General features: G+C 43.3%; 1 protein-coding gene across 1 annotated transcript; it reads right to left on the reverse strand.

Moving 5' to 3' along the window:
* Positions 1-1,870: 1,870 nt before the first annotated feature.
* PRSS23 (serine protease 23) lies at positions 1,871-24,191 on the reverse strand. The gene is made up of 2 exons (XM_069969672.1): positions 23,922-24,191; positions 1,871-4,311 (listed from the first exon to the last, which is right to left on the reverse strand). The coding sequence occupies exon 2, from the start codon at positions 4,294-4,296 to the stop codon at positions 3,178-3,180; it is 1,119 nt and encodes a 372-aa protein (XP_069825773.1). The 5' UTR covers positions 4,297-4,311; positions 23,922-24,191; the 3' UTR covers positions 1,871-3,177.
* Between the last annotated feature and the right edge of the window lie 32,016 nt (positions 24,192-56,207).

Consider the following 56,207-nt stretch of genomic DNA (forward strand, 5'->3'; position numbering starts at 1 on the left):
GCACCTTTTACGACCACTGGGTGGTGACCTAGAATTAATACATTCAAAATGGGAATTCGATGAGCATTGAAGTTTGTAGACCACACTAGGGCTGGATTCGTATACATTATACTTTGAGAGGTGTGAGAACACTATAGATCTTGAAAGCCATAGAATAAAAGTATGCATTCACTGGCAATTTTGCTATGCTCCACTGTTACTTTGTAAGAAATTGCACAGGTTAGGATCCATCCCCATCATGTTAGGACTTTTGTGTGTCTGCAAAATGTCAAAAAGAGATGCCCAAACTTATGAACAAATTTTAGTCAATGGGCCCATAGACCTCAATGGGCTAAATATGGTCTAGTTGTGACTATGTTCCGTCCATTTCCTAAACACATGCACCTTCTGTGCTGTACAGGAAGTGGATACCTTTGAGAAATGGACTGAACATAGTCACAACTAGACTATATTTACCTCATTGAAGTCTATAGGCATTTTGGAAACGGGTCTATGAAGTCTATGGGCCTGACAGAAGCCCCAAAACATGAAATGAAAGAGGTCTTACTGGGGTTTGTAATACTTCATACATTGTATAATTAAAAAAAAATCCTTTTTAGAGTGGTTTCCCAGACAAAACAGATCATGGCCAGAAGCAGTAAGTTACATTTACTTTGTAGTGGTGGCAATGGGTAGCCGCAGCTTAGCTCCTGTTCAAGTGGACCATGCCAGGCTACTACATAGTGAGCGGAGACAACTGCTTTCGGGCCCTTTCACTGTGTACTGGGGGTGCTCGTGTTGGTACTCAGATGATCCAAGGGTCAGTAGATAGGCCATCAATCCATTTATCTTTTTAAATGTAGAAAATGTATGGACAAAAAAGTTTTTCTTCCGGCATACTGACAACTTCAATATAGTATTGTATCATAAATTGTCCTGTTAAAGCATTTGCCCAGTTTGAGGTCTCCCATACAAGGGGGCCATCTTATCATTGGGCCCTAACAGTAAACTATGTTTATGCTTGACAGCAGTGCAAATACTACCACTGGGCATCTATTCGACCTCTAAAAGCCTGAAGAACAGATGCCTCCAATGTTCTTGCCAGAAGGTATAAGGGGGACATCCTGGTTGTGTTTGGTACAGTAGAGTAGCCTCATTCCCATCAATGGAGGAAAGCAACATATGACAACATTTCCTCCCCAATTTGTAGACTAAAGGTCCCCAAACACCTTATACTTTTGTTGGCCATGCACATAGCTTGCAGCAGCTTCCACTGTCAGTATAAGGTATATGGGGCTCTCCCAACCAGCCATTGACAGATGATGTTGGTCGATGGTGGCCTTTGTTTTGGAAGAGATAAGCCCACACCAGAGCTCTCTGACTGCAGCTTAAAGCGAATGTACCATTTCCTAAGTGAATTTTTCGTTCCTCCACTTCTCAGTACTGGTGCGGAGATCCAGGTGGCGCAGTCCATTTTTAAAAACACCATCTGGCTCCCACGCTTGCTGCCGGTTTCTTCAAGTGCAGCGGGCCGCTCTTTGCACTGGAGGAGGGCCCACTGTCCCCAATGTAAAGCTATTCTCTCCCCTCCGTGACGCGGCCAGGCTTGATTCTAATGGTGATGCCTCACTGAGGGGAGGAGATATTGTTACACTGGGGACGCCAGGCCGGTGTGCATGAAGAAACTTGTACCAAGCATAAGAACTGGGTGGCATTTTGAAAATTGGCTTGCACCATCGGGATCACTGTGCCAGTGCCGACAAGGCAATGAAAAAACATTCACTTTAACCTTCCCCTCCACATAGAGAATGCAGGAATGCTCAGCCATGCTAAATGCTTCTGTGTAAGGTATAAACTTCTTGTGAAATACAAGAGAAGGGTTTAAAAAAAAAATAGCCAAAAACAGACAACACTTTAAACTAATGGTATAGTTGCTGACCAGTGTAAAGAATCCACTATTAGGCCATGTTCACAAGGCGTAAGATACGGGCCACTCTGTAACCTGGCCGTGTCACAGAAGGGCCGGTGTCAGAGAAGATCATCCCAGCTGGTACTGTAGTACTGGCTGGGTGAGCTTCATTCCTGATGAATTGGGATGCAGTCGCATTCCAATTGACATTTGCACACAATGTGCGGCTCTGGCGGCTCCATTGTGTGAACTGACATGCCTCTGCGGCCTCTATTTAATGAAAAGCGGCCGCAGAAAACTGACATGTCAGATTTTGGTGCGGCCAGATGGAATCCTGGCCGGAGCGCATACTGTACTATGTGTATACGCTCCGGCCGGGATTCCATTTATTCTAATGCAAATTGCAACAACGGCCGTGATTTATGTGAAACATACGTTATACGAACATGGCCTTAAAGTGTGTGTAGGGGGAGCTATATCCACAGCCTCTATGAAAACAAAGTTTTAAAAATTCTAATTCTTTCCAGTAAGGATTGAAAAATTGGTATTCTGTCCAAATAAACTTTTTGTCATAAGGTGTCAAAATATTTGAAGTCTTTTTTTTTTTAAATCCCGAAAAGGACTGATTAAATCCCATTTTAAAATTTGACTGACTCTTCTGAGTGGCAACAAGGAGAAAAAGTAGTAAGGAGAATGCTTTTCCCTTTCACAAATGTTGAACATGTTGGAATAGGAAATGAAGAATGAATCAATGACAAATGAAATCCTAATAATAACATTGAATAGTCTATCTGTGTACTTTGTACATCCTGAGATTAAAAGCTACTAACGGGAAAAATGGGTAGCAGACATTACAAAAAAATAACTTTTTCTCATCTACAGAAAAAAAAACATTCAGTAGGAAAATAGTAATTTATAAAACAGACACAAAAACAGTGCATATTATATATTATGAAGCAATTGGCAACCATCAAGAAAACCTTCTGATTCCCATTACAGAGAGTCTCCAATCGATTTGTGGCAGTAGTGACAGTCTTCACTAACTATGCCAAAGCTTCTATGGGAAAAACAAAAGGAAACCACTCCACTTGTCAATACGCATCTTGGAGACTTATTAGAAGCGTGAATGAAGCTAAAGTCGAAACGTCCCCATTGTCTTTCAATGTCACCAGACTCTCATTTCGTTTGACAAGGTTAAAAAGAAGAAAAAGTTGCATTGGCTGAACAATACATTCATACATTGGCCTTTCATGAAGTTAAAGTTCTTTGAAATTTTTGGAATCTTTGCATTATCCGTCCCTGCAATCTATGTAATTTCCTTTGATCCAAAAGCAGATTTGCGCATATTTAAGAGGGGTAATACGCACCGCTACGTTAAAGTCCTGCTTGTCACCATTTTTGTCCACCCATTGGTGCCCAGAAAAAATCCCAATAATCTTCCGTTCCCATCTCTGTTTGTCCCGTTTCCACATCCTGACGTAAACTCCAGAGCCGCTGGCGCCGGGCTGAGCATCACACTGCTGGTAAAGGAGGTCGTAGGTTTCTTCTTTGACATCACAGAATCGATATACCAGGTTCCCAGGTCTGTCGTTGTCGAAGCCGGAGAAGTGGATCCTTCCACCTGGCAGCTGTCGCCCGGTGGGGCTTACACCGATCGTCATGAATTTTCTCTTGTGGGGCTTCTTAAGTTCTAACAAGGCATAGTCGTAATCCATGCCGATATCATTGGCATTGCCTTTAATCCATCCTTTTGGGACATGGGTCCTTTTCACCCGAATCCATTGGAATTTCATTTTTTCAGCATTTGTTTGGTTGACGCCTTTACCTCCATCTTTGAATTTGGGTTTTAAGAATCCCACTCGGAGCTTCTGTGCCCCTTTGACGTAATTTTTGCCATCGTGAATGCAATGGGCGGCCGTAAGGACGTGTTTCTCCGCTACCAACGTGCCAGTGCAACCAGTGGACAACTTTACAGATGTTGAGAAGGGATAATTGAGTAAGAAGTTTTTGCCATATATACTAAACCTGCTGTCATATCCATAGATCTGTCTTTTACGTCGAGATTTTCCATGGCTCCTTCCAGTGTCTGCATTGTTGGCAACGACGTAAATTCCCACTTCCGTCAAGGTGCGGCTCCCGTTGGCATATAAGGTTTCATATGCCATGTTGTCTTTTAGTTGGTCCAAAGTGGGCATTGGGTAATGCTTGTGACAATCTGGGCCACATGCGCTTGGTACATCAAGCCTTGGTTCAGCATCAAAGTGCGGTTTCGCCAGACCAGTGGTCAACTGAGGAAGAACCACTGGAACTTTGTACGTTGGCCAAGTTGGTTTTGAACTAGAGCTGTCACAATCCACATAGGATATCAGGAACAGGAGGACACAAGCTGCGGATACCTTTCCCACCATGATTAGGTCTTCAATCTGCAAAAAAGGAAATTGATAATTAGTATAATTAAAAAACGATATCAGTATTATCATTAATAATAATCACTAGAGATGAGCACAACTCGAGCATGGCTGAAGAAGTTGCTATCTGTATGGTAAGATATCTCTGTGTGCATGATTTCTATCGTGGGACCACAGAGGTTATGTTTTCCCTTGGAGAGAGCGCCATAAAGATATGTGGAGAATAGTGTTGAGCGGAATAAGGGAAACTGCCCCGGTTCGGCAACTTCTCCAAACGCTCCTGGCGTCTAGAGTTGGGTGCCAACCGAGGGTGTCCATGTTTTCCAGGATTCCCTAGGGGGGCATAAAACTTCTCCAGATGCCGGGAATCAAATGCTGAGTGTTTAGGTTCGGAGACGTGCAGAGTCCGGACAGTTTCTTCAAGTCTGCTTAACACTAGTGGAGACTTTTAGGCCATTCATTCACCACTAGGAATTTAGGGAAGAAACATATGCAAAGCAGCTCTCTGGTACCAGCCTTTGGGGGTAGCTTTCTCTTTAGGTTATTGTTTGACTCCATTAAGAAGCTTAAAGGAACTCTGTCACTTCCAACCCACCCTCCTCAAAACCCTAAACTAAAGTCATCTGTAAGTAGGATAAATGACGCTGATTCCAAATCTGTAATTTGTAGCTTTCTACTCCTTTATATGTCACCGCTGTAAGCCTACACAATGGGCATGCTGATGCATAGAGAGGACTACTTAGATCAGGAATATAATGGAGAGGACGACTTATATTCCGTCACTTGTGGGCTAATAGCAAAGGAATAGCAGAACATAGAAAGGTAAAAAAAATTGCAGATATAGAATTAGCGTTGTATACTCTAATAATGTATAGTCTACTTATAACTTAAAGCGAATGTACCATCAAGTCTTGACCATGGATATAACGGTGCCGCGTAATGGAGCCGCGTCATAGAGGGGCTGGTTTTCTCCAATTGGGGGCAGACCAGCCCGCCTCCAGTGCTTCACCCCAACTGGTGCCCGTGAATAGAAGGGTGCTGTACACAGGAACCGGGCCATGGTTCAAAAAAAGGGCCGCGGCACCGGCTTCCCCGTGTTGGTGCCGTTCTATCCATTCGTTTTGGGTTCAGTGGATGTTTTGGAGGTGACTGAGTCCCTTTAAGGACATGAGTGAGGATGAGCCAAACCAGATACTCACCAGAAGGAGAAATTACCTGTTGTGGTGTTCTTGTCCCTCTTCAGCACAGAGCATGGTGCTGGTTAGCTGTAGAGAGGCCATAGGGGTAATGTGTCATGTCCTTAGGCTTCTTATTTAAATAAAAAACTGTCTTGCAAGGAAGGCTACCTCCATAAGGTGGTGTCAGAGAGCTGCATACTTTATCTCTATCAATGTGCGGGCATCACATTGTATATTTTATCTATGGTTTGACACCATAAGGGCCATCCTAACGTTTGTTATTAAGCCCTGTGGTTATACTTTTTGTACGTGCCATCTGTGGCATCAACCGCATCTGTTCATGGGAGTAAAAACACATTCTGGGAATTTTTTTTTTACAAAAATACATCTAGTCAGGGTCTGAGGACCTCGAGGCCATGGCCCTATATACAGCCCACCAACAGAGCACAAAGCCCATTAGACTTCATGTATCCGTAAGTGGAGAGGTTAATGGGTGCATCATATGGGGCAGCTACGCATGACACGGGCCAAGATTTATGACCGTATTATTGCTCCATTACATGGGAAAGTCAACACCAAGAACAGGAGGCAGCTAAGACTCCAGGATTTCTATCACTTGAAACTTATGGTCTCATCCTCACAGGCTCTATGGACAAGTAGTACACAGTGTTGGTATTGGAGCTCACCCCTATTTATTTGGATGGGGCTCAGCTGCAATGTAAAGCACAATGGTGGTATTTCTGGCAGAATAGCCTTAAAGGGGGTATTCCCATCTGACAATGTTATCCCAAATCCATAACAAGCTGATCATGGGGGAGTCTGACTGCTGTAGCCCCCTCATGTTATCGAAAATGGAGACCCAAGTTTCACATGCCCACCGCTGCTCCATTCATTCTCTAAGGGAGCCACGTAAACAACAGAGTACAGTGTTCGGCTGTTTCCGGCAGCTTCTACAGAGAATGAATGGAGTGGTGACACGCATTTGTGACCTTCCACTCCATTCTACCAGGATACTAGGGCCCCTATTCTTGAGACCCCAGCAGTCCAATCCCATCTCATATCCTAAGATAGGAATACCCCTTTAACTACACTAGCACTAATTACTCTTATAATACTGCCCCCTATAGACAGGAATTATAGAAAGTTGTAAATCAATTGTGAGCTGCTCTTTAAAGGGAATCTGTCACTAGGTTTATTCTGCCTTAAATGAGGGCAGCATAAACTAGTCACAGAAATGCTGAACAGATTAGTGTATAACTTACATTATTCTGTTCAGCCGTTCTCCTAATATGCAGGTGAATAGGATTCTTGCCACACCCCTCGCCCCGCCCTCCAGCTGCTGATTGACAGTTGACTGCCTATACACAGCATGAATAGATAACTGCCAATTAGCAGCTGGTGGGCAGAGTTTTCTGCTTCTCATGAATATACAGGACTACTGGGCTCATGCACATAATGGAGAGGACTACTTATTGTCCATGTTATTCAGGAGGAGATCTCTGGATCAGCTGCACAGAACAATGTAAGTGATACATCATTCTGTTCAGCTTCTCTGTCACTAGTTTATGCTACCCTGAGATAGGACACCATAAACCTACTGACAGAGTCTCTTTAAGGATCATTGGACAGAGGGCACAGCTGCATCCAATGAATCAACCAGTAAAGGGTCATGTGATCCCTCTCAGCCAATCAGTAAAGAGGGACCAGATGTATGTCCTTCTCCCTGGGCCCGCATGGTGAGCTACAGTACATAAACAGATCTCGTATTTATAGGAGTCCCTGTCCTGTCCATAAGGTTATAGGCCTGGATGACAATTACTTTCATGAGCCATCACCCTTATCCAGTGCCCGAATGAGTCACTCCAGTTCCCATGGGAGGAGGACAACGCACATGTGAAGTATCAATGGAAATTCCCTTTATATATATATCTTACATTTAAAAATAATTGCAGAATATTCTCTACACATCTTGAATTTCAGATATTGGACACACTAGTTCCAGCGTCCCAGGATTTTGTGCCGGCTCGGACTATACACACTCAACAATTATACCGTCATTCTGACTACTTCACTATGGCTGCTGACGCAGTATAAGTTATAAATAATAGTTATTTTCTCGCCCATAGGTGTTATTTTAAGCATTAGACTCATGGGGTACTATTATAGTAGATGGCGCTGCTCAAAGAGAAAGAATCATTTAGTTATAAAGAAGAATTTTAAGTTTTCCAGTACTTATTAGCTGCCATATGTCCTGCAGGAAGTGGTGTATTCTTTCCAGTCTAGAGAGCAGGAGAAGTTTTCTATGGGGATTTGCTACTGCTCTGGACAGTCCCTGACATGGACAGAGGTGGCAGCAGAGAGCACTGTGTCAGACTGGAGAGAATACACCACTTCCTGCAGGACGTACAGCAACTTTTACCTAACATCCTGCCACACTTTTTTTTTTTAAATGACCAAATTAGCTTAAAATGATTCCAGGCTAAATTCTGCAAAGAAAATGTAGATTTTTGCTAAATTTACAAGCGTTTTATGTGAGTCCATATAAGAAGTGGCTGGTCTCGGCATTGAACGTCAATACTAATTATAGTGCTAAATCACTGACAGTGACGGAAGTTTTTACTTTGGAAGGAGCATTGGCCATTCATACATTTATTGCTATAGACAAGCGGCTGGTAAATTCCATGAGGAGCGGTCCCCGCACGTTGTATAGGGTGTTGCTGAGTAGACTGCACGCCTATTACACACAACTATGGGATCTAAATAACCAATAAGCCAATAACCTGCTGTCAGGAATCTGACGGCCGCCAGGAATTTCCCTCGCCTCCGAGCGTATCGAATCCTTCCCCTGCCTTATTGCTTTTTCTGCTGGGCCCAATTGTATTGTCTTTCCCGTAGGGTAAAATATTTCACAAAGTCATTCGGCAGAACAGATAGTCTGACTAACATCAAGGATGGAATCTGGACATGTACAGGGCAGTGGTCAGCAACTTCAATCTGTTGCAGAACTACAACTCCCAGCAAGCCCAGAAAGAGCTGCCGCAACAGCCAATCCAGAGATTGTCATGACTGCGTACACTTTGATATAAGGAATTTGACTGTAGTGGGCATGCTCTGTGATGTCTCACTGCACAGGGAGGAGCTGAGATTTCTCTATAACCTATTGTTAATGGCAGGTCCTGTGTTATCTGTCTCCAGCTTTTGGGTAGGTTGAGACTATGGAATCAGCGCGGATAAGTTCCGGCGGATTCCGTGGCTCCATAGACACCATTCTATAGCCGGGCCGATTCCACGTTCCGCCAAAAAATTTGTGTGGATTCTCTAGTGTCAACCTACCCTCATAATAGAGGTATTTTCATTTATTGCTATTCCCATAGTTGATATCCATATGGAGGGGAGCTTAAAGGGGTTATCCAGCACTACAGAAACATGGCCACTTTCTTCCAGAGATAGCACCACTCTTGTCTCCAGTTTGGGTTCAGGTTTTGTAACTCAGTTCCATTGAAGTGAATGGAGCTTAATTACAAGCCACACCTGAACTAGAGACAAGAGTGGGGCTGTCTCTGGAAGAAAGAAGCCATGTTTTTATAGTGCTGGATAACCCCTTTAACCCACTAGAAGTAGGAGACCCGTGTTTTAATGGCGTATTCTTTTATATTATATGATTGGAAGTTCCGCTTTAGTCCCAATATAGATGCTGGGTCATCTGGAATATAGGATAAAAAGTTCTCAATTTTCCTGCGGTGCCTCCACAGGGGAAATAAGGTATTACACCATTTTCATTTGAACCAAATAGCTGTCTGTGATATGTGAGATGTGAGATATTTGTTAGTCCTCCAGAGAAAGCGAGGCACTGCTTGTACTGTTTTCTGCTCTAACTAGAAAATTACAGCCCCCTTTGACGCATTGTTCCATAATTTGTTATTTGATAAAGCAGACAATCCCTTTAAATAGGTTATCCAGGATTAGAAAAAACAAAGCCTTTCTTGCAAAAACAGCTCCACCCTTGTCCTAAGGTTATGTTTGGTATTACAATTCAGCTCCATTCACTTCAATGGAATTGATCTGCAAAGCCCACACCCAACCTGAGGGATGCTGTTTCTGGAAGAAAGCAGCTCATGTGTGTATTTATATATATATATATATATATATATATATATATATATATATATATAAATATATATATATATAAATATATATATATATAAATATATATATATATATATATATATATATAATATATATATATATATATATATATATATATATATATATATATATATATATATATATATGTATATAGTGACGCCTTAAAGTGGCCAGAAGGTATACAGCTGTATAATTCCACAGCCCAGGTATATGGAGAGGTTATATTTGTTCTGTTGTGAAGAATGTCGGATAAACAGGTAGAGTTGGACGGAAGTGGACAGGATCTAGATACGGTATCGTGAAGTAACGTTGTCAAGGTCGATCTGAATAGGTATTATGTAAGTTACTAGTAATGTGCATATAGCACAACATAAAGCCATGGACTCATTTACACTTTCAAGGATGTCCGTGGACGTGACTATAATACAATCCTATTCTATTCTGTATATAAAGCGCAGTGCCATGGACATGACAGTAATACAAATCTATTATAATTTATTCTCTATTATATTATATCCTGTCCTTGTGTATCTGGCATCAGTCACTGTAACATGAAGGACGTCACTGTGTAAATAGGTCAGTTATTTATTTTTATTTTTTTTTGCAAAAACAGCGCCATCCCTGTCCAGTGTAGCACTGGGGTATCTGGGGGCCCACCAATGAAGAACCAGTGAGATACAACAGGTCAGTCAGTGTTTGTGAAGGTTCTAAAGCTGGGGGCCCACCGGAGGATTCTCCGGTCCTCTGGTGGGCCTGTCCGGCACTGCCCCTGTCCTCAGGTTGTGTGTGGTATAACAATTCAGCTCCATTCACTTCAATGGGACTGAGCTGCAAAAGCCCACACCCAAACTGAGGACAAGAGTGGTGCTGTTTTTGAAAGTAAGCAACGCAATTTCATCTCTCTAGACAAACCCTTTAAGCAATTGAAAATCACATGAAAATCTACAAGTAACAGTGCATAGCATGTAGACTCAGCTTAGAAATAAAGTGAGGCATCTTCCTGCCCTACTCAACAACTCAGTCATATACTTCTCTGGCAGACTTCACAGGGAACCAGATGAGCAGCCAAGACGCTGAACAATACTCCAGTAGAGAACAAAGGTTTTGGAGGAGACAGGTTGAGCTGTTACCTAAGATGTGGAAATCCATCCCCGAGGCAGTAATGTGGAACAGCAGCGTATATATATACTCTAAGGTAATACATTCTGACTCCTTGCGATGAGTCACTCACCTTTCCCTAGCATGTAAACATATTGCATTTAAAGGGACGCTCCTCCTAATTCTTGTTCTTTCCATTTCCGGGGAAAAGGCCACAGCTGTCTGCCAGTAGTACACACCCAGGCAATTCCTCCCTTAAAGGGGTTATCCAGGCTTAGAAAAACATGTGGCTTTGTAATGAAGCTCCATTCACTTGAATCGAACTGAGTTACAAAATCACACCCAAACTGGCAACAAAATGGTGCTGTTTCTGGGGGGAAAGAGGCCATGTTTGTCTCAACCTGGATAACTCTTCTAATTCTCTGGTCACAGCACATACTCCTGACTGCTATACCATGACACAGTGCTGATAAAAGTGCACTGAACCGGCTGGCACTGCGGAGGGAGAAGGGGTTACTGACGCATTGGGTTTGCAAGGTGCTATGTGAGCAGAATCAAAGAAAAGGTTACATTAAGCACTGAACTGCAGCTGCTAAGAAGCTACAGCACTTTAGGTACACCTGCATTTACACAGGAAAACAGAACTTTATAGAAGATGAGATAAAAGCCTTGATTGACCTCAAATCAGTGTATCTCTTCTTCAGAAGGTAGACTGGCTCAGTTTGCATGCACACAGCCCAGGCTCTATCCCTCCTTCCTCTGCAAGGAGCACATTTTTAGCCCCCATCCCCAGTTCCTGTGTTCTGACCAGATCTAGCTGTTACTAGAGACAGATTTCTCTTAGTAATAAGCAGTGGACAGCAGATTGCAGAAAGTGACCAAAGTTGCAGAGAGTGGCCAAGACTGTAGAGGTATTTTTCATTTTTAGTAAATTTAGTGATTTACAGATATGTTAGGAATCACCCAGGCTACAGTTTCAAGCTACAGTGTTTTTTTTTAAATAAAAACATCTTTCTAAATGTAAAACTACTTAATATCTCTGATGCGACAAAAGCCTGTTAAATTCCAGGGTCAGGAGGGTTTTATTTTGGCACAAGATGGTTTCATAGAAGGAAGCGGAATATTTTATTAGCATCAAGAATTTCCAGCAGAGGCGCCTTTGTTTCCTTACCAGCCAAGGTATATTGGGCCATTTTCACACTTCTGACCTCTTTGAACTTGAAACGGATCCGTTTTTTTTTTTTTTACGGACCCAAAAACATAGCTGACACTACTTTTGTGTCCGTTAAAAAAAATGGATCTGTTTTGATCAGTTTTTTTTTTACAATGGAAGTCAATGGAAAAACGGATCAAAACAGATGCACACAAATGCATCCGTTTTTTCCATCCGTTTTTTGCAAAAACGCAAGGGAGTCTGGGATCTGGATGGAAAACAGGCAGTGTGAGCCCTAGGCCCCCAAGACTGTTCATGTCTGCTTTTCAGCCCGACCCTGGGTGGTCGGTGACAACAGGGAAACATTCCCTTCACTAGGTAAGTGAAACACAAGATGAGGCAGAACAAAGAAATGCAATAAAGAACAATCAGTCAGATACAGGCAGTATTGGACTGGGGTATCTGGGGCCCACCAAAGCAGTAGTGGATTATAATAGGGGCTTCCCGGTGGCAGCTCGGGGCCCTGAGCTCCTGGGGGGCCCATGACCACCCAAAAAGACTTATACTTTCAGTGGTGTACTGTCTCCTGGCTACACTTCCGCTATGATTTGCAAAAAAAAAATCAGTTTTTTTATGGCAATTTTGCACAAATCAGGGCATCATGACATTATCTATCCTGTACTATGAACGTCAGGCTGGTGCTGCCATAGTTACAGTGGGGGGGGGGGGGGGCCCAGGCTTGGTGAGCAGCCCGGGGCCTATGGTAAAGTTAATCCGCCCCTGCACCAAAGGAAATGATCCTGGCGGCCCACCAATAAAGAACCAATGAGAAACAACCAGTGAGTCAGTGTTAGTGCAGGTTCTAAAGCGGGAGGGCCCACCAGAGGATTCTCCGGTCCTCTGGTGGGCCAGTCCGACACTGGATACAGGTCAAACCAGAGATATCAGTTAAAAATATCCGTTAAAAAAAATGGATCCCTTTTTTTTACAATGGAAGTCAATGGAAAAACGGATCAAAACGGATGAACACAAATGCATTTGTTTTTTTGCAAAAAAACGGATTGCAAAAACGCAGTGTGAATCCAGTCTTACACAATGTATAGGGAGCTTCTGCATAGATCAAATGTAAGTACCTGCCATGTTAAAAAAATGTGTGCAATTTTTCTTAAAAGGGACAATAGGACCCACCCTTACATAGGCGATAAGGTGGTGAACTCCGTCTCCTGCAGCATCTGCCAGCAATGTGCACACTGTGTCAGTCAGTGAGTGCGGATGTGAGCAGGGTGTGTGCTCTCTAAGGACTTGTACGTTGGGTTTACACAGCAGATGATTTCGAGCTCAGATCGGCCTCTTCACAACTTTTCATCCTGCACCAGACTAGTGGGCAAGAAGGTCCTCCCGACCAATCCTACGTGCCAGGAGGACTCAGGTTTACGTACTGGAAACTGTGACTGCTCCTTGGGCACCTGATGGGCACAGTACCAGAGACAACCTGGTGCTTACCATGTCTGATAGACTGGGGAGAGATCATCCGTGCAGCACGATCAGCCGAGATCTCTCCTAGAATTCTCTTTTTGCGGCTCCACCTTAATGTATTCTGCAGGGTGTGTTAGTTCCTGTTGCCTAGCAACCAACTGTTTGAGTGACTACCAGTGGAATGGCTGTAGATACATTATGACTGAGCTCCAAGCACATCATTTACCTCTGGGGCTTTTAAGATGCATATAAAATACATACGTGCAACTTTAAAGGGGTACTCCGGTGTTGTTGTTTTTTTTTCTTTTTTTTTTTTTAGATCAACTGGTACCAGAAAGCTATATAGATGTGTAAATTACTTCTATTTAAAAATCTCAAGTCTTCCAGTACTTATCAGCTGCTGTATGTCCTGCAGGAAGTGGTGTATTCTGTCCAGTCTGACACAGTGCTCTCTACTGCCACCTCTGTCCATGTCAGGATCTGTCCAGAGTAGTAGCAAATCCCCATAGAAAACATTTTTGGGGTAGTGTAACCAACACATTGAGGGTACTGGAAAAAAAGCAAGTTACATGATGTTTGCTGATACGCTATATTGTCATATGTCATGAGACCCCCATTGATTGCTAAAAAGAAGAGGAAGAAGCGCTCAGTCTATAAGTTTTTTTATGACTCCAAGGAAAGTTGAGCAAAACTAAGCACATCTGCCTGTTTTATTTGCCAACTGCAACCCCACTAATCAAAATACATCACTGTGACATGTTAGAAGTTAGATTGGTTAGGGTCCAGGTCATGAGACCTCCATTGATTGCTAAAATGAAGAGGAAGAAGCGCTCAGTCTATAAGACTTTTTATGAGTACAAGAACAGAACAGAGGAACAGAGCTGAGCACGTCTGCCCCTTTGGGCCCTATTCCACCGGACGATTATCGTTCGCTTAATCGTTAACGATTAACGATCTCGAACGACCGCTATTGCGAAAGACCTGAAAACGTTCACTCATTTCCATGGAACGATAATCGTTACTTATGATCGTATTTGTGAAGCAAAACTAAGCACATCTGCCCCTTTATTTTAGCAAATGCACTTCCACCAATCAAAATACATCACTATGATATGTTAGATGTTGGATTGGTTGGGGTCCAAGTCATGAGACCCCCATTTATTGATAAAATAAAGAGGAAGAAGCGCTCAATATGACTTCCTATGAGTACAAGGAGAGCGGAGCAGAGCTGAGCACTTCTGCCCCTTTGTTTCTTCCCTCCACCAATCCAAAAGCATCACTATGCCATGTTAGAAGTTGGATTGGTTGGCGTCCAGGTCATAAAACCCCCATTTATTTATAAAATGAAGAGGAAGAAGCGCTCAGTCTATAAGACTTTGTATGAGTACAAGGAGAGCTGAGCACTTCTGCCCCTTTGTTTCAGCACTCGCACCTCCACCAATCCAAACACATCACTGCGACATAGATAGAAACCCTTTAAGGATTTGCTTGCTCAGCGACTCTTTGATGCATATAATAGTCGGTCTGATAAGTCTGCCGTCCCTTATTGATAAGAAGGTCTCCTTGATGTCCCCGCCTTTAGTAGGGGGCTTCTATTGTATTTTTCCCCAGCTGCTTTCCGCGCTGCTGTCCCCCAAGTTCTATCCGCTTGAAGAACAATCCAAATAGACTTGATAATGATATACACGGCCACAAAAGGCAAAAAAGTATAAAAGCTGCCGGGGAGATTGATTGACAGGGACCCAACTCCGCAAACAAGAAAACCACACAAAAGAGTCTTTTAAACACAAAAAGACAAATAACCAAAGCATTCGCCTTTGTCGGACGGACGACTACTGGAGCGGAGCAGAATGGCGCTCACAATGGCCGAACAATCGCCCATCTCCAGTCACCGGGCAAATAAAGTTTTAGTGCATTAGGTTGTGTGTGAATGACACGCACCCTGCACAAGGTATTTAGTAGCGTCGCCGCTACCGCGACATACCAGGCTGGGTGACAGACTGGCCCTTTAAGAACTTACAGGTAAACCAAGGCAGCCGCAGGGGGAAGGAGAGCGCTTAGCTCTGTGACAACCTATCAATGGGTAATTGAAGGAGACAGGGAGTGCGGGGTTCTCCTTTGAAACCTGACAAGGTGGAACTGATAGCTTTCAGGTCACACCTACAGACAAAGTCCTTGAACTAGGATTATTTCGGATGGAGGGAAAATACCTTTTCCTGGCGTTGGAGGTTTAGAGGAGAAAGGGGTTTTAACCTCTTAAAGGGGTTGTTCAACCAAAGATTTTTTTTCTTTCAAATCAACTGGTGCCAGAGATTTGTAATTGACTTCTAATAAAACTTACTTATCAGCTGCTGTATGTCCTGCATTAAGGAGTGTATTCTTCCCAGTCTGACACAGTGCTCTCTGCTGCCACCACTGTCCATGTCAGGAACTGTCCAGAGGAGTAGGGGTTTTCTATGGGGATTTGCTGCTGCTGGAGAGTTCCTGACATGGACAGAGGTGGCAGCATAGAGCGCTGTGTCAGACTGGAGAGAATACACCACTTCTTTCAGGACATACAGCAGCTGATAAGTACTGGAAGACTTGAGATGTTTTGTTAAAAGTAAAATACAAATGTCTGGCCCTTTCTGGAACCAGTTGAATTGAAGTATTTTTTTTATTATTATTTTTTTTATTTTTTTTCTGAACTACCCCTTTAAGGATCGGAAAAGTTGTCAAGCCTTAAAGAGTCTGTTTCCTCCAATCCTGGACAGCCCCTTTAAGGCTTGCAAACTTTTCCAATCCTTAAAGGGGTAGTTCAGCAAAAAATAAAAACCTGTTTATGGGTTGTGTCTAGTATTGCAGCTCAGCTACATTGAATCGACTGATGAACTGCAATACCGCGCACAGCCTGTGGGCCAGTGTGGCATTGCTTTTATAGTCCTAGGACAGAAGACATTTGTAACAGTGAAAAAAAAACTTCTTTCACATTTTTGTGACCATTACAGAATTTCAATATAAGTCTATGGAAGAGCAGGGAGAGTCTTAGCAATTAGTGGGGTCTAAATACTCAGACCCAGACAATCAAAAGTTTTTTTAAAGAGACAGTGTCATCTTAAATATCTTTATTTTTGGCACAATTCCATTTAGAGCAGGGGTAGGGAACCTTGGCTCTCCAGCTGTTGCAAAACTACAACTCCCATCATGCCTGGATTGTGAAAGCTTTAGCTGATGGGAGTTGTAGTTTTGCAACAGCTGGAGGGCCAAGGTTCCCTACCCCTGATTTAGGGAATGCAGTTTCTAACACCTACATAAGATTGTTCATCCTGAACTTCCTGGTGCACAAGTAGAATGACAGAACTACAGTATAGACTGACACCGATTCAGAAAGATTAGTAAAAGTGAAGCAGGCCAAAGAGTGCAGTTTATAAACGCTTTTGCAAGACTGTTCAGCCTGAGCTTCCTGGTTCATGAAGAGAATCATAAAACCTCAGTAGAGACTGACACCAATGCAAAAACATTTGTATAAAAAAATTTAAACAAGCGAAAGAGTGGAGATCAAAAACGCTTTTGCAAGACTGTTCAGCCTGAGCTTCCTGGTTCATGGATAGAATGATAGACCTTCAGTAGAGACTGACTACAATAATGGTGAAGGAAGGAAAAGAGTGGAGTTCTCCTTGCACATTGCCGCATAGCTAGACATATCTGCTGCCCAGGAGAGCTGCGTTCCACCTGTAATGGTGGCAGAATTAGTTATAATAACCCAACTTTCTCTGGGACTGATATAACGAATAACAAGTGCTCACGGACCAATTTAGCTCATCAGGAATCACTTTTTTCTTTAAGACCTTCAGAGTATAAATCTACCATCTGACTGTGTCCTACTTATAAAATGTCAATCACATTGGGTCAAGCTCAGCGGATGTCTACTGGACAAGTGACTAAATAGATACTATCCAGCATCCAGTCCAGCATCAGAGGGATGTTTTAAAAGTCAGATTAAAGGGGTTATCTAGGATTACAAAGGACAGCTACTTTATTGCAAAAAGAGCGCCACCCCTGTCCTCAGGTTGTATGTGGTATTACAATTCAGCTCCATTAATTTTAGTAGAACTGAGCTGCAATACCGCACACAAACTGAAGACAAGAGAGGCGCTGTTTCTAGAAGAAAGCGGCCATGTTTTTTTAAAATTCTGGAAAACCCCTTTAATATATATTCTGGATTACTGGACAGCTACTGAAAGTAATAGGTATATTCCTATAGATAAAATAAATTTCTTAAAGGGGTTATCCAGCGCTACAAAAACATGGCCACTTTCCCCCTACTGTTGTCTCCAGCTTGGGTGGGGTTTTCAAACTCCGTTCCATTGAAGTAAATGGAGCTTAATTGCAAACCACACCTGAACTGGAGACAACAGTAGGGGGAAAAGTGGCCATGTTTTTGTAGCGCTGGATAACCCCTTTAAATATGGAGTATTAAATCTAGAAAGTCTAGTAATCTGGCACTGGCTCCATCACAGACCTATAGGGTTTGTTTGATAGTAAATCGAGGAAATCTGCCTTTTTAAAGCGTTACTCTCACTTTAATTTTTTTTTTTTTTAGATATTAGACATTGGGAATCTGTATTTTCCGACCCAACAAAGTCAAGAGAAGTGACCGCTAAAGTCCCCAACAAAATGCTTGACTAAGTCCCCCTTATAAGTCTATGGAACCTTTTTTAAATGCAAGAAAAAAATAATTGGAGAGAAAAGCGCTCAGCCATGCTCTTCTCCCAGCTCTATCTAGCAATTGGGGGACTTTCATTTGTATTTAAATGTGGATTTTACATTGCCAAAAATCTGCAGCAATCCAATGTGAAAATTTTCACTGTCGTGTAGACAGTTCCATTGAAATCAGTGGGAAATTGGATTTTTTTTATATGCCGAAACGCGTTGATTTGGACACAGACGTGGGTGTGAACTATCCCTAGAAAATCATAAAACTGAGCAGAAAAAAAACCTATAGACCTCAGTCATAGTGTTCAATAGGAAGGTTGATTTAACAGGAAATATTCTCCCATCACTTGTCAGGAATGACTCCGAGTGTAAGTGATATTGTGAAGGGTTTTCTTTTTGCATAAGGCGAAACACAAAATGACTGTCAAAGCTTTCAGAAATAAGAAAGCGGCGTCCTTCAGGCAGAATTACATGTTGTCAGCTAACAGAAGAAGAAGAAGAAAGAGTCGAGTCTCAATTACATCTTATATCAATGACTAAAGTTACACGGAGTCAAGAAATAATACATGTGACGAACACTGATCATGGCAGACGCTTCACATACACTAACCACTAGTCTACCAACATCTCCATATACACTACCCACTCATCTACCACCAACATTTCCACATACACTACCTGCTCATCTACTACTAACATCTCCACATACACTAACCATTCATCCACCACCAACATCTCCACACACACTACCTGCTCATCTACTACTAACATCTCCACATACACTACCTGATCCACTACTACTAACATCTCCACATACACTAACCATTCATCCACCACCAACATCTCCACACACACTACCTGCTCATCTACTACTAACATCTCCACATACACTAACCATTCATCCACCACCAACATCTCCACACACTACCTGCTCATCTACTACTAACATCTCCACATACACTAACCATTCATCCACCACCAACATTTCCACATACACTACCTGATCCACTACTACTAACATCTCCACATACACTTACCATTCATCCACCACCAACATCTCCACATACACTACCTGCTGATCTACAAATATCTCCACATATACTACCCACTCATCTACCACCAACATGTTCACATACACTACCTATTCATCTACTACTATTAAAAACTCCACATACACTACCTATTCATTTACTATCACCATCTCTACATACACTATTTAATCATCTACCACCAACAACTTCACATACACTACCCACTATCTACTACCAACATCTCCGCATACTTTCCCCACTCATCTACCATCAACATCCCCACACTCACTCTACACTAATCTACCACTAACATCTAAATATAGACTACCTACTCATCTACCACCATCATCTCCATATACACTACCAACTCATCTACCACCAACATCTCCATATACACTACCCACTAATCGATTAATATCTCCACATACACTACTCATCTTCTACTAATATCTTCACAAACACTACTCTCTCATCTACCACTAACATATCCAAATACACTACTCACTCATCTACTAATAACATCTCCACATAAAATACTCACTCATCTACTACTAACATCTCCACATACACTACTCACTCATCTACCACCATCTTCACACCCACTACCCACTCATCTACTACTAACATCTCCACATACACTACCCATTCATCTACCACCAACATCTCCACACACATTGCCCACTTATCTACTAATAACATCTCCACCTACAATACCCACTCACTTGCAACCAAAATTTGTACATGAAGTACCCAGCTACTGCCTCCATTTTACTGTCAACATTACCACATACACCAACCACTCATCTATTACCAATGGCCCCCTCATACACTACCCTCTAATCTACCACCAATATCTGCACATACACTACTTGCTCCACTACTAGTAACATCTCCATATACACTACCTATTAATCTACCACCAATATCTCCACATACATTATCTGCTCCACTACAACTAACATCTCCATATACACTACCCATTAATGTACCACCAATATCTTCACATACACTACCCACTCAGCAACCAACCTACACTCTATCTCATATACTGTATCCCTATTTGTGTCTACCCATCACCCCATCATCACTCTGTATGCAGTGTATTAGGGAGGGCACCGCTGCCCCGTCGCCAACATTCCTTCTTATGAAATGTCCCCGTTCTCCTGCCATCCCAGCATTCCATCATATAGTATTTTCACCCACTAATTTCGCAGCCTTGCCAGCATTCTTTCTCCTGGAGACAGTGAATCATGTAACCCTGCCTTCCTTGTATGGTTTTATATGCAGATGTAGGGCTTCTGAGTTTGTCGTTTGGCACAAATCACGTTTTGGGCATACTGCCTGTAAAACCTATTCACTGAATGGGACGAGTTTGTCATTTGGTACAAGATTCACCTTGAGATTTGGGTTCTGTATATTCTGCAGGAAAACCTACTTCAGTATCACCATTTAAGATATAGCAGCACTGAGTTTGTCATTTGCGCACACTTTACGGCCACATATGAGCGATCAAACTATCAATGTAGCCCACAAAGGGTTAAAATTATACATCCCACCCCCTGCTGCATGTATTACCTTGGCCAGCTGATTTTTATTACAGGCAGATGAAACAAAGCTGTGTTTGTCATCTGGCACAATTTGCTAAAATCTGTGTTTCTACATGTTCAAAAAAATATACACATTGTCATGATGCTCCACCGAAGCAAAGGCGTAGTACAGCTGAGTTTGCTTTTTGGCATAATCCATGTTGATCTCTTGTGGTTTGCATAGAATTCAGGTGAAGCTGCTACTGCACATAGTCATAACCATAACATACTACTACAAAGGATGTAGCAGAGCTAAGCGTACTCTTTGGTATATATATATATATATGCTTATAGCTATTTTTCAATACTGTAAGTCATTTTACAATATACCTAAAACACAGATGTAGCAGTGCTGAGTTTGTCACTTGCTCTGGTAATAGTTAAATGTCTCTAGCCAATTCCTTTCATTATATGCAGATGTAGCAAAGTCGAGTTTGTCACTTGGCCCACGTTATAATAACAATGTGTTATTTATGGCTCTATAGAGGCCGCAGATGCTCTAACAATGCAGCCTCAAAGAGCGAAATGACAAACTCTGCCTTATTCCATCATCAGATGTAGCAGAGCTGAATATGCTCTTTGGCACAATTCAAAATGATATCACCTAATGCTGGGTTTACACGTAGCGATAATTCGCCCGATGAACGATTTCGAAGTAACGATTTTTTTTTTTATATAACGATCAGCGTTTAGACGGAACGATATACTGTATCGTACGGAAAAATCGTTTTGCGATCGCTTAAGCCTATCTCGCACATAGGTTAAATCAGTGAACGACTGTTTACACGGAAAGATCTGCGAATTTTTTGCGAACGACCAACGACGATTTGAAAACATGTTCAAAGATCAAAATTGAACGATTTCTCGCTCGTCGCTTGATCGTTCGCTGCGTTTACACGAACAATTATCGTTCGAATTCGGTCGATATCGTGCAAATTCGCTCGATAATTGCTCCGTGTAAACGCAGCATAAGATTGTATTTTTTAAATGTAAGGATCTTACTCAGCTCTGCTTCATCTGCCAATTCTTCTATTAGGCACATATGTAGTAGAGACAAGTTTGCTATTTGGCACAGTCCATGATGATATTACAGTGTGTTATATAGGAAAAGGGGTGTGGCTAAGTGAAGTAGGACATAAACATTAACATTGTGTGCTAACAATTTGGCGCCAAAACATTGTTATATAGGAACCCAAGATGCGTCGTCTATCACGCAAAGCGCCATTGATAAATTTGATGTAGTTTCCACCAGTCATGTCTAGTGTTCTCTCATATTGGACAGTATTGATAGATCTGCTTGCTTTATGGATGCAGTCAATGTCAACACATTCAGCTCTGCTACATCAGCACTTCTTTCCACCAGTCGTGAAGCCCCAGCAATGTCTGATTTCCAATATGATGTCTCTTACTAGTTGTTCTATGTGCGTTGGCTCCTATGTACATGACATCACATGTGATCACGCCGCGCACCCTACGCTTTATCTATATCCTTCAGAAATTCCTCCACCCTGAGGACTGTGACCTCTACAGCTCGTACAGAGCTTCTTCTCCTGTGCTGGAGGCCCTCGCCCATTGGTTGTAAATATTTTTATGCAAGAAATTCCATAAACACTGGTGCCTCACCTGTACCTGTGACTATAGATTATATTCTATTGGCCTCATGGTGTAGCAGAGCGGAGGTTGTCAATGTACTGGGATCACGAGATGATAGATAGATAGATAGATAGATAGATAGATAGATAGATAGATAGATAGATAGATAGATAGAAAGATAGATAGATAGATAGATAGATAGATAGATAGATAGATAGATAGATAGATAGAAAGATAGATAGGAGATAGATAGATAGATAGATAGATAGATAGATAGATAGATAGATAGATAGAGACAGGAGAAAGGCCGCACTTCCAAATCCAAGCAGCGGGTGCTGTACAGAGTAAGTCCTTTGGCTAGGGATCCCAATAGATACACAACGAAGTTCCGCAGCACACAAGCATCCTCTCTGTTATTTTTTGCCACATGCAATAAATATCACCTTTTTTCACCTGACGCTGGTGTGCTGCAGAACTTCGTTGTGTAGATAGATAGATAGATTGGAGATAGATAGATAGATAGATAGATAGATAGATAGATAGATAGGAGATAGATAGATAGGAGATAAATAGATAGATAGATAGATAGGAGATAGATAGATAGATAGATAGATAGATAGATAGATAGATAGATAGATAGATAGATAGATAGATAGGAGATAGATAGATAGATAGATAGATAGATAGATAGATAGATAGGAGATAGATAGATAGATAGATAGATAGATAGGAGATAGATAAGATAGATAGATAGGAGATAGATAGGAGATAGATAGATAGATAGATAGATAGATAGATAGATAGGAGATAGAAGATAGATGGATAGATAGATAGATAGATAGATAGATAGATAGATAGATAGATTGTAAATAGATAGATAGACGTATCTATATGACGTAGCTATAAGAGAAATGACGTAGCTATAAGTATAGTAAAGTTGAGTTTGTCATGTAGCTTTTCGGGTCTGCATTGTCAGTCAATCACTTGTAGCTCGAGGAGATAGATGGGGTGTCAGCTGTGGAGCCCCCCTTTCACATGTCCTACAGGGGGCTACGATTCTCTACAGCACCACAGGCGTCCACTAAAAACAAAGGACCATCATCGATTTCAATGTGTGTCCGGCGACGCTTTGTTTTCTCATTTACTATGCGGTCCCCTCACAGATGTCAGCTGATCCCCCGGGGGGCTTAAGCCCCTCTACAATCAGCTGCCGACGGGGAGAACAGCGGCACCACAAGGGGGACAGCACCGAAATACCCTCATCTGCAAAACTACAGATGTGTGCGACCACATGACAAACTCAGCTCTGCTACATCTGACATGAACCTGGCACAGATGTGTGCGACCACATGACAAACTCAGCTCTGCTACATCTGACATGAACCTGGCACAGATGTGTGCGACCACATGACAAACTCAGCTCTGCTACATCTGACATGAACCTGGCACAGATGTGATCGACCACATGACAAACTCAGCTCTGCTACATCTGACATGAACCTGGCACAGATGTGTCGAGGGTGGTTCAGTCACAGGGACATCACCTCCGCTTACGCACAAAAGAGACGGTCCAACGACAAAGTCAGCTCTGCTACATCTGCTTTGTTTTATTAGTGGCTGGTAGGGTGGCCATTGCTACTGGGCTACAGATGTGGCGTGGAGGACTCACCAGTAATCTCAGTGCAAGGAACTCCGTAGGAAACCCTGGATCATGTCTCCAGATCCCTCCAGTGGCAGGGAGCTTTTATTCCAGGTCACAGCCCCTGTGCTGCTGTGTGCCCATCCAGGCAGCGGAGGCTGGCAATGCCCATAGAGCTGGGTGGGGGTCAGTAGCTGGAGCTGGCAGGTGGCTCTTGTCTCTGACCCTTCTCTGCTGCTGCTCCTGATCTCTGAAAACTTTTCTGAGTTGCAGGGAAAACTTTTTCTCTCTCTGTGTGAGTGCAGAGTCACGTGATCCCTCCCACCCACAGGCTCCTGGCCCAGAACAAACAGCTCCAGTGGGAGCAGTGTGTGTCCCAGCGCAGGGCTGTCCTGACACTGGTGCACCAAGTGCTGCCTGTAATCTGCCCCTCTAAGTCCCATACAATGAGTCCGGCGGGGGGGACAATGCGGGGGGGGGGGGGGGGGGGGGGGGGGGGGGAACACAATGGAGCTGGCACATGGGAGCTCTCTCAGAATATTTCATTGTGATGCATGTTAGGGAGCAAGTATTGTGCCCACAGTGTGCCAGGGAGATGCTGGGAGCAGTGGTACAAACCCATAGGGGCTCATGTATAAGGCCTAGTACAGTAAGGACACAAATCGGATTTAGTCTGAATGTTACCCTAATTTTGCACCACAGCTTCCACTCACTACATCCACTGGCCCAGTCACTTAGTGTAATATATATATACGAAGAGCAGCCGGGGCCCCTCCACATCAGGATCCATATCAGAAACTTGCAGGATCTCACCAGAAACTTTTTTTTAAAGAGATTTGCGCAACCGTAATCTTTGAGCTTCAGTCACTATAGCTGTCACTAGTATGGAGGCACTGTGGCTGTCACTAGTATGGAGGCACTGTGGCTGTCACTAGTATGGAGGCACTGTGGCTGTCACTAGTATGGAGGCACTGTGGCTGTCACTAGTATGGAGGCACTGTATGGCTTCATTCACACGGAGTAAAACTGAGCCAATCCCACCAGCCTCTGTGTCATACTGGCACTCAATGGGAGGCTCGTGCGCCTCCTTTCTCCACGCAGAATAATGGACATACTGCCAGTATGACATGGAGCCTGACGGGATTCCACCGCAGAATTCCGCCAGTTTTACTCCGTGCGAACGTACACCTCCAAAAACTGATGGACGTCAGTTATCTCTCCCATCCATCCCCTGTATACAGTAACTTCAGTGCGGCTGAGTGTTCCTGTGTCCTCTATGGGGAAAGGGAGGGTTAAACCACAGCCAGAGAGCTCTGGCGGTAGCTTATTTCTCCCAGAACAAAGGGGTTGGGCAGTATTATGGAGGTACTGTATCTGTCACTATACATTTCTCTCTTATAGTTGCGCTATGCAGCACAGTTTCTTTTATCTTCAGATAGTTACACTGTATCAGTGCAGGGAATATGTATGATGTCCAGGTCCTGTCTGGAATCCTTATACCATAGCTGTTATAATAGTTAGACTTTCCCACTGACATTGATCGCTATAATCGCTGCTATTGCTGTGGATCTATCACATTGTAATAACACTTGTTTCCATATCCAGGCATAACCAGTAGATCCTGCTTGTATCCTCAGACACAAGAGGGCGCTGTGGTGAGTGACTGCCTGGCCACAATGTACTCACCCTCATCTGCTCCATTCTCATCCAGGCATAACCAGTAGATGCTGCTTGTATCCTCAGACACAAGAGGGCGCTGTGGTGAGTGACTGCCTGGCCACAATGTACTCACCCTCATCTGCTCCATTCTCATCCAGGCATAACCAGTAGATGCTGCTTGTATCCTCGGACACAAGAGGGCGCTGTGGTGAGTGACTGCCTGGCCACAATGTACTCACCCTCATCTGCTCCATTCTCATCCAGGCATAACCAGTAGATGCTGCTTGTATCCTCAGACACAAGAGGGCGCTGTGGTGAGTGACTGCCTGGCCACAATGTACTCACTCTCATCTGCTCCATTCTCATCCAGGCATAACCAGTAGATGCTGCTTGTATCCTCAGACACAAGAGGGCGCTGTGGTGAGTGACTGCCTGGCCACAATGTACTCACCCTCATCTGCTCCATTCACATCCAGGCATAACCAGTAGATGCTGCTTGTATCCTCAGACACAAGAGGGCGCTGTGGTGAGTGACTGCCAGGCCACAATGTACTCACCCTCATCTGCTCCATTCTCATCCAGGCATAACCAGTAGATGCTGCTTGTATCCTCAGACACAAGAGGGCGCTGTGGTGAGTGACTGCCTGGCCACAATGTACTCACCCTCATCTGCTCCATTCACATCCTAATCTGTGTAATAACAAGAGGCGATAACATCTAGAGGTCAAGTACACGTCGGTAGCTTTATTAGTAACTAGAGCAAAGATGGATTTACAGATCCGATAAGATTCCCTAATGGATACCGATAAGAAACAGCTATACAATCCCTCTCTAGTTTTCTTCCGTGTGGAGGAGAGCTAATTTGCACTCTTATTTCCCATGAAGCATTGCCTGTAAGTTTTGATACACCAGCTGGATCTCCATAATGAGAAACAGCACTCCTATAGATATCCAAAGATATATATAATATATATATATATATATATATATATATAATATACTTATATAAGTATATATAATGGGCTGGACATTGACATACAGTATAGCTACCTATAGGTGGCAGCAGAGAGAGGCTTGTGTTCCCTCTGTAGAAGAGTTAATTTACATACATTATTTCCCATGGAGCATTGCCCGTAAGGGCCCTATTCCACCGGACGATTATCGTTCAGATTATCGTTAAAGCATTCGAATCTAAACGATAATCGTTCGGTTGAAATGCAGTTTACGATTAACGACCGAACGAGAAATCGGTGATCACTTTATAAGACCTGGACCTAATTTTATCGTTGCTCGTTCGCAAAACGTTCACGTTTTGAATAAGACGTCATTAGCAGTTGATACGAACGCAATAGCGAAGAAAAAACGATCGCAAATGCGATCATAAGTAACGATTATCGTTCCATGGAAATGAGTGAACGTTTTCAGGTCTTTCGCAATAGCGGTCGTTCGAGATCGTTAATCGTTAATCGTCCGGTGGAATAGGGCCCTAAGACTCCAATTTTCTGTGGATGTCCCCTTTAAGAAAGGTTGTAAGTACGACAGTATATATAAAGCTCCATAATGCACACATGCTTTAGATCTATTCATTGTTTTTTTTTTCTTTTTTGTCCTATATAAAGAGGGTTTTTTTCCCAGACAGAGTCAATATTTGCCTAATCTGCTTCCGTTGAATGCTCGGCAAGTAAAGCTCTGCCGGAAAGATGCCAAGTCCATTTCATGAGCTTCTGTAAAGCCTTTCAGTCAATGCAAGTACAGGTTATACTTTACACAAAAAGCAAGCTGCTGTTGACAGATCTAGTATTCTTATTATGAGCGATTAGGTAACCCTTTAATAACATATATTATGGTTTCTTGCTGTGAACCGACAAAAAATTTTTGAGTGGTCAGAGAGAAGAGGGGAAACCCGGATTTACCTTTCAGGAACAGTGTGGATGCTGTGAATGGACTGTGGTTCTGATTGAAGTTTTGATGTGATCTCAGCCCATCGTATAAAATTCTCATTCATTTTATAGATTTTTCCTGTTACATGACAAACACGAACAATTTATTTAGGTTATGTTAAGTTAAAGTTAATCGGAGAGTGACCTGGAACTATACAGTATATCAGAAGTCACCATGAACCCCTAGCCAGGGGAATAGACAAGTTTATTACCCCTATTAGATGTTGTATTTGTAAATTGCTCCTATTAAAAGAAAAAAAACAACAGCTCATATTCCAGTACTTATCAGCTGCTGTATGCGCTTCATGAAGTGATGTATTCTTTCCAGTCTGGCAAAACGCTCTCTGCTTCCCTCTCTGTCCATGTCAGGAACTGTCCAAAGCAGTATCAAATCCCCATAGAAAACGTCTCCTGCTCTGGACAGTTCCTGACATGGACAGAGGTGGCAGCAGAGAGCACTGTGTCAGACTGGAGAAAATACACGACTTCCTGCAGGACATACAGCAGCTGATAAGTACTGGGAGACGAGATTCTGGTACTTCTCACCACTCCTTCCTCCTCTTCTTTCTCTATGAATATTCTGTGCCAAATGGCCCCCTGCACGCTTGCGCCAACCACTATGTTCACGCATGCGTCGATGCTGTCAAGGGCCGTGTGCTCCATCCTGATAGTTTGCCGCTGATATCACAGGCTGTGCGCCTCTTCTCTTTGATGTTCGCATAGGACGCGGTAGACCGTTACTCTGAGAAGCTAAAGCCAATGCCTACAGTCGGGACACTAAGTGCACATGCGCCTCTTTCCCCCAGTCTGCGGTGTCCGTGTGAACAATGAAGTGAAGAGGCGCGTGGCCTGAGATATCCGTGGCAAACTATCAGGACGGCGCACACGGACCTTGACAGCATCGGAGCTTGGAGGCCAGAATGGAGGAGAAAGAGGAGGAGGAAGGAGTGGTGAGGAGTGCCAGAGAGCAGCACCAGCACCTCACCACAACTCCTCTGACACCTCATTACAGTGGAAAATATGAAATTTGCTACTTGATGGCGCAGCTGGAGAACAGAGGTCAGAGGTTTCTTTGTCTTCAGCTTGTTAACCCTTTTTTTGTGTTGCATCATGTAAGTAAACACTGGGTCACTTACACACTGCAGTACATAAGGGGTTGAGCAGAAGGACACACACTCTTAGGGTCCTATTTCACGGGACAATTATCGTTCAGATTATCGTTAAATCGTTTGAATCTAAGCGATAATCGTTCGGTTGAATAGCAGTTAATGATTAATGACCGAACGGGAAATCGTTGATCGTTTAATAAGACCTGGACCTATTTTTATTGTTGCTCATTCGCAAATTGTTCGCATTAAATAAGACGTCGTTCGGTCGTCCGCAGTAGTGACGAACGCAATAGCGACGACAAGACGACCGCAAGAACGATCATAATTAACGATTATCGTTCCATGTAAATGGGTGAACGATTTCAGGTCTTTCGCAATAGCGGTCATTTGGATCGTTTATCGTTAACGATTATGCGAACGATAATCGTCCAGTGGAATAGGGCCCTTATCTTCTCCCCCGGGCCCCCCTCCTGCATGGGCCCCATAGCAACTGCCTACCCTGCCTCTATGGTAGCTACCCCACTGGCTCCAGCTGCTGATAGATTCCCTTTAACATCGACTCAAAGTAAGTGTGAAATTGAGTAAATGCAGATTTTTATATGGGAACAAAACTGACAATTCGATGTTGATGATGTATAAAAAGAAATTTGATTATATTATAATCCAAATATTATTTCATTATGAAGAATACGCTGGATCAGAGATTTCGCATTCGTCCATTTTATAACACAGATTGCGGGGGAGCGTGAATCCTCAGAAGAGCCGAGTTTTTCTAATCCTTGACCTCCTCATACGCAGCATCTGTTTATTCACTGTATAGAAGATGTTTTCCTTAGACGCTCCGTGAGGTCTCCTTACACCCCGCTACTGAGAATTACTTGCAGCCAGGGAAACGCTGACCTCACTGATGAGTCCTGCAGCTTCTCTGTTGTGGGGGGTTGTGGGTTGTAGGTGGGGGGGGGGTCGCCCCCCATGGTCTATTTCATAGCGGATTTCCACATACAATGATATCTCTGAATGAATGCGATATCCCTTGTACAGCTATGGGAAGACATACTGATGCTATAGGATCATTCAGACGTATCCTATGGTCATGTGACCTGCAATGCTTTCACGTGTTGTGAACAGTTTTGTAAGAAGCCACATGTATCACCGGCTTATATAAGAGCTTAACACAATACATATGGGGCTTATAGGCCCTGTTTTATGCGTATTATAAATTATATTGTAAACTAGGTAACAAAGAGATCTCCCAGTGGCGGCACTCATCTGTTCTTCCAGGTGTTACTGCAGACACTGGGCATGAGAGGAAGGAGGAGAGCAGGAACAGGGGGAGGTGAGTATGTGCATATCAGGTGTTGCTGCAGACACTGGGCATGAGAGGAAGGAGGAGAGCAGGAACAGGGAGAGGTGAGTATCTGCATATCAGGTGTTGCTGCAGACACTGGGCATGAGAGGAAGGAGGAGAGCAGGAACAGGGGGAGGTGAGTATCTGCATATCAGGTGTTACTGCAGACACTGTGTATGAGAGGAAGGAGGAGAGCAGGAACAGGGGGAGGTGAGTATCTGCATATCAGGTGTTGCTGCAGACACTGGGCATGAGAGGAAGGAGGAGAGCAGGAACAGGGGGAGGTGAGTATCTGCATATCAGGTGTTACTGCAGACACTGTGTATGAGAGGAAGGAGGAGAGCAGGAACAGGGGGAGGTGAGTATGTGCATATCAGGTGTTGCTGCAGACACTGGGCATGAGAGGAAGGAGGAGAGCGGGAACAGGGAGAGGTGAGTATCTGCATATCAGGTGTTACTGCAGACACTGTGTATGAGAGGAAGGAGGAGAGCAGGAACAGGGGGAGGTGAGTATGTGCATATCAGGGGTTTTTCTTTTTTTTTCTTTTTTTTTGTGTGGGGGGGAGGGGTTTAAATATAAGAGGAACCTATTTAGAGGGGGACCACTACTGATCCAGAGAATAGGGGCAAAGTCATTTTCAGAATAAAGGGTGTGCATCCCCTGTGTGCATGTGACATGTTGTTTCTCACTGGTTCTTCATTGATGGGCCCCCAGGATCATTTCCTCTGGTGGGCCCCAGATACCCCAGTCCGACACTGTATGCAGACAGTGCTCCATTCATTCACTATGGGGCCGCCAAAACGTCCAAAATGTTAGGTGGCCCCCATAAAGGACTGGCCATGCACCAGTATAACTTCCCCTCATTGTCCAGATCAATGGGGGTCCCAGTGGTCAGACCCTCACCAATCAGCTTGCTCAGATGGGAATAAGTGGGGTCTGTAAATGGGAGTTTGGTTTGGGGTCTGTATCTTCTAGGCATCTTTACTTATTTAGAGGGTCTAGGGGTTTGTATTTGTTTCGGGTATACTGTGATTGTTTAGAGAGTGTATAGATAGGGTGTCTGGTCGGGGTCTGTATTTATGCTTCTAATCGTTTTTTGATGTGATACATGGCACTTCTTCAGAACAGTGGATGACCATATAATGTATGGTTGTGCAGTGTCCCAGAACATGCAGACTACTACTCCTATTATGGCCATTTCTCTTGCTGTGTCCATGCCTGTTCTGGTGAGTGTTTGCACTGCAACTGCTGCTGGTTTTCCCCTAGTATTCTCTGGTAATGTGCATTCTCATGTGTATTCTCATGTATTCCTGTGTATTATTACATTGTACAGTGGTATGCAAGGCTGTTGATCACGTGACCGTGCCAGTGCCCTGTAACCATGGTTCCTCCAATGGCCGACTAGCTCTGGCCAGGAGCAACCATGTGACCTCCCACTTCCTCCTAACAAGTTAGTCTTCCCCCTGCTTCCAAGCAAGGAGGATGTGTGTCGTCCCTCTCCTGCCTCAGAGGAGTTGGGCTTCTTCTCTGCAGCTCCCACTTCACCACTAGAAGTGTGGATCAGGTGCTCTGCTGTATTCAAGTCTTCGGCTGTATCTGCCTGCTCAAGTGTCCGGAGTTCCTTCTCTCATCTGGGTGTCATTCCGTTATCTCTCCTCATCGCTACAAGGATTCACAGCAAGTATTATTCTCAAGCTAATCCACCCAGCAACGCTATTTCTCTTATACTCCTACTCCCATCATCCGGCACGTATTCTCACAGCCTATGCAGCACCACTCCTGCTTTATTTGTCAAAGCCTGCTATATACCCGGTTGCATCCGGACAGAACTGTTGCTACTAGTTACCTCATCTATAATAAAACCGCTGTTACTGAACCCTGGCATTGGTGTCCACTAACTGGTGCCCTGACTAAGTGCAGCGAAGAATCGCATGCCCATCATCACCCGCAGATTCCACAGACCGGCCCTACAGCTGTGCCGCCCTCAGGCCTATACCGTGACAAGTATAACCCCTGCAGCTGCCCCGGTCATTGCCCGCTCATAACACTAGCACTGCGGAAGTGCGGGTCTGTGGAATTTGCGGGTGATGATGGGCATGCGATTCTTCGCTGCACTTAGTCAGGGCACCAGTTAGTGGACACCAATGCCAGGGTTCAGTAACAGCGGTTTTATTATAGATGAGGTAACTAGTAGCAACAGTCTCTCCGGATGCAACCGGGTATATAGCAGGCTTTGACAAATAAGGCAGGAGTGGTGCTGCATAGGCTGTGAGAATACGTGCCGGATGATGGGAGTAGGAGTATGAGAGAAATAGCGTTGCTGGGTAGTTTACTGGAGAAGAATACTTGCTGTGAATCCTTGCAGCGATGAGGAGAGATAACGGAATGACACCCAGATGAGAGAGAAGACTCCGGACACTTGAGCAGGCAGATACAGCCGAAGACTTGAATATAGCAGAGCACTCGATCCACACTTTTAGTGGTGAAGTGGGAGCTGCAGAGAAGAAGCCCAACTCCTCTGAGGCAGGAGAGGGACGACACACATCCTCCTTGCTTGGAAGCAGGGGGAAGACTCACTTGTTAGGAGGAAGTGGCAGGTCACATGGTTGCTCCTGGCCAGAGCTAGTCGGCCATTGGAGGAACCATGGTTACAGGTCACGTGATCAACAGCCTTGCATACCACTGTACAATGTAATAATACACAGGAATACATGAGAATACACATGAGAATGCACATTACCAGAGAATACTAGGGGAAAACCAGCAGCAGTTGCAGTGCAAACACTTACCAGAACAGGCATGGACACAGCAAGAGAAATGGCCATAATAGGAGTAGTAGTCTGCATGTTCTGGGACACTGCAGTTGCCTTAAAGGGATACTCTATCCAAAAATCTTTTTCTTTCAAATAAACTGATTTCAGAAAGTTATATAGATTTGTAATTTACTTTCATTTAAAAAAATCTCAAGTCTTCCAGTACTTATGACCTGCTTTATATCCTGTAGGAAGTGGTGACACAGTGCTCTCTGCTGCCACCTCTGTCCATGTCAGGAACTGTCCAGAGCAGCAGCAAATCCCCATAGAAAACGTCTCCTGCTCTGGACAGTTCCTGACATGGACAGAGGTGGCAGTAAATTACCAATCTATAAAACTTTTTGAAACCAGTTCATTTGAAAGAAAAAGATTTTTGTCGGCGTTCCCCTTTAAGTCCTTTCTGTCCAGTTCCACCCTGCAAAGGGTCAAACAGTGTGGGTCCAAATAAATGTACGTCAAAAATGGAATAAGGTAAGACCATATGAATTAGATTCTTTTTCTGTGATCCCTCTCTGCTGATCTATTACCACTGTACTAGTGTATATCATCTGGCTCCAGATAGTATCATCCATGTCTGACTATGACGATTAGCACTGACCTTTTACCCTGGTCACATTCTCATCCATCTTAGCTGACCTTAGGATCAGACGCAGTGACCTTCTCTGTACCTGTATATTCTATCAGAAATGTCATCATAGTTTCTTCCTTACAAGACCTAAGATGACCATGAGGATCCATAATTACAACTGACCTTGTCTGTTATTTTAAGCTTAAAGGTGTAATCCAGTGAAAATCTTTTTCTTTCAAATCATTTGGTTTCAGAAAGTTATACAGATTTGTTATTTACTTTTATTTAAAAAATCTCAAGTTTTCCTATACGTATCAGCTGCTGTATGTCCTGCAGGAAGTGGTGTATTCTTTCCAGTCTGACACAGTGCTCTCTGCTGCTACCTCTGTTCGAGACAGGAACTGTCCAGAACAGCAGCAAATCGCTATAGAAAAACTTTCCCACTCTAGAGAGTTCCTGACATGGACAGAGGTGGCAGCAGAGAGCACTGTGTTATACTGGAAAGAATAGACCACTTTCTGCAGGACATACCGCAGCTGATTAGTACTGGAAGACTTGAGATTTAAATAGTAAGTAAAGTAGTAAATAGTAGTAACAAGTTGATTTGAAATAAAAAGATTTTCGCTGGAGTACCCCTTTAACCTAGAGGTCTCCATAGAACAGAGGGGGTCAAACCAAATCTATACAGGTTCCTACCAACACATACCTCCATCACGGCACAAGGCCGCCCAGTGTTTCTTAATTCTGCCATTGTATGCCATGTAGGGGAGAAGAGTAAAACTGCAATTTTTTTGGACTGTTTTATTGAGACGTGAACATGGCTGTGACCATTTGGGGGAGATTTATCAAACATGGTGTAAAGTGAAACTGGCTCAGTTGCCCCTAGCAACCAATCAGATTCCACCTTTCATTTTCCAAAGAACCTGTGAGGAATGAAATGTGGAATCTGATTGGTTGCTAGGGGCAACTGAGCCAGTTTTACTTTACACCATGTTGATAAATCTCCTCCATTGACTTTCTGCGATCATAGCTGAGCCGAGTAGATGGCTCAGGAAACGGCAGGAGTGGCTGTAGATCAAGTGACCAGAGGAGGCGCAGAAACCGGAGGGTTAAAAAAAATATAATCAATTTTTATTTTATTTTTTTAATCCCAAAATACATTTGTTTAATTAAAACAAAGATTCCATAAATTCATGTTGGGAGAGAATACGGAGTCTCAGGTTTCGCAGTCATTCGCAGCGTCTGTTTGGTGGTAATAACAATTTGCCTCTATGTTACTGTAGATCCAGGTGCAGCGCTCAGAATGGAGGAGACGCAGGTGTGCCCTATCCTATACGACGCCCGCATCCACCGCCTCCTCTCTCTATGAATCTAAGCAGATCCAGAAATATGATCCCCGCAGCTTATTAAACTACCTTTCCCCTTAAATGAACACTTTTTGTGGTGTCAGGCACAATAACCATCACACAGAATTATTGGGTTGTATGATGTGTAAACAACCTAGCTTTCCCAGATCCCTGAAAGGCAATGACAGTATACACAAGGGCAGGGCTGGCGTCAGCACTGGGGTATACCTGGGAAAGAGCCGGGACCCACAACGCCTTCAGGGGCCCAGAGAGGGAGAGGGGCCCGGTGTTCTAATGTTCAGCCTGCTCACTGTAGTGCAGGGTGAGGGGCTGAACATCAGAAGACAGAGGAGACGGAGCAGGACCTACACAAAGAGAGAAAAGGGTGAAGGACCTGATCACATGACCTGAAGGTCCTCAACCTTACAGTGTGGACAGCGGCAGGGCAGAAAAGAAGAGGGGAAGACTGAGCCGTAATCAGGGGCGTAGCTAGGATTCACAGGGCCCCATAGCAAAAAATTGTAAGCCCCCTCCCCTCTCCTACGAACAACACAAAGCACTGCATATATATATGTGATGTGATGTGGCCAAAAAGTAAAATCTCTTGTGTCCAGAGGCAGAATCCTGCCAGCAGCCACAAGAGTCACTGGTAAAGCAGAGAGCCAATTACCTTCTCCCCCGGGTCCCCCTCCTGCACGGGCCCCATAGCAGCTGCCTACCCTGCCTCTATGGTAGCTACGCCACTGGCTGTCATTGCTGTGTGTCAGTGTCAGAATTTGTGTGTCAGTCAGTCGTGTGTGTCAGTAATGTATGTTAGTGGATAATGGGATGATGGGTGCATAGTGGATGGATGAGGGGCCCGCCGAGGCTCTGTCGCCCAATGACCCACAAAAAACTGGAGCCGTACCTGCACAAGGGAGACTTTACCTGATTTTACAGCATTTACGACCTATAGGCAGTGGCTGATATAAACAGTCAGTATTCTATTACATTGATGCGGGGGTTGAACTCTCAGCCACCTGATTGAAAAGGCTGCTTTATTGTTTTAACCAGACACAGCGCCATACATTTGGTAGTGGTCATGCTTGGTATTGTAGTTCAGTGTTGTTCTGCCATTGGGGTCATTCTACCTGTCCTTATATTGTTGTTGTGCTGTATAGTAGCATTATTTATATGTACAATATGGAACAATTATAAACTATAATGTTCTGTATAGTGGTATGATCTAGTAACACTGTATGGTAACATTGTTTTTCACGGTATATTAAGGGCACAAATTATATCTTCAGATTTTTAAATTAAAGGGTGTCTGAAAGTGCCAGAGATTTGTAATTTATTTCTTTTTAAAAAATCTGCAGTCTTTCAGTACTTATCAGCTTCTTTATGTCCTGCAGGAAGTGGTGTATTCTTTCCAGTCTGACTCAGTGCTCTCTGCTGCCACCTCTGTCCATGTCAGGAACTGTCCAGAGCAGGAGAGGTTTTTTGTTTCAACATATTTATTGGGTTTTAACAAGGTTTTTCAATTAAGAACAATTGTACAATTTTAAACAGTACAACATACAAATTTATCGGAAGGAAAGAGAAGTATTACAGTAGACAATAATCTAGTTACAAGGTAGATAATCGTCCATAAACCTAAATACTTATCTAACAAGATAGTAAAGTGTCAAAGTGTAAAATAAGAGCTTGTTGTCCGAGGTGACCAGTTTTCTCTAAATCTTTTAATAGAATTATTACCAAAGACTATAGCCTCCTCATATTTGTATGTAGTGTTAATTTCTTGGATTGTGTCCTCTATTTTAGGAATAGAAGAAGATTTCCATCTTCTTGTAAGGGAGAGTTTTGCGATTATTACTATCTTACAGAACAGAATGCAAAGTGGTGGCGGGATTAAGGCAGGAGAGGTTTAATATGGGGATTTGCTGCTGCTCTGGACAGTTCCTGACATGGACAGAGGTGGCAGCAGAGAGCACTGTTTCAGACTGGAAAGAATACACCGCTTCCTGCAGGGCATACAGCAGCTGATAAGTACTGGAAGACTTGCCATTTTTAAATAGAATTTATTTTAAAGTCTGTCTAATTTACTGGAGTAACTCCTTTAATTTATTATGATTCTACACTAGTTTTATGCAACCAATCCAAATGGGGGACAGAGCAGCAGTCTGAGCTACTGATAGGACATGGGGTTTATTTCTGGTTGCCCAGGACTACAACAAGCAATACATCTTAGCTGGAGTGACTGGTGATTCTCTAACTGATCTAATGGAGTAAAGGTAAAGGGCGAACTGCACGTCCGCCTTACAGTGTGAACAGGACATCTGTTACTAGTTATGTCACATATAAAGCCGAGCAATAGGTGAAGTGCATGTGGAAGTGATGAGACCTTGGCGGTTCTGGATTCTTATCACTGAGATAGAAAGCAGATTGCGCTATACGTGATGTAGCCCGTCATATAAGCGATTACAGAGATCTATGGTATGAGCACAGCAGAGTTTACCCCAATGGCCTCTGAGCCATATAAGAAGGCATCAGCGTTCTCAGTGGTGCATAGTAGGCTATTCTGCACTCACTGCATGATATGTGATTAAAAAGTTAAAAAGGTACTCCAGTGAAAAAAAATTCCTTCAAATCAACTTGTGTCAGAAAGTGCCAGAGATTTGTAATTTAATTTTATTTAAAAAAAAAAAAAAAAAACTCCAGTCTTCCATTACTTATCAGCTGCTGTGTCCTGCAGGAAGTGGTGTATTCTCTCCTGTGACACAGTTCTTGCTGCTGTCACCTCTGTCCGTGGCAGGAACTGTCCAGAGCAGTAGCAAATCCCTATAGAAAACCTCTCCTGCTCTGGACAGTTCCTGACATGGACAGAGGTGGCAGCAGAGAGCACTGTGTCAGACTGGAAAGAATACACCACTTCCTGCAGGACATACAGCAACTGGAAATTTTGAAAAATTTAAGAAGAAGTAATTTACAAATCTTTGGCACCAACTGGTCTAAATGAAAAACAATTTCGCTGGAGTACCCATTTAATAATGCAAATGAAAGTGGATGTGTACTGTATCTGTTCTGTATTTCTATATAGATGGAAGATGGTGTTCAGTATCATCCTCCTCGGTGGGCCCAAGGAACCCTAGCCCGACAATTTATCTATGGGCCAGTGGCTTAGGCCTTAGGTGTATAGGGTACTCCACTGTAACCACTAAAATTCAGTGTAATACAGGATTTCCTTCAGCCTGCTTCCATACTGTATATAAATGAATGATTGGTCTCCTTAGTATTGGGCTGGTGGCTTCCCAAGTGCCTGACAGGATTCCACCATCTTACCACCCTGCTTATCACATACACAACTCATTTTATTTGCTTCTTAGAAACTCGGTAGCCATCACCCATAGAAAGGAGAAAAAAACCAATGGACCCTCCCAGGCACATCAACAACCCGTGGCTCCAAGATGGCACAGGATCCTGCTGCAAACGCAGACAACCAAATCCTTCAAATGTATAAATACATAAAACATGGAATATTAAACCTACAGTATCATAATATAATATAATATAGCATGCATACTATAAACAGTAAAAGTACAGATCAAAAAGCAAAGTATCTAGGAAATCCCACCCGCATGGGAACCCCCCCATACTAGCTCGGAGTGAAGGCCAGTGCACAACTACTTTGTCCTTGTCTCCTCCATTGAAAGTCCTTGGCGGACCCGTATCAGGAGTAGTGACCTCCATGGGATCTGAATTGTGTGACTTATCTTACCTCGGGTCAGATTCCACCAGGATTGAATGAAGAAAGTTACGCAACATTTACTCGTCTGGCTTGGTCCACATGCCCACGTCCAGGCTCAGCGCTCACGGCTTTGTTATATGCAAGAAGCCTATTGATCAGAGACTCCATCAGACTCCATATTCATTGTCTGTGCCCAGAGAGCCTGACCCTGACTGGAGAATCTTAATGAACCTTAATGACTCTTAAATCACAAAGTAAATAAGAAAAAAAAGAAGGTCTACAGACTCTGTTGTCTACATGGTCCCTCTCCATCCATGCACTGAAATAATTGCTCCATATTGTGTTGTCTCGGTCTTGGACTCACAGATGGGAGGTTGTTCCAAAAATCCAAAATGGCCATACAATACATTTTATTTGGAAGTTTTCTGTCATGGACAATTACGTCCTGCTCGTCTGTGAGAGTCATTTAAGGACTAGAGCACTTTGCGGAAGTCTTCATGACCTTCACAATTACTTAAGGAACTCATTAAGGCCAATCAATGACTATTAGGGTGCATTTACACAGAAAGATTTATCTGACAGATTTTGGAAGCCAAAGCCAGGAATGGATTTGAAAAGAGGAGAAATCTCAGCCTTTCCTTTATGACCTGATCCCTGTTTATAGTCTGTTCCTGGTTTTGGCTTCAAAGATCTGTCAGATAAATCTGTCTGTGTAAATGCACCATTAGGTTGTCCAGTCCTGACCCATACAACACCTCCTGGTACTTAGCACTTGATGAATAGGGCTAGGTTGATCTTTAACCTAAAAGAGTCCTCCATCTAAAGCAGTTAGCTTGTGACAGCAATCAGATTTTTCCAAAAATTTAGGTTGAAAGACCCAGGTTATATTCTCTGAAAGGTAAAAGGGAAGTCATATTGAACATCGCCTTTATTAGTGTTGAGCATACTTTTTGGGTTCGAAAACGTTCTCCGAACAGGAACACTCAGCGCGATGAGTGACCCGCCGCTGGAACCGGGAGGTGAGTGGACGTCTTTTATTTCAGCCACCTCCTCCCCAGTCCCCCCAAAAAAGTGTCCCCACGCTGGATAACTCCTTTAGGGTGCGTTCACACCTACAGGATCTGCAGCAGATCTGCAGCAGATTTGATGCTGTGTTCAGTTATTTAAATGAAATCTGCTGCAGAAAATCAGCTGCAGATCCTGTAGGTGTGAACGCACCATTAAGGTGTTTGTCTGGCAGGTTCAGAAGAGATGAATTGTAGCTGGAAGAAATCATCATAGAGGACCGGGCCGCTAAGGACGATAATCGTCCCGTGGAATAGAGTGCAACGATCAGCTGACATCGTTCATGTCGGCTAATCATTGCAGTCGCTTGTTTTTCAACATGTTGAAAAACAAGCGACTGATATAGCAGCGATCTGCTGCCGTCACTCCGTTGAATAGGAGCGTCGGCAGCAGACGCTGCTGTATCCTATGGGCTGCCTGGACGATCAGCGATCACCCGGGCAGCCCCCCGCAGCTCCCCGCCCTCTTCTCCAAGATCTTTATCCAAGATCTGTCCTACGGTCTATTCAGCAGGTGATGCAGTTATTGTCCTAAAAAACAACTTTTAAACCTGAAGTCCTGTACCAAACGATCGTGGCTTGGAGTATCTGTGCCCTAACTTTGCATCACCTCTCCGTCCCCCCTCCCCACCCTCTTCAGCATTTTTCCTATTCCTCTGCAGTGAAAACTACACAGGTGCCTTAACGATCCAGCCCACGTGCTGACACAGGTGATGAATAGTAGAAAATCTGCCTGGAGCTTTCCTAATGATGAAGAGGGTGGGGAGGGGGGACAGAGGGGGTGTGCCAGCCTAATTCATACACAATCTAGGCCACGGCCGTTGGGCACAGGGCTGCAAGTTTAAAAGTAGCTTTTTACCAAAATAACGGCATCACCTGCCGAACGGACCCCAGGACAGATCTCGGATTAAAAGCAGCTGTCCGAAGGTACAAGTGGTTTGGGGGGGGGGGTCAGATTGTGGGTACAGGGTCGCTTTAAGGTTGATAGGGTTTCATTAGGAGCAATGACTTGAGAAGGTGGTGGATATTGATGGGATCAGATGAATGTGGAATGTGTATGTGTGACTCTCTTTGTGACAGATGATGGAGGAGAGAAGGATCAGGCATGTTGGATTTCAGCTGGCTGATCCTTTTGTTCTTCACGGGATAAGCCTCTGCCAGCAGAATCTAGCAACGGTTTAGCCCTTCTTTCTCCATCTTTCTCCATTCAGAACGCAGCATGTGTATTGGTACCTTTAGCCTCCAGTATCATATAACAACATTGGACCCACCAGTGGAACCTTTACTAAGTCGGTCAAATCCATAAAAAAGAAGCAGCCAATCCTTCCATTCACAGGAAAGTTTCCAGTTCTTGTAGAAGAGACTCAGTTGCTGAATTGGGATATTTTCCTGCAATGCTCTTTGGGTTGGACAAAGAGATGTCCGAGATGGGAAGGGGGTGCAGTTTCTCAATGAAGAGACCCAGTTAGTATATGGAGATTTTTTAAGTTAGTAATTCATGGGGAAAAATATGTAGATAAGGTCTTCTCCAGAAAAATAACAAGTATCTCTATTTTTTTTTTGTAGAAATGAAGTAGGCTAATATATTTAACAGACCTGTCTGCGACCATTAAACCCCAATTACTGGGCTCTTGATATTGATGCATTCCGACATCAAAGACTGAATAACCAGAGAATTGTAATCAGATACTAACACCAGGAGCTGGATATAAACCACAGGACTCCAGGGCCTAGCGCTTACCACCACCTAAGACATATCAAGGCCACTGGCATCCCTACAAAGAAAGCTGGCCCGTTTGTTATATACCAAGAGCTCATATCCCATCACCCTTATCAGTTCATTTCTGGTTTCCATCTTTATTCTTTTTCAAAAAGCATTAGTCTCCAAGACATCTTCAGAAGCTGTCATCACCTCCTTGAATTTTACGATCACATGTGTGAGCCAGGAAAATCTCTGTCCTCCTTCTTCAGCAAAACTCCAACTATTCCCTGTGTGCTAATATTCTTGAAGGGACACAGAACTTGCTATCTAAGCCATCAGACAATCTAAGCTATTAGACATTGAAATACAGGCTAGCCCCCTATAGATGGCGCTAAAGAGGCATTGTTCTCTTTATAGATCTGTTTTGCATACATTTCCCAGTATGCATTACATTAAACAATGCTACTCTCCATAAGGAGAATCAGTACCTTGAGGTTATACATAGGAATTAGGGATGGTCCAAACCGAGTTTGGTTCGGGTTCGTACGAACCCGAACCCTCATTAATGGTTCCCGCTGTCTGCCCGCTCCGTGCAGTGGGCGGATCCAGCGGGAGGACCGCCTGGAAAACTGGGATACAGCCATAGCCATAGGCTGTATCCCAGTTTTCCAGGTGTTCCTCCCGCTGTATCCGCCCGCTCCATGGAGCGGGCAGACTGCGGGAATCTGATACCGATAGTTCGGGTTCATACGAACCCGAACATCGGCAGGTTCGGACCATCCCTAATAGGAATGAGTTGTCAGCAACAGCAAGGAAGTAAATAACATAGAGGCAGTCTATGGTGGTGAGTATCACAGGTATACGAGATTAAGAACAGCATTGTTAGTAAAGTTGGGGCACAAAAGTGGCTAAGGAGTGGAGCATTTGGCAATGAGCACAGTGCAGACGCTTAATCCAGGAGTGGGGTATATCCAAAGGGTCTGTCCCAGGAGGGTGGAGTATTCTATAGAAATCTAACGTGTGAGTCGAGACTTCATGTAAAAACAAAATGGGCGCAATACATATTTGTGTGAATGGGGCATTGGTGGTGTGGGGAGAAAATTCCCAGTTTCAGGACTGCAGTGAGCAAGAAAATAAAGCATAGCAGCACTCACCAAGCAGACCGTTTATTTTTCACTTCACAATAGTGACAGCTGGGGATACAGACAGTTGGAGCATTCCAGTAGAGACCTGCACTGGCAACCGCCCCGTTGTTCCTGCCTACTAACCACTATCTTTCCTAGACGGCAGCAGGTAACTGGGCGACAGTCCCTAACCTGGAATCACAGAGACGAAGACAGAATGAACAAACACAAAAAATGGGGGAGATTTATCGAACATGGAGTAAAGAGAAACTGGCTCATTTGCCCCTAGCAACCAATTAGATACCACCTTTCATTCCTTACAGACTCTTAGGAAAATGAAAGGTGGAATCTGATTGGTTGCTAGTAGCAGCTGGGCCAGTTTCACACAGTTTAACAGTTATCTAACAGTGTCAGCAGTTTGGAACATGAATTGAAGTTGATAGAATAAATCTATTATGGTAGGAAACTGAATCTTTGCCCCAGGTGAAGAAGGAGACCCTAGTTACAGCCATGTGGGGGAGAAGTGGCCCAAAGGCCATAGGCATTTTTAGGGTTACTGTCCCTTTAACGTTCAGATTTAGCCGAGGAAATCGCCTTATGTCGGTGCATTGTTCCCGGGAGCACATGATTCGGGTAAATCCCACAGATAAATACCTTTGTTGGTGCGGACTACAAACAACGTGAGAACCCAGTGATAGATTTATCAGATGTGAGAGCGATGGATTCTTACTATATACAGTGCCGCAGCCTCCGAGGTGACTCAGAGGAAACAATGTCTGCCCCCTCTCCCTCCGGGCTTTCCCTGTTTTTTAGATGCCGTTGAGTCATATCTGTTTTTCCTACTTATTTGTTTAGTAAAATGTGGGAACCGGAAAAAAAAATCTCAGCTGTCGGCGTGTAACATTTCTATGTAGGGAGGCTGAAGGTCATTTATCAAGGTCACACCTCCACCGGCAGATTTTCCACACGTGGCCGGGGCCTTATTGCCGGAGCCCTAGTGACACACATTTGTTATCCATTTTCAGGGTACGGAAAATGTGAAGCTCCATGAAATCCCTGTTATGGGTCACAGCCTGGAAATACTGATACAATACAAGGCCGGGTGACACGCTGACACAGAGGGTGTTCATACTGCTGGGAACATTGCAGAGAGGGATGAGGGCAAAAGATTGCTGGAAAAAAAGAGCAATGGCTGCTGCTCCCCAGGTGGAGGTAGTGAGTGTATACAGGAGGTGGAAGTATATACCACAGAAGTCATCTGTATAAACATTCAGTCACTTATTGACTGCCTCCAATAACAAAGCAAAGGTTTATGACCGCAGCTCCGCAGTGTAAAAGGATATACAGAAGTACAGAATAAGTAATGTAACGTATGTACACAGTGACCCCACCAGCAGAATAGTGAGTGCAGCTCTGGAGTATAATACAGGATGTAACTCAGGATCAGTACAGGATAAGTAATGTAATGTATATAGACAGTGACCTCACCAGCAGAATAGTGAGTGCAGCTCTGGAGTATAACACAGGATGTAACTCAGGATCAGTACAGGATAAGTAATGTAATGTATGTACACAGTGACCCCACCAGCAGAATAGTAAGTGCAGCTCTGGGGTACAGGATGTAACTCAGGATCAGTACAGGATAAGTAATGTAATGTATGTACACAGTGACCCCACCAGCAGAATAGTGAGTGCAGCTCTTGAGTATAATACAGGATGTAATTCAGGATCAGTACAGGATAAGTAATGTAATGTATGTACACAGTGACCCCACCAGCAGAATAGTGAGTGCAGCTCTGGAATATAACACAGGATGTAACTCAGGATCAGTACAGGATAAGTAATGTAATGTATGTACACAGTGACCTCACCAGCAGAATAGTGAGTGCAGCTCTGGAGTATAATACAGGATGTAACAGGATCAGTACAGAATAAGTAATGTAATGTATGCACACAGTGACTTCTATGTACCTTATACTGAGTTTGGATAAGGGTCGGCAAAGATGGAAAACCCCTTTGAAGAGCATTGCACCCTAAATAAATTACCACAGAAGATAAATGACTTCTCTCTGTCCTCTTCTGCCGTACCTCCCAGCATATAATAACTTTGTCATTTTATCTCCTATTGGAGATGTCACCTGGCTCCTGATCAGCATGTCTTGTTAGTGATGTTATAGTCCAGGGCCCAGGTATACATTACTTCTGAAGTGTGAAACATAATACAAGTTAATTGACTTTGACTAATGTAATAGTATGCATGGTGTAATAGCTGGGTATATGATACAGTGTTTGCTATGAAACTTTGTCATCTATTGTTCTTTGTTAGCAGCCATTGCATGAATGGGATTTTCTCAGATTTATATAGCGTTATGGAAAACTTGAGAAAGATTTATTCTTCGGAGCCATATAATTGCTAACAATGGGTGTTGTCAGCTATTTTCCTTTCAATAGCTAAAGGCTAGGGTTATCTAGAGCATTCAGGACTGGAACATAGCTTGTTTGATTGTTCCTTCTCATAGGTTTCAATGGTACTGAGATGCAATACCAGACACAATCCATGGCTATGGGTGGCACTGTTTCTAAAGAAACTGTACAATAACTGAGCCTTCACTCCATGAATAGGATTTTATGTAAGTAAAGTGGCTTATTAGAGCCGGCCGCATGAACCCAAAGCCTTGTCCTTCTGGTGACATTTCACGGCCTGTGATATTTCTCCATGACACAGAGCTTCCCACCGGACAGTCGGAGCACAGTTGTGTAAACCATCAGCATAGGATGAGGCATGGGGAAAATATTTCTTGAAATACTGAAATATTTGTGAAAAAACGAAGTAGCATGAGTCAGTGTATACAAGAGGAATAACAGATAGCAAGGAAACTCGGACAGATGCCATATTTACCCAGGACATCATTACCACTGGGACAGGCACAGGCTTCTGATATTGTTGTGCTGTATCACTATGCAATAAATCACGTTTTGCTTTTGCCGAATTTGGAGTGCTGTGGGAATTTCTACGTATATCGAAGTTGAAGTCGTAGTCTCGGCTACCCGCTGGCACCCACATCTAGCATATCAGGTTGTGCTGCTCCAAGATATACAGAATCTAGATAGATAGATAGATAGATAGATAGATAGATAGATAGATAGATAGATAGATAGATAGATAGATAGATAGATAGATAGATAATAGGAGATAGATAGGAGATAGGAGATAGATAGATAGATAGATAGATAGATAGATAGATAGATAGATAGATAGATAGATAGATAGATAGATAGATAGATAATAGGAGATAGATAGATAGATACCCTGCCATAGGGGAAACAGGTGCCATTAAGGGATGAACTTGGTTGGCCACAATGCTTAGATAAATCCTACTGTCCAAACATCCTTCCACAGATATCAGAGGAAATGGGATGTGCCAAGAAAACATTTCCCCCACAATTACACCTCTATCTCACCAGCCATGTTTCTCCTCAGAGATCTGGATCCATCTGACCGGATATGTTTCTCCTCAAAGATGTTGATTCATCTGACCGGCCATGTTTCTCCTCAGATATGTGGATTTATCTGACCAGGCCATATTTCTCTACAGAGATCTAGATCTAGCTGACTGGTCATGTTTCTCCACAGAGATCTAGATCCATGTGACCGGCCAGATCTCTGTGGAGAAACATGGCCGGTCAGAGTTCTGGATCCATCTGACCAGGCCATGTTTCTCCAAAGAGATCACAATCCATCTGACCGGACATGTTTCTCCACAGAGATCTGGATCCATCTGACCAGACCATGTTTCTCCACAGAGACCTGGATCCATCCGAAGGGCCGTGTTTCTCCACAGAGATCTAGATCCATGTGACTGGCCAGATCTCTGTGGAGAAACATGGCCGGTCAGAGATCTGAATCCATCTGACCAGGCCATGTTTCTCCAAAGAGATCACAATCCATCTGACCAGACCATGTTTCTCCGCAGAGACCTGGATCCATCCGAGCCGCCATGTTTCTCCACAGAAATCTAGATTCATGTGACCGGCCAAGTTTCTCCACAGAAATCTAGATCCATCTCACCGGCCATGTTTCTACACAGAGATTTAGATTCATATGACCAGGCCATGTTTCTACACAGAGATAACAATCCATCTGACCAGGCCATGTTTCTCCACAGAGATAACAATCCATCTGACCGGCCATGTTTCTCCATAGAGATCTGAATCTATCTGACCGGCCATGTTTCGCCACAGAGATCTGGATCCTTCTGACCGGCCATGTTTCTCCACAGAGATCTGGATCCCTCTTACCGGCCATGTTTCTCCACAGAGATCACAATCCATCTGACCGGCCAAGTTTCTCCACAGAAATCTAGATCCATCTCACCGGCCATGTTTCTACACAGAGATTTAGATCCATATGACCAGGCCATGTTTCTACACAGAGATAACAATCCATCTGACCGGCCATGTTTCTCCAAAGAGATCTGAATCTATCTGACCGGCCATGTTTCTCCATAGAGATCTGGATCCCTCTGACCGGCCATGTTTCTCCACAGAGATCACAATCCATCTGATTGGCCATGTTTCTCCACAGAGATCTGGATCCCTCTGACTGGCCATGTTTCTCCACAGAGATCTGGATTCCTCTGACCGGCCATGTTTCTCCACAGAGATAACAATCCATCTGACCAGCCCATGTTTCTCCACAGAGATCACAATCCATCTGACTGGCCATGTTTCTCCACAGAGACCTGGATCCCTCTGACCGGCCATGTTTCTCCACAGAGACCTGGATCCCTCTGACCGGCCATGTTTCTCCACAGAGACCTGGATCCCTCTGACCGGCCATGTTTCTCCACAGAGACCTGGATCCATCTGACCGGCCATGTTTCTTCACAGCTCTGTTCACTACATCCAGTTTCCCTTACGTTCTCCAGTTTAGGGATTAGTGGGTATCCCAGAGATTCAACACTATGGTATATTCTTATGACATCAAAGGTTTTCAAGAAGGAAATGCCCCGTTATGATTGTAATGATAAACCAAAAGTAATAATAAAATAATTGATATAAAAGTAGTATTGTTACACATATAATAACATTACACTAGTATATCTTTGCTATCAGTAAGAGGTCACGGTCTCTCCATATACCTAACCCCATGGAGCGAGGTAAGGACCCCAGGCAATTACCTACATGTAATTATAGAAATTAGCGGTTTTGCGGAACGTTTTTCTTGTCAAGGCGATGAAAGGTAAACATCACACGGCCGCAGGGATCTCTGTCACTTTCACCATAATGACAAGTTCCACAGTCGGATCACTCAGCCTGTCAGCAAGTCTTTTCATCTCCTGTTGATCTTGTGGTTCCTGCAATGAAAACTGTTGTCACAGATTAGGGCCCAGTGTTACAATTAGGTAGACAGTTTAATCGGTGACTCTCACGTCTAGGTATGTCCTGTGTGGGGGAATATCATCACCTCCAGCTACATGGGATGAAAGACAGATCCAGGACCCTGGACAATACAGCATGTAGGAGAGTAATAATGTACTTAGAATCTTACAATCACCTTAAAAAGAGATCCTGTACTGATCCTGAGTTACATACAAAAAGCCCTCCTGGTCCATCTAGTCCGCCCTTATATTACTATATTACTTCCTTAATTAGTATCTCAGGATAGATATATGTTTATCCCAGGCAGGTTTACATTCCATTATTGTAGATTTACCTACTACAACTTCTGTAAGTTTGTTCTATGCATCTACTACTCTTTCAGTAAAGTAATATTTTACCCAATAACCTCAGATTGTGCTCTTGTCCTTTTGTTTAGTTTCTTCCCTCCTGAACCTTATTTAGCCCCTTCACTTTCACTCATATAAAGGTTTCAAACAATAATGTAATTCCCTTCCTTTCCCTTCTTTCATGCAGACTATACAGATTTAGATAGATATATTATCAATGTCCTTTTTTAGGTGAGGTCTCCCGAACTGGACACAGTATTCCAGATGTGATGTCACTAGATCTCTATACAGCGGGATCACAATCTCCCTTTTCCTACTGGTAATACCTCTAGCTATACAGCCCAGCATACCTACCTATCTATCTATCTATCTATCTATCTATCTATCTATCTACCTACCTACCTACCTATCTATCTATCCATACAGCCCAGCATACCATTACATATACAGCTCAGCATACCATTATATATACAGCCCAGCAGATACGATTATATATATATATATATATATATATATATATATATATATATATATACAGCCCAGCATACCATTATAATATATATATATATATATATATATATATATATATATATATATATATAAAAATTTGGTCAGCTCTCCTAGAACATCATTCACACTTGGCAGGAGCACGTTGCTATGGCTAAAGTTGCAAACACACAAAAACACATAAAAATGCAACAGCTCACTGCCAGGGCTGTATTAACAGCTGCTGCTGCCCTAGGCACTAGACCTGAAGACGCCCCATCTTCACGCACCTATTGGTGATACCAGACCTGACCAATACCATCATACCCCCCACCCCCCCTGGAAAAGACACCAGATTTACTGGCAAGTCTGAACGGGAGGAGGGAAACTAGAAAAAATAAAAACAAAAGAATTAGTTTTTCTGTCCCCCTGCTCCCTGGTGCTGCCCTAGGCACCGGACCACGGGTGCCTAGTGGTAAATACGGCCCTGCTCACCGCAATGGCAAGATACAGACCCACTACAGACATGAAAATAGTTAAAAGCAGCCCCCCCAACTGCCAAAATAAACTTCCACAAAAATAATGAGACTCTTGGTTACTATTTGAAAATGGTGCAAACTACCCCACCACGATAAGGTGGCCTCATACACGGGGCGGACCCTACACTGTACTATGGACTCTCCATGGCATGAAATATACCTATGCTCTGGGCATGCAAGATCTGTCTTATACCGGCAAAAGTAATGACACCACCTGGGATAGGTGGATGACCAAGCAGAGGCAGCCAGTCCCCCCCATCTGGAACACAGAAAAAAAAGGACAAATAAAAGGACAGCCCAGCATACCATTATAATATATATACAGCCCAGCATAACATTATGTATATAGCCCAGGATACCATTAGCTTTCCCTACAACCTGGCTTCACTGGTGACTCATTGAAAGCCGTCAGAAATCACTGCCCCTAAATTCTTCTCTTCTAAATAATGAACACAGAACTGCCGATATGATACTCTGAGAATTCCTTACGTGCCAAAACTTCTCCTATGTCACTAACCTTACCTACCAAATATTTCCCTATGTCACTATTCTTACCTACCAAACCTTCTCCTATATCACTAACCTTACCTACCAAACCTTCTCCTATATCACTATCCTTACCTACCAAACCTTCTCCTATATCACTATCCTTACCTACCAAACCTTCTCCTGTGTCACTATCCTTACCTACCAAACCTTCTCCTATGTCACTATCCTTACCTACCAAACCTTCTCCTATGTCACTAACCTTACCTACCAAACCATCTCCTATGTCACTATCCTTACCTACCAAACCTTCTCCTATGTCACTATCCTTACCTACCAAACCTTCTCCTATGTCACTAACCTTACCTACCAAACCTTCCCCTATGTCACTATCCTTACCTACCAAACCTTCCCCTATGTCACTATCCTTACCGACCAAACCTTCCCCTATGTCACTATCCTTACCTACCAAACCTTCTCCTATGTCACTAACCTTACCTACCAAACCTTCTCCTATGTCACTAACCTTACCTACCAAACCTTCCCCTATGTCACTATCCTTACCTACCAAACCTTCCCCTATGTCACTATCCTTACCGACCAAACCTTCCCCTATGTCACTATCCTTACCTACCAAACCTTCTCCTATGTCACTAACCTTACCTACCAAACCTTCTCCTATGTCACTAACCTTACCTACCAAACCTTCTCCTATGTCACTAACCTTACCTACCAAACCTTCTCCTATGTCACTAACTTTACCTACCAAACCTTCTATGTCACTATCCTTACCTACCAGACCTTCTCCTATGTCACTATCCTTACCTACCAAACCTTCTCCTATGTCACTATCCTTACCTACCAAACCTTCTCCTATGTCACTTACCTTACCTACCAAACCTTCTCCTATGTCACTAACCTTACCTACCAAACCTTCTCCTATGTCACTAACCTTACCTACCAAACCTTCTCCTATGTCAGTAACCTTCCAATCCTCACTAACTTCTCTATCAGCACTTTTTGGGGAACTATTTTCTGAAGTCCAGATAGGCGATTTCCAGCCACTTTCATCCAGCAACTTTGTGACATAATCAAAGAAGTGGATGTGATACGTCTGCCATGATCTCTCTCAGTAAAGCCATGCTGGTTTATTGCCTAATAGTCACCTTGAATGGTTTTCGATTAACAGGATCGCCTTGTAAAGACTTCCTTTGTGTTTCAGACCACTGGTTGTGTTCTGAGGAGCAGGAGCGGTAAACTGTTCCATTATTGTTCTAATCCACATTGTGGCAACAACCATTCAGCTGAGTAAAGAACGACAGCCCGATCATTACTAAAAGACATGAAGTCATGACATGAAAATCAGTCAATCCGGAAACCTTCAAGGCATCTTCAAGTGCAGTCATAAAACCATTAAACACTATAATGACAGGCTACCATGACAGGCAGGAGACAAATCAATCAACCAGGTTGGAAACACTGGGACTGGATAAAATATCTTAGCAGGACACAGAAACTTAGTGGACCTTATTGCTCCGACGCTGATAAAAAAAAAAATAAAAAATCAATCAATCATAAACATAGTTTTGTACATGCAAAGAAAAAAACACAAACGGCGCTGCATGTGCAGGTCAAAACACACTTTGGAGAAACATGCATATGTGTGCAAATGCACACTCACCTGAGTGGGTCGTACACAATTAGGCACGACTCTAATAAGCGCTCTGGATCAACGGGGGATGCTGCCTTCCACCTTCCGATTCTCCAAAGTGGATCCTCGGTGTCAATCACAATAGTGGTAAACGGAAGAGGTTGGTGGGATTTGTCTGCCGCAACCACCCCTATTGGAAAACACCAGCCACGTTCCCCTGTAACTTCTCTGGATGAAGAGAACTCCTGGCACTGGTGTGAGGTCAAATTCAGGCTTTTATTATTAGTATTAATAAAAGCCTGAATTTGACTTCACACCAGTGCCAGGAGTTCTCTTCATCCAGAGAAGTTACAGGGGAACGTGGCTGGTGTTTTCCAATAGGGGTGGTTGCGCCAGACAAATCCCACCAACCTCTTCCGTTTACCACTATTATAAACATAGTTTTCCCACTTATAATCCCTCCTGACTCTTGTCTCCGTTTGAATTTCCCGCTGTTTGCAGGTCCCTGAAGCATCAGTTAGTGTCTTCATTTTTCTTCACTTCCTGGTTTGGGCTTTCCCATGATGCACTTTATCTCCTGTGATGTCTAACTGACTCTGTATAATTGTTAGATGGCTTACAGCCTGCTCAGCCAATCAAAGCTAAGCAACCTGAGTCATCTGAGAAAGAGAGGCTGGCTTAACAGGGCTTAGACCCGCCTCCCTCTTGATAATGTCATTGTCACAAAATGGCTTCCACAGAAAAGCCTGGTGACAACAGTCATTAGGTAAGAATGAGCTTACTTCACTTCCTGGTGGGGGGTTGAGGGGGGGAAATATAAGGAAGGGGGGCAGATAGGTGATTGAAGCATATTACAATGTTATATAACTTCAATTACTGGAAAAAAGCTTTTAGCTGGAGTACCCCTTTAAGCCCCTTTTACACTGAGCGACCGGAGCAGCAATCGCTGTCAGCCCTCGTTTGCCCCTCGTTCCTTGCTCGCTGCCGCTACTAATGCTTGCTGCGGGAGCAAGCAGGTGAGTGCAGGGGAGGCTGCGGGGAGCTGCGCAGGAGGGTGATCACTAGATGGTCCGGGCAGCCCATAGAGGATAGCAACAGTCTGCTGCCGCCGCTCATATTCCACGGAGCGACAGCAGCAGATCGCTGCCATCAAAGTCGTTTGTCTTTCAACATGTCGAAAGACAAACGACAGCAGCGATCAGCTAATCAATGCCTTCTATTACACAGGATGATAATCGGCCAAATACGGACGATAATCGTTCTGTGTAATAGGGCCTTTAGAGTAATAGGGATAGATCCCTAAAAAAGAAATTGGTCAATAGATCATAGGCTGTTGACTGACCCCTTTAAAAATTGGATGTTTGCAAATAAAAGTAGTGGCCAGAAATAAAGAATGTGCTAGAGGAGGCAGACTTTTGGTCAAAACAGTGCCTCCCCCCTTACAACACCTTTTTGGCTTGTGAAGGAATTTTTTATGAAATTGATTAAAAAAAGAGGGAAACGTAAATTAACCTCTTTTTCCTTAGACCTCTAATCAGTGCCAAATCCCTTAAAGGTGTATACCTACCTAAGCATCCATAGGATAGGGGAGAACAAGCTGATCGTTGGAGGTCCCACCACTGGGATCCTGATCCTAATTTGAGTTGGCCCCATAGAGATGGAATGAAGGTCTGTCCGCAGTGGCTGTGCAGGTATGCTCAACGCTCTATTCATTGCAAGGGGAGGCAAGAATCCTATTCTCCCGCATATTAGGAGAACGGCTAAACAAAATGATGTAAGTAATACACCGATCTGTTCAGCATTTCTGCCACTAGTTTATACTGCCCTATTTTAAGGCGGAATAAGTCTAGTGACAGATTCCCTTTAAGGATGATGAGAGAACATTTTTTATTCTCTGATCTCTTAACATCACAAATCTGATTCATTTCATATTCAGCTCCAGGACTCGTGGGAAACATAAGAAGATCAGCTGCTTTCTTGGAGAAATGTTTAAGAATGAGAGGTTTACGAGGACAAACATTGAAGAATTGTGTATACATAGAGATGTAGGAATATACAGTATATAAGTAGCAGACAAGATTGATTCGTCCCAAATAGGGACCCAAAAATCAGGGGGCTTGTTTGAAACATGGGGTCTTGAGGTGGAAATATTTAGACAATTGCCAGATCTTGGCTCCAGGAAGGATTTTGCACTTTTATACATTCTTCTTATAGGGGGAGATGACCTTGCATAACTAATCCTTGGTGTTCTGCCAAAGTTTTAGAAAGTCTACCTAACAGGAACATGGAAGAGGCACCTTGAGATGTTTTCTGAAACCAGTGTAAAAGGGATTTTCCAATGTTGTAATTATATGTTGCTCGTCTAGTTACCCTGTCCCAAAGAGGGAACATTTCTGATGAACCTTTCGATTATCTGGTCATCCTATTCATTGGGGGTGGAGTTGATGCCAGATGTTGGAAATAAATTGATGCCAAAATTAGCCATATTAGAAATGTGGTCAATAAACAAACTGATGAGTCCAGCAACTCAGTAATGAAATCCGTTGACTGGCTGGCTGAATCATCTGCTTCTCATGAATATCAAGGACTACTGGGCTCATGCACATAATGGAGAGGACTACTTATTGTCCATGTTATTCAGGAGGAGATCTCTGGATCAGCTGCACAGAACAATGTAAGTGATACATCATTCTGTTCAGCTTCTCTATCACTAGTTAATGCTACCCTGAGATAGGACACCATAATCCTACTGACAGAGTCTCTTTAGGGAAAACGCAGGCCAGTTGGATGCTGGTTAAATATGTTATTTGAGTACAAGTAACCAAGTGCAGAGGTGTAAGCAATGGTTTATGGGGTGGTGCAAAGACCACTTAAGAAGACACCAGTACCTACATGGTTAAATGGGGGGGTCTGAAATAAAGTTTCCATCCGAGCCTACAAGTGTCAGGTAATGAATTTATGTATTTGCTGATTCTATGTGGTTCACTGCCCTCTCAGAACCTCAAAGATACAGAGACAGGAAGTGTTGTCATGGGGACAAAGGCTTAGCAGCTCTTCTTTCAGAGATCCTGTAACTTTAACCATACACATAAGTAATATATATATTTATCCCCCCCCCCCCTCCCCCCAATCATCAGGATGTCTTTAACATAAATCCCCTAGTAGTTCCCCTTTAAGTGCTGCACCATTTACTTTTATAAGGCACAGTAGTGGAGCAGTAACTCTCTGTCTGTCTACACAACAGTCATACAGTCATTCTTTATGCTGTAATAAAATAATTTGACTTTGTTCCTACGCTCGCATAGAATAAGACAGGAAAGTATCCAGATGACTTACCCAAAGTCAATAAAGCGTGGCCGAGACAAGCAGGGGCAGAGCCGTACTCGGCAGACGAGACAGACACACATACTTAACATGTTGCTAACTCTTCTCTCAGCCTCTTACCTTTGTCTGTAGTTCTTTTCAAGAGCACTACTAATGACTTATAGGCCCATTGTTTATTAACAAGGTGTGTAACAGGATCGGGCAAAGGGTGGCGGGGAATATTATTTTTTACCTCTTCCATTATTCAGGCACCATCATAGGATAAAAACAATTGCACTTGCTATAGAGTGGACACTCATCTATTAGCCAGAATGGAGGACAGGACACATGTACCAGTATCTTATCGCTGTATCCAGTAGTCTGCTGTGGGCGTTGTTTTCAGAAGAATTCTGAAAGTACTAGATAATGGGGTTGGTCAGCATTGGAAAAGCTTGTTTTTTCCAGAACCAATGCAAGACCCATCAATAGCCAGTGTCTGGTGCTACAACTCAGCACCATTGTAGTGAGCGAGGCCGAGCCGCCACACACAACCTAAACACTCTGTTTTTGAAGGAAAGTAGCCATGTTCTTCAAATCCCCTATATCCCCTTTAACAATTGAGAAGTTGTTACTAAACTACGCTTCCAAAAAATTTCATAACTTGGAAAAGAAGTCTATCGCTGAATAAAATGCCGTTTCAAGAGAAAACCAATACCAGATGTTCCAATATAAAATTCACAAAAAAAGCTGAAAAGAAAAATAAAATTCAATAGAATAAATAACTGAGTTTTCCGGCACAGAGAAGAGATGGATTTTGCAAACCTAATAACACTTTTTATCTGTGAACGCTCGGTATAGGCCCGGAGACATTCATATAGATGAGCGCACACAAAAATGGAAAGTTCTTTTGTTTGTTTTTGTTTTATTACTTGTTTTAGCCCAAAGCTTTTCGCTCCTTGCTGACCTTTTAGTACATTGTTACCTTTTCTTGTCTCTTAAAGTGTACCTGTCATTTAGTGTCACAGGGTGAGGTCAAAAGTTTTGATCGGTGGGGGTGGGGTCTTAGCAGTGAACGAGCCGGGAGAAGCATGTGGTAGAATGCTTCACTTTCTGGCTGAAAGTCATCTCCATCTAGAAGCCTCGTAGATAGTGTTGTGCGGAGCTGTCAAACTGTTCGGCTCTGGCAACGCTCTCCGAATGTTCTCAGCAGATGAAGAAGTGGGAAGAAATGGGGAATCGAAGGTCGAGAGCTCAGGTTTCTGAGAACGTTGCTGAACCCGAACAGTTTGACAGGTCTGCTCGACACTACTCATGGACTTATAATGGAGCCACTAGATGCCAGCCATAGAATAAAAAGCAGTACCATCTTGTTCTCCTGATCGTTGAGACTCTAATCGATCAAAACTTTTGACCTGTGATATGTCAAAAGTTTTTTTTCCAAATTACAGTGCCCATTTCAACATCCCAAATGCTATAATATAATATATATACACATACACATTTGGGTCCAGAAGTATTTGGACAGTGACATAATTTCCATTATTATAAAAATAGACTAAGATGGTTCAACAAAAATATTGCATTAGGAATTCTAGACTTTTTCCATAGTCCACCCATTTTAGCAGGCTTCAAATAATTGGACAATTGACTGATTAGCAGTTTCACGGTCTGGTGAGGCCTGGCCCCTCATCATCTTCTCTCTTTCTATATATACGGTATAT

The sequence above is a fragment of the Dendropsophus ebraccatus genome, chromosome 5 (assembly GCF_027789765.1).
Source record: "Dendropsophus ebraccatus isolate aDenEbr1 chromosome 5, aDenEbr1.pat, whole genome shotgun sequence".
In the NCBI taxonomy this organism is placed as follows: domain Eukaryota; kingdom Metazoa; phylum Chordata; class Amphibia; order Anura; family Hylidae; genus Dendropsophus; species Dendropsophus ebraccatus.

Bases quoted from the DNA above. Each gene is read 5' to 3' on its own strand.
- PRSS23 (XM_069969672.1), bottom strand. From the start codon at position 4,296: ATGGTGGGAAAGGTATCCGCAGCTTGTGTCCTCCTGTTCCTGATATCC.